The sequence below is a fragment of the Telopea speciosissima genome, chromosome 6 (assembly GCF_018873765.1).
Source record: "Telopea speciosissima isolate NSW1024214 ecotype Mountain lineage chromosome 6, Tspe_v1, whole genome shotgun sequence".
Lineage (NCBI taxonomy): Eukaryota > Viridiplantae > Streptophyta > Magnoliopsida > Proteales > Proteaceae > Telopea > Telopea speciosissima.
Window position 1 is genome coordinate 28,086,159 of NC_057921.1, and position 72,089 is coordinate 28,158,247.

General features: G+C 39.8%; 1 protein-coding gene and 1 long non-coding RNA gene across 2 annotated transcripts; one reads left to right on the top strand and one right to left on the bottom strand.

The window, feature by feature from the left end:
• The first annotated feature begins 2,347 nt into the window (after positions 1-2,347).
• LOC122663985 lies at positions 2,348-55,828 on the top strand. The gene is made up of 11 exons (XM_043859654.1): positions 2,348-2,843; positions 3,426-3,503; positions 37,539-38,897; positions 45,022-45,107; positions 45,225-45,781; positions 45,916-46,440; positions 46,558-47,392; positions 47,510-47,740; positions 47,863-47,987; positions 48,181-48,614; positions 54,334-55,828. Exons 1-11 carry the CDS (start codon positions 2,775-2,777, stop codon positions 55,438-55,440), a joined length of 5,406 nt encoding a protein of 1,801 aa, XP_043715589.1. The 5' UTR covers positions 2,348-2,774; the 3' UTR covers positions 55,441-55,828.
• LOC122663986 lies at positions 40,223-40,853 on the bottom strand. Its single transcript, XR_006333256.1, has 2 exons — positions 40,757-40,853; positions 40,223-40,277 (listed from the first exon to the last, which is right to left on the bottom strand). It is a non-coding gene; the product is annotated as an uncharacterized LOC122663986 (long non-coding RNA).
• Positions 55,829-72,089: the final 16,261 nt, after the last annotated feature.

A 72,089-nucleotide genomic window follows, 5' to 3' on the forward strand; every position in this document is an offset into this window, starting at 1 on the left:
GGATATGAAGTTAAGGGTCGTGACCTTCGTATCGATAGCAATTTCGATAAATGTTCATTTTCTGTTTAAACCGGACCGGGTGGGTCGTTTGGGGTTATCTGGGGGTATTTCAGTACTTTTTTGGGTGTGGGATATTCTAAAAAGTGTACTTATCTTTTATTAGACGTGTGGATCTGATGTTGAGGGTCGTGACCTTCGAATCGATACCTATTTCGACCTATGTTCATTTTCAATTTAAACCAAACCGGGTGGGTCGTTTGGGTTTATTTGGGGGCATTTCTATACTTTTTTGGGCTTGGGATGTTCTAAAATGTGTCCTTATCTCTTTTTACAGGTGTGGATATGAAGTTGAGGGTCGGGACCTTCGTATCGATACCAATTTCGACAAATGTTCATTTTCGGTTTAAACCAGATTGGGTAGGTCGTTTGGGGTTATTTGGGGGCATTTCTATACTTTTTTGATTTTGGGATATTCTAAAATGTGTCCTTATCTCTTAGTACAGGTGTGGTTATGAAGTTGAGGGTCGTGACCTTCGTATCGATACCTATTTCGACATATGTTCATTTTCGGTTTAAACTAGACCGGGTGGGTCATTTGTGGTTATTTGGGGGCATTTCTGTAGTTTTTTGGGTTTTGGACATTCTAAAAAGTGTGCTTATCTCTTCTTAGACATGTGGATGTGATGTTGAGGGTCGTAACCTTTGAATCGATACCAATTTTGAATTATGTTCATTTATGGTTTAAACCAGACCGGGTGGGTCGTTTGGGGTTGTTTGGGGGCATTTCTGTACTTTTTTGGGTTTGGGATGTTCTAAAAAGTATCCTTATCTCTTGTTAGACGTGTGGTGGCGATGTTGAGGGTCATGACCTTGGAATCAATACCTATTTCAACATATGTTTATTTTCGGTTTAAACAAGACCGAGTGGGTCGTTTGGGGTTATTTGGGGGCATTTCTGTACTTTTTTGGGTTTGAGATGTTCTAAAATGTGTCTATGGAGATGATGGTCTTTCTTTTCACCAAAGGGTGGTCTATAATTGGAAACCACCATCTTGTAAACACTGTAGGGTGTTCGGGCATTCAGATGCGACTTGCAATTTTTGTATTCGTAGATCCAACAAAAATTCAGGTCCGAAAAAAGAATGGAGAGTGAAGGATCCAGCTGCAGGTGTAACTCGGCAGGGTTCAACCGGGAATGGTGGTGAAGTTTTGGCCGGAGATGAAGGTGGTGCTTCGGCCATAGCTGGAGGACGAGAGGTGGTGATTTCAAATTCGAATTCAAATTCTATTTCCTTTAATTCTCGCATGAATAAAGGGAAAGAAGTTAGTCGGCCCTTGAGGCAAGGCGCCAGGTTGGGTAAGAAGATATTGAGTATGGGATCTTCTTTTGAAGAAGGAAATAAAGATTCAGAAGTGACCCACTCTAATGCTTTTGCTTTGTTGGAGAATCTAACGGAGGAGGTGAGGTATGACCCACAAGAAATGTTGTTGGACCCGGATTCTTGTGCATTACTCTTAGGGAATGAGCTATTTGATGAGGTGGACAAAGAGGAGGGAGATCTAGTGGTACCATACACCAAATGGACTAAAAGCCTAATCCATTTCAAATTAAAGGTAGATTTGGACTGAACCGGCTCAAAATTGAACCTTTACTATTCGCCCGGCTTAATTTGGAGTTTAAGGGTTAGCCACCCAAGTGGAAGAAGTTTCAATGGTTTGAACATCCCAATAATCCTAGTTTAAGGATCATAAATCTTTCCATGATGTCATCCAACGACTAGAATAGAGGATGTTAATCTCAGGAAATCCGTGGGACTCTTGTATCATAAATCTTCTAATTTCTTTTTTTGGTGAAATCATAAATCTTTTAATATAAGCTTAAAATGAAATCTCATTTCTTACATATTATACATGAATCGTTATCGTCTATGGTTCCCTGATTGGTGCGATTTCTTAGATTTCTTAATGCCTCTCATAAGAGGGGAATGGAACCCACCTAGGACACTTGACCAAAGACTATACCCGGGCTATACATATAACGTAAGCCCTTGGGATGATAGATACCTATACCTATCCATAAAATCACTTGCAATCGTCCACAAAAGCCAACTCTTCAACTAAATCAATTTAACGTAGCACACGTGTCGAATCCTGATTTGCTTCCCTTGCTTCGAGAGAAAGAAAGGTTGGCTGTTTCTAAGGATTAAGGAAACACACGTGTGATCTACACGCTCTCAAAAAAAATAAAAAAATGGAATTTAAAGAAAAAACTAAATAGAGGTTTAAGAGGACGGAATCGGGCCCAAAAATCAAATCAAAACCCACAAAAAACAAAGACACCAAAAAAGCATGTAATTTTAATTCACATTTCCACAGTTAGCTGTAGAGAGAGAAAAAAGGGGAGAGAGAGAGAGCATGGCGGAGAGAGAAGACGCTATTGTTGTTTGTGTTCGTAACGCAATATTGGTGATGGATTCTCTGGACCCTCTGGAGATTGGCAGTCAGATCCGTTACAATACCTTGGAGGGACTCTTCTGAATCTTTGTGGGCACAATTTTAACTCTATACAGCCCACTAATTCACATAGCATTTCGGTTCTGCATATCTTCTTCTGATTCTCCACCTTTTGTTCTCGGAAGGGTTGAATTCCATGGACGATAGAGATGATTTTTGATAACCCTAAGTTGTTTCTGAAGGTGGTGATGCTTTGATTCTGCTACTTGCATCTGTTCGATTGATTGGTTTTGCTTTTGATAATCTAATCGTTTTTGGCAATGACGAGACTCAGGGAACGCACCCTTAGAGAGCTCTACGGTGTCACTGATTTGCTTACGCAACCGGAGGCATGTAAAGATGCTAACTTCATTTGTTTTTCCCCCCTGTTCAATTAGGGTTTCAGGATTGTTGTTTGAATGAATTATCGTTTTTTTTTTTGTTTCAAATTTTGATTTTTATGCGATGGGTTTCAATCTGTGGGAAGTTGGGGTTTTATGGTTTGATCCCGTCGGAGATTTTTATGAATTTGTCATCTTGGATGATCAGTTGGGTTTAATTTTGTTAAGAGTGTTAGGGTTTTCTATGGTGGAAGAACTCGGTTTTGTTAAGTTTCAATTGATTTTTTGTATTTTTGGTTACTGATTAACCTTGAATTGCGGTTATCGGATTAGGTGGATGGTTTGGACGGTGTTTCTTTTACTGGTTTCTTTCCCTGTTCGTTGTGCACATGAATCACTAGGAAATTTTTTGTATTCTTGGCTTTGCTAGTTGGCAGTAATGCATTTTAATGTTGCTAGCATTATTTTGAAAGACGGGATTTTTTTTTGGACTGTAGTTCTTCTACTGATTTCTTTCCCAGTGTTTATGATTTGCTACTTTGGTATTTTTGTGTTAGAGGTAATTTATGTTGAATTTAACCTGCTTTTTAGATCACACCAGTCCTGAAAGGGAGTTTCCGTATACAAGGACCTGTGGATGAGGTGGACCTCAACATCCAGTCGAATACGGTGAGATATCATTGACTAACAGGGTAATTTCATGTTCGGCTGTTCTCATCTTTTAATTTCTGTTGCATAATTTTTCTATACATCTGGAGACTTCTCATGCAACACATTTTGCTTCGAGTTTGGTCACTTCCATATTGTGTAATGTAAAAGTGCTTTGAGCTCCTGAAAGTAGAGTAGTTGAGGATTTTTATTTTTTGATTTTAAGATTGTCGATCATAATTATGTTTTTTGTATGTTATGCAAGTCTACAAGGCTCAAGCTATTGATTATCTAGGGAGCTGAATATTAGGTGGAATTAATAAGCTAGTTTTGGTTACGTTACTTATGTGACATTGGATGCAGGTTTCACAACACAACCTTAAACAATATATTGTTTAGATGCTACCTGTTCTAAGTATGTGGTTTGTTTCTGATAAACTAGTGCTTGTGAATCCTATTGTATTGGTTTAGCTTTCAGTTTTTAAATTCTTAGGCTCCTTTGGTATCTTTGTGGGTCTGTCATTATTTGTTTAGCTTGTATTGTATGCGACTGCATGCTTTTCCTGAATATTTGGATGCTGCATTTCTTCATGGTGAAGATGCAGGGTGTATGTATTGTAGTTTCAGAAGGTTGTTAAGTAAAACATTGTGGTGGGGACTGGGGATCCTGGTTCACAAAACCCAGTTTTGGTTCGCTATGGGTCCACCTAGATGCACAATAGTCCAATAGCCCATAGTACAAAGACAATGGCAATCTCGTAAATAATTCTAAGTTCACAAGGGTGTGGCAATTTGGTAATAAAACAGAATGTTCAAAGGGCTATTGGTAAATAAAGAAGCAATGGGTCACGAGGGACTTACTATTTATTGAGGGGGGATAGACTTGGAAACAAAGTTAATTAAAGGATGGGAGAGGATAAAAGAGAGAGAAAGCATTACTGGAAACCAGAAATAAGGGTTTAAAGAAAGATGTATAGCAGGGAAACAAGAGAATTGTATGGGAGGGGGTAATTTTGGAACTAAAAACAAAAATAAGGGTAACAAGTAATAAAGGGGCGAGCGGTAATTTTTAAACAAGGGGCAAAACTAAAGACAACGAACAAGGAGGGTGATGCAGATTCATCACCAAATAGGGCTTGTTTCATTGGGAATAAGTCTAGGGTTGGGTTGCATACATGTTGGGCTTTTGATCCCATGGGTTTCTAATGTAATAGGCCACTTTTATGGGCCTAAAATAAGGGTATATAGGTTGCATACGGGATTAGTCAAATACTTAGTTTATTTTTATGTTTTTTAATTGAACCGGTTCAAATTGGTTGCATACAATTGGTTCAATTTAAGTGATCATGTGACTTGGTTCAGTGGTCATGTGACAACTTAAGTGATCATGTGATGTAAGTTGGGCTGGATTAGGACTCTATAAGTCTAGCCATGTTTTGAGTCTATTTCTTTTAGTATTTTAGTTTCCTAGTTAGTTTAAGTTGCCTAATAGGTTAGGGATAGGGTTAGGCCATTCCTTTTTAGTGTCTAAGTCTATTTTTGAGTCTTTTATATAAGTTTGTAAGAGTGGCCAGCATTACATACGAATTTGATTAATGAAAAAGCTTTTGTTTTGCTGCCATTGCTGCTGCCCTACTCTGTTGAGTGTTGCTCCTTGTGAGTGTGCATCCTTGTGGTTCTATCAAGGTGGAAAGAGACTGGTGGAATTCGGTTGACTCCTTACGCCGTGACGGCTGGGAGGATCTTCTTCAATTCGAAGGTGGTTCTATCCTTCACATTTGTTCAAGCTGCTGCCAGGGGAATCTCTAGTAAGTTTGACACCCAATTCCTTCTTCTAACCCTCTAATCCTTTCCCCCAATCGATCCCCTTTATTTGCGTTTGAATCCCATAAACCCTAACTCCATTAAACCCTAGATCTTGCTGCCCAGCCATATTTAACCTTTAGAATTACTTTAAATTCAAACCACAGCCTCTCCTTAACACCCCCTACACTCGACCCAAGCTGCTGCCCCTATTTGTCTTTCAAAACCCTAAATTTGACCTAATTTCTAAAACCCAAAACCCGAAACCCTAACCCTAATTTCTGGAATTTTGAATTCTGATCTGAACCTAACCAAATCTAGCTTTCTAAACTCCCCAAAACCTGCGTAGTTTAATCGTATAAACTATATTCCCATTATCCTACCCTAACCCTAGGAATTGACCTAAATCCTAGTGTTGTCCATTCGAACCAACAGCCCCTTTTGTTATTTGATCCTGTTGTTTGGCTCCTAGTAGGTCTCCTACCTATCTAGGACTACATTAGAGGGGGGGGGGAAGGTTATCGTCTTCAACATCTAGCACAAACCAGAATCGGAAACTAGGCTTGATTCGAAAGGAGGAACTCCTTCGATAGGGAACCATTTGACTTGAAATTACAATGGCAAGATCTGATGTAGATAAGTCACTTAGAGGGCTTATTTTATTGAAAATAAGTTTTGGGTTGGGTTATGTAGGTGTTGGGCTTTTGATCCCATGGTTTTTATGTGTAATGGGCCTAAAATATTGGTAGAAAGTAGGAAAACGGGATTTACTCATTAGTTTAGTGAGAATCCTGTTTTGAGTTTAAGGGCCTTGCTCCTATTCAGCCTAGGAGTATGAATACTCCTAATCAGCTACACTATTCCACCTCCTCTTCTAATGTCGTGGGAGTGTGGAGCCAAAAGAAAAAGAAAATACAATAAATAAAAAAGGGGCGACTTAAATTGAACCACTGGTTCAATCAGATTGGGCTGGTTCAATTTAAAAACATAAAACACAAAAAAAGAAGGGTTTGTTTACGTACCTCCCCTGAGGTATCACGTAATTACAAAAATACCCCTCAGTTTTGGAAAATTCTGCGTGCCCTCCTGAGGTTCTTAAAAGTTGAACACATGCCCCCATTCCGTTAGTGTAGGACTAACAGTGTTAAAATCAAGGGGTAAAGTGACAAAAATGGCCTTGCAAGAGAAAAAAAAAAATCCTGCAACTCATCTTCCCCAAACGATTTGGGGAAAGATGAGTTGTAGGTATCCTTGTATGGAACACCATGGAAGCCAGAGATTTTGGAGATCGTGAAAATTTCCTTCTTTCCTTTCTGATTCAGTTTAAATACAGGAAGGGAATTAAAATTATTGAAAACACAAATGGGGCTTTTGGTTTATGAGGAACAAACCACAAATTTATTATTTTTGCTTGGCTTTGATAAATTTGTGGTTTGTTCCTGCAACTCAACTTCTCTTTGCATAAAATTAACACCCTCAAGATGATGAAGAAAGGAAAGTACCCATGTCCTCCTTCCCTTCCTGAAAGCTTGAGTTCTACTTTAATATTGCGAGTTCTTCGACTGATAAGAGGAAATTGCCGGGTCAATCGCCACTCCATCGATGTAAAGCTTCGGATTTTTGTTTTAATTCTCAAATCTCACTATAAGGTTCTTGTAATTCGTTATGGATCTGTCGAATTGTGCGCTTAACAAATGGCTTCGTTTATTCCAAGTGCGGGTTCCATTCATTTCTCTCTATTCTCTTTGAAAACTGAGAAGAATGCTTCTTTCAGCGGTTTTACTTGCAAGCGAATAGCAGTGGCGCTACAATGCGTATTTCTTCAACCTCTTGAGAATTACGAACAGCAGAAGGTGAAGCAGGTGTGGATATGGACCGAAAGCAAGCGAGTGACAACCTTCGTTGAGAGGGATCCGAATTTTGTTTTCTCGTCTAACAAGAAAGCACTCGCCAATGACTGGTCTTGTAATCTATCATCATCGATCACTCTTCTTTCTTGAAGAAAAATAGATAAAATTTCAAAATAATTGTAGAGACAAGTTAATGGCAAAATGAAAATCAAAATTTTTCGTCATTGCTAATGATAAGAAAGTTTATTTATGTTCTAGTTCCTGATTCTGACAATTTTGATGTTGCTTAGGCGGACGACCTCTTGGCCTGGGCAGAGAAGAAACATGGCCAGCAGGCAAAGGAACTGTTATGAAATGAACAGTGACCTTTATTCACCCCCCTCAAGCTTAACGGGGGTGAGCCAACAGTAAGCTTGCCCTTCAAGCAAGTAAATCGTTGCCGAGAAAGGCTCTTGGTAAGAACATCAACGAGCTGATCAATAGTGGAGATGTAACAAACAGCCAGTTGTTGAGTAGCTACCATATTTCGAACAAAATGAAAATCTATCTCGATGTGCTTCATGCGCGCATGAAACATGGGGTTCACAGATAAATATGTTGCAACAATATTGTCACATCGTAAGGGTGTCAAAACCTAGCCCTAACCGACTGAAAAAACCCGAGACCGAACCGAACCGATCCGTATTGGATTGGTTTTGGACTGGGGTATGACGGGATCGGTTGAAAACCGGACCACAGCGGACCGACCGATAACAAACCGAAAACCAAACCGAATGAAACTGATAAGAAAATAATGAGTATAAGGTTATGAATCATTGAATTGATTTCAATATTAGCGAGCAAATTTATGGTTGTAAGATAAATTATTACAAATCAAAGAGTATAAGGTTATGAACATAGGGAAATTGATTTATAACAATGCTTGTTCCATTGATCTCCTTTTTAAGTGTGGGGCTAATGAAATATTTTCTGTAGTTGAAAAGAGAAAGAGAAGAAAATAGGCACAATCGAACCCAACTTGTTTAAAAAAACCCGGTACCGAACCGAATCCAAACCGATATCAACCCGTTATCATAAACCGAAACCGGCATGAAACCGAAACCGAAAAGTTCTTACTGGATTGGTCTCGGTTTCTCTAAAAGCCACACCGAAACCGAAAAATCCAAACTGAAACCGGACCGAACCTACCCATTGACACCCATATCACATCGGATGAGAGGCTGCTGAGGAATAAAAACACCCAATTCCTGTAGAAGAGAACGTAGCCAGACCAACTTTGTTGCGGCGGATGCCACAGCCTTGTACTCAACCTTGGTTGAAGAACGCGAGACTGTTTTCTGTTTCTTGGAGCTCCAAGAAATCAAATTGTGACCAAGAAAAATTGCATAACCTGTGGTGGGCTTTCTATCATCTGAGCATCCAGCCCAATCTGTATCCGCATAAGCCTGAAGACCAACAAAAGAAGAAGGCCGGAGTAGAATCCCATCAGTTTAGGTAAGCTTGAGATAGCATAGGACACGCTTGGCTGCAGACCAACGTACAGTGGGCCGATGCATAAATTGGGCTAGTTTGTTAATGACAAAACTGATGTCAGGTCTGGTCATAAGAAGATATTGCAAAGCCCCAATAATGCGACGATACTCACAGCCATCAACAAGAGGAGTCCCCGAGGTTAGCGTAAGCGCTGGATCAGTGGCCATCGGCGTTGAACCGGCTTGGCCTCAAGCATAGAAGTGCTGCGTAGGAGGTTCGTAATATATTTGGGTTGACAGAGAAATATCCCAGTAGGAGAGCGAGATACCTCTATACCCAAAAAATAGTTGAGGTCCCCCAAATCCTTTAGAGCAAATGTAGCAGATAAAGTGGTAATAAGGCCCTAGATTGCCGTTACCGTATTGCTTGTGATAAGAAGCTCATCAACATAGACCAAGCAATATAAAACCACAACACCATGTCGATATATGAACAAGGAGGTGTCAGTCTTGGAAGAGACAAAACCATATAGGCAACCAAGAACTCAATATAAAACCACAACACCATGTCGATATATGAACAAGGAGGTGTCAGTCTTGGAAGAGACAAAACCATATAGGCAACCAGAACTCACGCAGCAGCCGAGTATACCAAGCACAAGGGGCTTGTTTGAGATCATAGAGGACTTGTGAAGATGGTACACATAATCAGGATGTGCTGGATCCACAAAGCCCGGAGGTTGGATCATGAACACGTCCTCAGTCAACAAACCATTAAGAAATGCATTGTTGATATCCAACTGGCGCACAGGCCATTGCTTTGAGACAGCAAGGGAAAGAACCAAGCGTATCGTGGCTGGTTTGACAATCGGACTGAACGTTTCAATATAGTCTATTCCAAGACGTTGATGAAAGCCTTTGGCCACAAGACGGGCCTTGTACCGTGTTTGAGTTAAAATAAAACCGCAAGCGTACGGGTCAATCGTAGCCACGGGTCGAACACGAGGAGATATACGCCACTCTATTTAACTAACTTAAAAGTAATGCAAAGTGAACCAAATTAAAGTGTTAAATTAAACTAATTAAACAAACGAAAATCAATGCATCCCAACTCATAAGCATCTAATAGAATTAAGGGATTAAATCGGCGTCCTAACACATGAGCATCTAACCTATCAAACTAAAGCGAATTGAAAGGAATAAAAATGCAGCCACACATACTAACCACATAAAAAGAAATAAGGGAATAAAAATGCATCCATAAACCACAACCATATAAAATTAAAATAAAAGAAATAGAGGGGGAAGAAGAAGAAGATAGAGAGAGATAGAGGAGATGGAGAATGAGATTGAGAGTTTAGATAGTAAAACCTGGATGTGCTTGCATGAATGTAATTGAAAAGCTTGAATACTTGCATAAACTTACCATGGCCTCCTCTTCTAAATCGTCAAGTCTTGTCATCAACTTAAGAACTTAGACTAGAAAGCTTAAAACCTAAACTAGAATTAAGAAATTACAACCCTATTGAAGACTTAAATTGAAATTAAAGCATAAACTAAACCTATTATAACCATTAACTAAAAATCATAAAAGCAAACTAGAACTTAGAAAAGCCAAAAACCACAAATTAGAAGGAGAAGAAGAGAAGAAATTTCACTAAGTGAATGAGCAATTTTTACAAGAGAGGTAGGGGTATTTATAGGTGGAAGAGAGGAGAAGAGAGAAGATGGAAGTGTAAGAGAAATATTCCCTAAGAAAAGAGAATATTCTCTTCTCTTTCCTCTTTTACAATGCCTTGAATCGTAAGAAAAAAGAAAAAATAATAGAAAAAAGAAGAAGAGAAGATTGTTTACATAGACCTTCTATTTCTAGAAAAATAAACTTCCAATTCTAACAAGTGCTTCCTTTTCTTTGTAGGTATCTTCTCCAAGCAATAAAATCAAAGCATCTTTGATTTTTCAACCTTGCATAGATGAGAAAATATAAATCTATCCCAAGTAGAATTCCAGAAGTGCCCTTGAGAAGTTGGAGGAGAGAGAGAGTAAGGGTGATGACTAGGATTCCTTTAAGAATAAATAAAATACCCATTCTGTCCTTCAGAAAACGTGGAGCATGGGGTGCTTATATAGGCCTCACCATTGTGTTCCTTGCGAAAAATCACCCAAAATAGACCCATATTTCGTCCAATTCGGAGTTGGGGAGCCTAAGATATCTCAAGTTGAAGTTGGACTATCCAGAGCCTTCCAAATGGAATCTTTCGGGTACAGTAAAGTAACTTCTGATAATTGCATTAAGGCCCCTGAAATCCGAACTTCCGCTTCACTTTATCCCCGTCCGACTATTAATAATTATAAATAAACCCCTACAGACCATTTTCGCGCGTCGTTACGGAAACGGCCATAACTTCTTCGTTTCAACTCGAAATCAAGTGCCGTTTGAACCGTTGTAAAGCTGACTCGATGGGTTAAGCATCCATACTATTAACACCTCTAAAAAGCTTAAAAACATCTCCTTAGCATCATCTCCTCCATTTTCACAATAATTCACCTAAACCCTGAAAAGCACAAGAAAGCATCGAGTAACTCTGTCCAATGTGGTAAAATGTACGTTTTATGCCCTAAGATTTCACATATAAATGTGCTCATCAGATTCCCCCACACTTGAACGTTACTTGTCCTCAAGTAAAACAAAAGATAAACTAACCTAGAATGCAAAAAAAAATCCTAACTCACTTTCGTAGGGATCACGGTTGCACTTAGCATGAGCAACAAGCCTTTCAACCCCTAGGTTACCCCTAGTGGACGAGTTGTGTCTCGTGGGTGTTTACAGTGAATATACACCCAAAGTTCAATAAATCAAAAAGAATGAAGTAAATTTTTCTCATGGCATAAGTAAGATAGGGCACACAATCTCAAAGAAATACTCAACTAAAGATTAAGGAGCCAAAGGTTCCCCCACACTTGAATTTTATCACCCTACATCAATTCAAGTAACAAGCATGCATCAAGGTCAAGGGATCTCCTCATATTTTCTGAACAGTACTTACCTTCAAGTAAACCACTCATAGTATTGATGGAACCAAAGACTTAGGCATTGAGTATTTTTGACCATACTTTCTTTTCCAGGCATTAAGGCAAAATTTTTTTTTTTCTCAACAACAAACTCTTTTTCTACTCTACTACTGTTCTCTGAATGACATGGGGGAGCATACACTAGATACCCAAATACTTGGTAGCTTTGCTTTTTGCATGTATCCATAAGACATTGAGACATTGATGCAAGAGGTTTTTTTTTTTGAGTTTCCTTCCAAGGAATTTCGATCAAGTCACCCTGCTTCATGAGGCACAGTGCCCTGTCTAGTCCCAAGGAATTCCACTTTTCTTTCTGTTTCTCTCCCTTTTTTTTTTTTTTCCATTCACTTTCACTTTCATGCCTTGCCACAAACAAATTGGTCTCAACTACTAGCCAAAAGATCAAAGAGGTCCATAAACACATAGAGGAATCTAACCATCACATGAAGTAGCACTCATATTTTCAAACTCAATCCCCATTACCGGATACAAATCAACTACCATCCTTGAAAAGGGATTTTTTTTATTATTTCGCATGCTAGGAGGGCACCTAATTCCCTATCACTCTCGCTTTGCAAATCAAAGAGACTTATGCATATAACAAAAAACTATCGCCACAATCAAAATTCACAAAATTCCACACTTAATTCATGCAGTGTCCTCAATGCATGCAGAAAAGAAAGAACAAGGACAAGGGAGGGGATACATACCAGGATATCAGGGGTGAAGGTAAAGAGGCTCATGGAGATCCATGACCTCTTCTTCAACTGGAGTAGGCATCTCTATGTACGGCTTCAATCTTTGGCCATTGACCTTGAAAGTAGCTCCTGTACTAGGATTGAGGACTTCAACAGCCCCATGAGGATAAGCTTTTTGAACAATATAGGGGCCATCCCATCTAGAGCGTAGCTTACCTGGAAAGATATGCAAACGAGAATTGTACAACAAAACTTTCTGGCCTACCTCAAAAGATTTTCTCAAAATGTGCCTATCATGGAAAGCCTTGGTTTTTTCCTTGTAAATCCGGGCATGCTCATATGCTTCATTCCTAAGCTCTTCCAACTCAGATAGTTGGAGTTTCCTATGGGCACCTGCAGTGGGTTGGTCAAAGTTAAGCTTCTTGATAGCCCAAAAGGCCTTGTGCTCAATCTCTACAGGTAAGTGATATGCCTTTCCACACACCAGACAGTACGGAGATTGACCAAGATCGGTCTTGAAGGCTGTCCTATGGGCCCACAATGCATCTATCAACCAGTTAGACCAATCCTTGCTGTTTGGGTTGATGGTTTTCTCAAGAATTTGCTTGATCTGCCTATTTGAAACCACAACCTGGCCACTGGTCTGGGGATGGTAGGGTGTGGCCAACTTATGGACGACACTATACTTTTCATGAGGGCCTCAAAAGGCCGATTACAAAAATGCTTGCCCGATCACTAATGATAGCCGGGGAGTACCAAAACGGGAGAAGATGTTCTCCTTCGAAATTTCACAACCACCTTGTAGTCATTTGTCTTACAAGCAATCGCCTCAATCCATTTGGACACATAGTCCACAAAGAAGTAATATGTACGAGTTACCAAAAGAGTTAGGGAAAGGCCCCATGAAATCAATACCCCATACATCAAACACCTCAACCACCAGAATTGGGTTGAGGGGCATCATATTTCTCTTAGTAAGACGCCTTAAGGATTGGCATGAAGAATATGCCTTGCAATAAGTAAAAGCGTCTTTAAACAGACTAGGCCAATAAAATCCACACTGTAAAACCTTGGCCGCAGTTTTATTAGGCCCAAAATGGCCTCCACAAGCCTGATCATTGCAAAAAGATAAGACAGATTGTTGCTCATGATCAGGGACACATCTCCGGATTACCTGATCCGGACAAGTCTTAAAAAGATAAGGATCATCCCAAAAGAAATTCTTAACTTGTGAAAAGAAACGAGTCTTATCTTGGGTGGACCAATGTGCAGGTGTCACACCCGTAACCAGATAATTAACAATATCAGCAAACCAAGGTTCACTAGACACTGCCATCAGATACTCATCAGGAAAATTCTCGTGATTGGAGAATCAACAATAAGGAATTAGGCCGGATAGATGGTCTGCAACCAAATTTTCACACCCTTTCTTATCCCTAATTTCAAGATCAAATTTTTGCAACAAAAGGACCCACCTAATGAGGCGAGCCTTGGCATCTTTCTTCTGCACAAGATATTTGATAGTTGCATGGTCAGTATAAACAATCACATGTGATCTAACCAAGTAGGGCCTAAACTTCTCTAAAGCAAACACAACAGCTAAAAATTCTTTCTCAGTAGTGGTATAATTAAGCTGTGCATCATTAAGAGTCCTACTTGAATAATAAATTACATGGGGCAATTTGTTGATTCTTTGCCCAAGAACAGCCCCTATAGCAAAATCAGAGGCATCACACATAAGCTCAAATGAAACTGTCCAAATTGGAGCTTGAATAATGGGGGCTGAAGTCAACGTTCTTTTCAATTGCTCAAAACTATCATGACACTCAGAAGAGAAATCAAATGAGCAGTCCTTTGCCAAAAGAAAGGTGAGAGGTCTAGCTATTTGGTTAAAATCCTTGATGAATCTTCTATAAAAACTTGCATGGTCAAGAAAAGATCTAATGTCAGTCACACTCTTGGGTGGTGGTGAATTGGCTATAAGGTCCACCTTAGATCTATCAACCTTTATCCCTTCTTTGGACACAATGTGACCAAGAACTATGCCTTGCTTCACCATGAAGTGGCACTTCTCCCAATTCAGGACCAAGTTCTTTTCTATGCATCTTTTAAGAACCAAAGAGAGATGATGCAAGCAATGAGAAAAGGTAGAGCCGTGAATAGAGAAATCATCCATAAACACCTCTAGGAAGTGCTCTACCATATCAGAAAAGATACTCATCATGCACCTTTGGAATGTAGCAGGGGCATTACAAAGCCCAAAAGGCATACGCCGGTAAGCAAAGGTTCCATAAGGGCATATGAAAGTGGTTTTGTGTTGGTCCTCTAGAGCAATAGGGATTTGGTTATAGCCTGCATAACCATCAAGAAAATAATAATATTCATGGCCAGCTAGTCTCTCTAACATCTGATCAATAAAAGGCAAGGGGAAGTGGTCCTTCCAAGTTGCCGCATTCAATTTTCTATAGTCAATGCACACTCTCCATCCCGTTTGGATACGGGTTGGAATCAACTCATTATTGGCATTCGCAACTATAGTGACTCCTCCTTTCTTAGGCACAACCTGCACAGGACTCACCCATTGGCTATCAGAAATAGGATAAATGATGCCATGATCCAAGCATTTTAGGATCTCTTTCTTGATTGCTTTTTTCATCACAGGATTAGCCCTCCTTTGGGGTTCCCTAGAAGGTTTGGAACCCTCCATCAGATGTATATGATGTTAAACAATGGAGGGGCTAATACCTTTGATGTCAGACATGGTACAACCTATGGCTTCCTTATGGTCCTTTAGAAGCTTAATCAACTCTTCTTCCTGAATAGAAGTCAAATCAGAAGCAATAATAACAGGGAGAGTATGATCATGTCTTAAGAAGGCATACTTGAGGTTGGAGGGCAATGCCTTCAACTCTAATGTGGGGGGCTCAATAATAGAGGATTTGGGAATGGAAGTGGATAGGGGTCCAAGGGGCTCCAAAGGTGGTTGGATGCTCCAGACCTCAGATAAGGGGGTATCATCAACACCCTCCAATTCCTGCATACATTCTTGAAATCCCGAATCAAAATCAATCTCAAAGAACGTATCAATATCATCGGGAAATCCTTGAAGCATATGCATCTCGTCATCCATATCAGACTGCTTGCCCAACCTAAACACATTGAAGTCAACAGAAGTATTGCCAAAAGATAATTTCATGAGACCATTCCTGCAATTGATTAAAGCATTACTGGTAGCTAGGAATGGTCTACCCAATATGATTGGGATTTGGTCCTTGAAGTTGGCAGTAGGTTGGGTATCTAAAACAATAAAATCCACAGGAAAAATAAATTCCCCAACCTTCAACAGGACATCCTCAATCATTCCCTTAGGAACTTTAACCGACCGATCTGCAAGTTGAAGAGTAATTTTGGTTGGTTTCAGTTCTCCCAATCCCAGTTGTTGGTAGACATGAAAGGGTAAGAGGTTCACACTTGCATCAAGGTCCAATAAGGCATGATCAATAGTGGTATGGCCTATAGTGCAAACGATGGTGGGGCTTCCAGGATCCTTATGCTTGGCTGCTACTAGTTGTGAGATTAGAGAACTAATGTTAGCAGCCAAGAATGCCTTTTTGGGCACATTGGTGGTCCGCTTTTGGGTGCATAAGTCTTTGAGGACTTTAGCATAAGCGGGGATCTGGGCAATAGCATCCAACAAGGGGATATTCACCTGAACCTGTTTGAACACATCCAATATCTTCTCCACAGAAGGAAACTTCTTGCTAACCAACCTATTTGGGAAAGGGGCAGGTAGGGTATAAATTCTTTCAGGGTTGGTCTTTTTAACTTCCTCAACAGAATCCTCTTTAGTTTTCTCAACCAAATCATCTGGTTTATCTTTAGGTTCATCAGACGAACCTGGAACAGTAGGCACTTCAATGGCCTCTTCAGAAGGGGGAGAGTCAACAGGAGTATGAGATGGTAAAGACTGAGGTGTACTAGCCTATTGATACTCACGGCCACTCCTTAAAGCATAAACAACATTTACCTGTCTGGAGGGCCCTTGGTGTTGTTGGCCTTGTGCAACATTGGTTAGAGGAGCTTGGGTACCTTGCTGAATATGAACCTGATGCCTAGGATTTGGCTCAGGCTGGCTAGGTAACTTCCCTGTTTCCCTCTCATGCAGGATTGTGACAAGCTGGGTGAGTTGTTTTTCCATGTTATTGTGGCTTGTCATGAGAAGAGCTATCTTGTTGTCCATCTCATTCAGTCTTGTTGCCTCTCCTGTATTGGTAAACCTTGGGGGTTGCTGATAAGGTGTAAGGAGAGGAGGCCTAGCAGAATTAATAGAAGGTCCTGGATGAGGACGAGGGGGAAAGGGGTTAGGAGACATTCCTTGGCTTTGTGGTGCATAGTTGGGCCTTTGGGCACCAACTTGGCCTTGATGGTTAAAGTTGGATGGGCCTGCTTGGTTCCCTTGATTCTATGAGAAATTGGGGTGATTTCTCCATCCTGGATTGTAAGTATTACTATATGGGTTATTTTGGTAGAGAGCACTTACATTCTCAGTGCTGGAATTGCCCACCAAGGTGTTGGGGCATTCCTCAGAAAGGTGTCCAGGGGTTTGGCACCAACTGCATACCGACACATGGTTGACCTGGTTGACCGGATTAACTGGTATAGACTCTTTAAGAACTATGGACTCCAACCGTTTTATGAGGCTGTCAAGTTTGGCCTCCTTGGCTGGCATACCCTCAATGAGATACCCCTTAGTGGTCCTTTCAGCCTCTTGGAAAGATTCCCATTCCCTAGTCTTATCAGCCAAGTTGGTTAAGAATGTCCATGCATCATTCTCCTCAGAAAAAGAAGTAAAGCCTGCTGGACACATAGACTCTACAAGTTGCTTGGTCTGATAATCAATACTCTCATAAATAATTTGGCATAGTTGCCACAAGTCAAAACCATAGTGAGGGCATTCTAAGAGGAGGTCCTTGAATCTTTCCATGAATTTAGAAAAGGACTCATGTGGTTTCTGCCTGAATTGGAGGATGTCACTTTTAAGCTTATTGGTCTTGTGAAGAGGGAAGAATTTTCTCAAAAAGACAATGGTGAACTCATCCCATGTATTAATGGAGTTTGTTGGCAGTCCATAGAGCCACTTCTTGGCCTGGTCTTTCAGGGCAAAGGGTATAAACCTAAGCCTAACTGCATCATTAGTCAAATTCTGGACCTTAATTAGAACACAGACCTCCTCAAATTCCCTAAGGAAGAGATATGCATCCTCATTAGCCATCCCATGGAAATGGGGTAGCATCTTGATGAAGTTGGTCTTGAGTTCATAGTTATTCCCTGTAACAACGAGTGAGACTAATGCATGAGGGCTGTGCAGCCCTGGTGGGGTAAAACCTATCCTTAAGAGTCTTGGGTTGTTGGTCACCCATGGTCAAAGGTGGTAGAGAAGGTGGTCTTCTAATAAGACGATTACTTGAATCACGAGTCCACACCTTAGCCACCTAAACAGATATGAGGTCTCCTTTAGAAAAATTAAAGAAAAATAAAACACTTAAAAAAAAAACTAGAAACAAGAGGGAGCCCAAGGTAGATAGTGCATCTCTATTCCTCAAAAAGCGAAACAATGGTTCAAAAGCTGTAAGGATGCCATATAGGTTGATAGCAAGGGAACCCGTATAGTCTTCTATAGCCACCTACGTGCGACTCCAATATGGATTCTGATGTAGAATGGAGGTCTACTATACGTTTATGTTTCCAACACTCTCACTATGTCGCTTTCCTGTTATCAAGAGTGGTCACCTCCAAAGATAAGTCACATGTCAATCCACCCAACCAAGTCAAGATGTAGCGTCATAGGTAACTTAATCCTACACTATTTGAAACAGAAGAGAAACAAGAAGAGGTTTTCAAAAACTGAATTTTTTTTTTTTTTTTTCAAAAAAAAAAGAAGAGAAAATAATAAACTAAAACACTTCGAACTACTTAAAAATCAGATAAATAAAATGGACAATAATCTCCTCGGCAACGGCGCCAAAAACTTGTTTGAGTTAAAATAAAACTGCAAGCGTACGGGTCAATCGTACCTACGGGTCGAACACGAGGAGATATACGCCACTCTATTTAACTAACTTAAAAGTAATACAAAGTGAACCAAATTAAAGTGTTAAATTAAACTAATTAAACAAACGAAAATCAATGCATCCTAACTCATAAGCATCTAACAAAATTAAGGGATTAAATCGGCATCCTAACACATGAGCATCTAACCTATCAAACTAAAGCGAATTGAAAGGAATAAAAATGCAGCCACACATACTAACCACATAAAAAGAAATAAGGGTGCTGTGCTGTAGAAGCAACCAAGGTCCACGTACCATTGCGCATGAGCGCATTAAATTCCTCATTCATAGCTGAATGCCATTTTGGAAACTTCAAGGCCTGGGTATAACAGGTAGGTTCTAGATCAGCCGAAACAGTGGGCAACATGGCCGCAAGAGTGAGGCGTGTTGGCACGCATAAAGGCCAATGCGGGACCGAGTGGTCATGGGGTGTAACGAAACTCGCGGGGCAGTTATGGGCTGAGAGTCATGAAGCCCGTTTGGGATTTGTGTGTCCAAAATGGGAGCAGCGGAACTAGTAGTTGGTGGGGCCAATGGGTCTGGAACATTGTCAGCCAAACCCAAACCAGCTTGAGCATCGGATGGGCCTGTAACCACCGAGGTCAGTGCCAAAGGGCAGGCAACCACAGAACCATTTAATGGGCCTGCAACGGGGCACGTGGGTAAAGAAGCTGCTGGCAATGGGTCGGGTACCAAAAGGCTCGCAGAATACTCTAGTGGCATCATGGGCATGGGCAACACATCTGGGGCAGAAGCGTTAGAAGAAGGTGTAACAGGGGAGTTGGGAAGGAGAACAAGAGGTGAAATAGGACACGAAGAGTCCACAGTGGAAGGGGAAGAACCATCCCAGGCAGACAAGTTATGAAATGGAAAAACATCCTCTACAAAGGAGACATGACGACTGATATAAAAAAGTCTATTGGTGGAGGTGTCAAGACACTTATATCCCTTGTGGGTGAGAGAATATCCCAGGAACAGACAAGGTTTGGAATGAGGTTCAAGTTTATTATGACCAGGGTTCAAAATTTCGTGATATATCAAAATTTTGACACTACCGAGACGAGATGGGCTTCTGAAATGAAAAAAGTTCAAATTTCGTAGAAATATTGTGTATCGAGTACCATATTTTGGTAAATATCGGTATATTTTGGTAAATTTCGTAGAAATACTTTGTGTATTGAGTATTGAACTATTGACTATTATGGAGTTTATGAGTTATGACTTGTGAACTTATGCACTTATGACTTTATGAGTTTAAACTTTAAAGTTTAAACTAAAGGCTACATTTGACTTATTTTTGTTTCATTACTTTGTTTAAATTTTTTATGATATCTTTTAGTACTTAAACAATGTGTATTTAACTATTTATACATCAGGGGCGGCGACCGTATACTATCAATCAAGGGTGCATACCCAAAACACCACTTTTGAGTTCATTTTTTTTGCAATATGAAGGTTTAAATGTGTTTATTTAGCTTAAGGGAAATTATCAGCGCCACCCCCTCAAATGGTCCAATATTTTAATGTCAGCCCACTGAGGGCCAATATATCACTTTGGGCCCAAAAACTAACAGAAATAACTGAGAGTTAACTGGATGGAAGTAAAATGACTAAATTACCCTTTATGCTAAATACATTAAAAAAAAACCCAACCTTCTCCATCTCCCTCTTGATGTAGCCTAGGTGAAATAACTTCCACTTAGGACCAGGTTCTGTCTAAGGGTTGGCCGAATGGGCAGATTAGAGTTATTAGGGCAAAATTTAGGGTTAGGGCTAAGTAATGACAATGGGGTTTATAGGGTTTTAAAAGGCAGGTTTCAGAGGTCTTAATGGTATAAAGATATTAGGGTTTGGAGAAGTTTTGAATTTCTGCAATTTTGGGCAGAATCGGGTCACAGGCTTTAGGGTTTAATGGAGTGAAGAGATGAAGGGGTTAGAGTGGGAATTATGGGCTAGGGCTGAGGTCGAGTGTGGGGAATGATGTAGGGAAGGTGGACTGAGAATAGGGTTTGAAGGTGATGGTTAGATCTGGAATTATAATGGAGTCCTAGTTGAAGTAGGAGTTGCAAGTTTAATGGGGTTGAGGGTTGAATGGATAAATTGCAGGGTTAATGTGCAGGAGCAGCAACAGCTTGAAGATTGAAGAAGATCTCCTGACCTTCACAGTGCAAGGAGTCGTAGGAGAACCCACCCTTAACCACCTTGAGTCCACAAGGATGTAGCTCGCAGAAGAAGCAGGCAGCAGCTTGAGAGCAGCAGTTCCAGATCTGGAAAACAGATATTTTTTTGATGTTTAAAGTTGTGGGGGAGCCTCCCACGATTCTGCTATTTATAATAATGAAAGGTGGCCAAAGGCCTTACACAAGTATGACTTGGAATCCTAATTCCAAGTCCTAAAACCAGTCCTAATCCAACTAGGATTAGTGACAACTAAACTGAAAATCTAATTATAACTCACTCACTTGTATTCTAACTAGGAATACAAATTGCAACAAATAAGGTAAATAATAAAAAGAACCACCTATCCCTCTAAAATCGTGGAGGGATACTAAGCCAACTAAAAGACTGTTTTACCCCTACTTAAGAAAAAACAAATTACAAAGAAATAAAAAGGCTCCAACGAAAATAGAAACAGCTACTCATAGTTTCGGCTTCTTCTTCCTAGTGCTTGGATCTGCATCACTTCTCGTTTTCTTCTCTGTCTCTGGCTACCATGGCACCTGTCTCCCTCCCCCCTCCCTCGCCGGCTCCAATTCCGGCTCCATCCCTCTCCCCTCCAAATCTGCCCAAAAACTTCCTCTCCAACCTCTGCCATGACCCTTCCTCATAAACTGGTGGCAAGCTCCTCCGCAGAGCAACCTTGATATGGCCTCTGCCTCCCTCTCTTCCATCCTCCATGACCTCGACTTGCTCCTCAAATCCGGTGTCCTCCGCCAATTGAATGCCATCGTTCTCTCTCAACACTATTCCGACTCCGGCAAAGAGGAGCTAGGTTAAGATTAGACATCATCAAAGGTATTGCTTCTTTTTGGAATCAATGAACCGAAAGGAAAAATCTCTGCAGATGGACCTCCGGCGACTGAAGATGGACCTCCGGCAACTTTGAATGATGTCTCCCTCACCCTCAACAATCCAGTCTGCTCCATCTCCACCCCCCGCTCCCCTCTCCACACCACCCTCCCCTCTCCTAGCTCACAAAGATTCCTCTCCACACCACATTCCAGTCTCCCTCCCCTCTGTTTCCCCCACTACCATAACCTCCAACCCTGCTTCTCCCTCGAACACCCCTCCCAACTCCAGACTTGACCAAAGCAACCGAATACCCCCTTCCTGGAGCTCTCTCCTATCCACCGCCACACCCCCATCTACTGATAGACACTCGCTGCACTTTGTCCCCCCTTCCCTCGTTGATGACTCCAGAATCGGCTTCTGTCCACAGGGATTGCTTGATGTCGAAATTTCCAAGTGGCAGTGCTGCCTCGTGGGGCACTTCCTTGGAGCTCGACCCCCCTTTCATGTCGTAAAATCCTCTCTTCTTAAACCATGGCGTGTCTCTGGAGCAGTCTTCACTTACCTCCTCAACTGCGGCATCTTCATCTTCAGATTCTCCGACGATTCAGACAAATCTCGGGCCTTGGAGGGTGGCTCCTGGCTGGTTGGAAAGAAACCAATTTTCCTCAGGCAATGGGATCAGTGATCCTCTCTCAGCAAAATTGATCTCAGGAACATCCCCATCTGGGTTAACTTACCTGGTCTTCCCTTTCACTACTGGTGTGCCTCGGGTCTTAGCATTGTTGGATCAACCATTGGCAAACCTCTCTTCTCGGATGAGCGCACTAAGAAGATGGATCGCCTCTCTTTCGCTCGAATATGTGTAGAGATTTCTGCAGATGTGCCTCCTCCTGAGTTTGTCACCATCCAAGAAGAGGATGGCCGCTCCTTCATGCAGAGAGTCACCTACGATTGGCTACCTCACTACTGCTTAATTTGTAAAATCTTTGGCCATCCATCGAAACAGTGCCTCTCTAGCCCCCCTGACCTGAAGGAAATGGAAGCTGCCCCAGCGGCAGATACTGCAAGCAACTCCTCGACCCGCAAAGTTCTATGCGGCGATTTATCTGATGGTCTACCAGAGGTGCCGAAGGAAGCCGATATGATAGATGCCGACGACGAAGACACTACTGCCCTAACTCTGGTCGAGGTCCAAGCTTTGGCGCAAAATGCAGTGGAGCAGGAAGATCACTTGCACCCTCCTCGCGGCCGGAAAAAGTTCAGAAACTGACGTCGAAAAAAATCCTTGGTCCTCGGCGAAACCCCCTGTCATGGCGTGTCTCCCAATGCCCACCTACCACGCAGATCCCCAGAGGTTGACCACAATAAGTTTGCGATACTGCAGACCCTCGATCACGATGAAGATGGTGACGCTATAGCCTTGCCGACTCCTCTCGCTGGTTGCATGCACGGAGAATCAGATCTGCAGGCTCCCCTTGATCCTGTCGAGACCTCGCCCTGCTCCCCTTCCCCTTTTGGCTTTCCAATTTCTGATCTTCCCCCTGACACCCAAAACCTTTCATCCCTTTTCACCAAAATCCCCCCACCTAGTGCGAACCTCCCTTCCACCAAACCCCCTTTTGTCCCACTTAACCTTCGCATCCCACCCTTTGTCCCACCTAAAACCACTTACCCCCTCAACCCGACCCATCAATCCAATACCCACTTAAATCAACCTACCCACCCCGGCCCATCAACTCATCCCTCTCACCCTCTTCAGAAACCCATCCAGGCCCATCATCATCTCAGCCCAAATACCCTTTTATCAGATCTGACCCAGCAATCCACTACCCATTTAACTCAACCCATCCACCCAGGCCCATCAACCCAGCCTACTCACCCTCTTCAGCCACCTACCCAGGCCCATCAGCAACTCTGCCCAAACACCCTTTTATCCTCCCCCTCTTATGCCATCAACCCAAGGCCGAACCAAAGCAGATCTGACCCCGGTTACTTGGCTGACTCCTCCACCCTCTTTGAACCAGAGATCATTTTGCCCTCTACCCCTCCCCCTTCCCCCCTGGTTTGCTTCCCCCCTCTCCGGGAATATAGGTTGAGGCCCCGTAGTGTCCCCCCGGGGTCTCGAGTTAGCTCCACTGTCGGATGGTTGCCCCCTCCCCCCCCCTTTCTCATGATCCCTTGGACCATTTGGAATGTCCGTGGCCTTAACGCCCCGGCTAAACAGGTCGAGATTCGTGATCGTATCAAATCCTTCAAGTCCTCCCTTTGTTGCCTGCTTGAAACGAAGGTTCTCGAACCAAACTCATCCCGCATTGCTCATTCTCTTGCTCCCTCTTGGTCCTTCCTATCAAATTACACCCACTCCCCAAACGGCCGCATCTGGGTCCTTTGGGATCCCTCCAAATTCCATATCTCGGTCTCCTCTGCCTCCCCTCAATTCCTTCATCTCAGCAGCTCTGATCATCTGCACAATCACCTCTTCTTCTTCACCATAGTTTACGCCTTCAATCGTCCTCTGGACCGTCTTCCTCTTTGGGACGACATCTGCCCCATCTCTCTGTCCATAGGTTCTGCCCCGTGGGGCATTGGTGGCGACTTCAATGTCGTCCGCTACAGCCACGAGAAGCTGGGTGGTTCCCCCATTGACCACCAAGCGGTTGAAGCTTTCAACTCCTGCCTTGAGAATGCTGGTCTCAACGACCTTAGATGGTCTGGTGCTGAGTTCACTTGGCACAACAAGTGATCTGGCCCTGACAGAGTAGCTTGTAAGCTTGACCGCGTACTTGTCAATGACCACTGGCTCTCCTCCCTTCCTTCCTCTTATTTTGTTTTTGATCTCCCCGGCCTCTCTGATCACTCTCCCATCTCTCTCTTTGTCCTTCCCTATCTCTCCTTTGGCCCCAAACCCTTCAGGTACTTTGACATGTGGTCCTCCCATGATGGTTTTCTTCCCATTGTTCAGGCAGCCTGGGCCATACCTGTCCACTCTTTCTCCTCTCCCCTCCTTGCCTTCACTAAAAAGCTTAAGAATGTCAAATCTGCCCTCAAATCTTGGAATTCCTCCACTTTTGGAAACATCTCCTCCCATGTTTCCTCATGTCGTGATTCCCTCTCCTCTATCCAGCTCCGCCTCCAGTCTGACCCTCTCAACTCCTCTCTAGCTACAGAAGAGACCCTTGCCGCCTCCGAGTTAGCCTCCGCCCTATCTCTTGAGGAGAGCTTCCTCAAGCAAAAATCTCGGATCAAATGGCTTGAGCTTGGCGATTCGAACTCCGCTTTCTTCCACAAGTCCCTTAAAGCCAGAACCAACTCCAACTCTATCCTCTCTCTCACCTCTTCCAATGGTGAGGTCCTCTCCTCTGTTGATGCCATCAAGTCTGAAGTTGTGTCTTACTTCAACGGCATTTTTAACCCCCCTTCCCCCCTCCAACCCCTCATCCCGGACGGCCTTAGCAACAAATTCATTCCTCAAAACATGCTCCCCTCTCTTTGCTCCATCCCCTTTGATGAGGAAATCCTCTCTGCTGTTAGATCTCACAAGGCTAGCAAAGCGCCTGGCCCCGATGGCTTCAGTATGGGGTTCTTCACCACTTGCTGGGACCTCATCGGCCCTGAGCTTACTTGTGCCATCAGAAGCTTCTTCTTCAACCCCCACCGGATCACTAACATCAACCACACCTTCCTCGGCCTCATTCCCAAATCCCCCGGAGCCTCCTCCATGACTGAGTTCAGACCCATCTCCCTCTGCAACCTCCTCTACAAATTCATTGCCAAAATTCTTGCCAATCACCTCCAACTTGTCATTGACTCGCTGGTCAGCTCCAATCAATCAGCCTTCATTTTTGGTAGAAGCATCTCTGATAATATCATCCTTTGCCAGGAAATAGTTCGAGGGTTTCACCGAAAATCCATCTCCCCATTTGCCCTTCTGAAGATTGACATCCACAAGGCTTTTGACTCCATTCGTTGGGACTTCATTTCCCAAGCTCTTCTTAAGATGTCCTTTCCCCCCGCTTTTGTCAACTGGATCCATTTCTGTATTTCCACCCCTCGCTTCTCAGTTCTTCTCAACGGCAGCCCCGCCGGCTTCTTCTCCTCCTCTGTTGGTATTCGTCAGGGCTGTCCTCTCTCTCCCTTCCTTTTTTGTCTTTCCCTCGAGGTCCTCTCCCGCAGTATCCAGTCCAAAACAGACCTTCACCTCATTTCCCCCATTCCCAAATGTAAACCCACCAAGCTAACCCACCTTGCCTTTGCTGATGACCTCATGATATTCTCTAAGGCTGAACCAACCTCCCTCCAGTCCATTATGGCCTCCCTTCACCTTTTCCAGGAGCTCTCTGGTCTCTGCATTAACCTCCTTAAATCCCAAATCTTCTTAGCCGGGGTCCCTGAAAACACCATAGCATCCCTTTTAGCCATCACGGGCTTTTCTCCTGGCACCCTCTCGGTTCGTTACCTTGGCCTCCCCCTCATCCCAGCTAGACTCTCAGCCCATCATTGTAACCCTATCCTTGACCTCCTCTGAAAGAAACTTCAGCTTTGGAAAGCCAAACTCTTATCTTACGCAGGCCGCCTCGAGCTCATAAGATCGGTTCTCCAGTCTTGTTACATCTATTGGAGTTGTGTTTTTGGCCTCCCCAAAGCTACCATAAAGGCTGTTGAGTCTATTATGTGTACTTTTCTTTGGAAAGGAGTGGACTCTACAAGGTTTCTTCATCCCTTGAGCTGGTCCTCCACATGCCTCCCCAAAGCCGAAGGGGGTCTCGGTCTCAGAAGGATCTAGGATGTCAACATGGCTGGTTCAATCAAGCTGCTATGGAAGCTTCTCACCAACAAGACCAGTATCTGGACTTCCTGGGTGTATGCAGGGCCTCTGTGCAGAGACTCTATCTGGACTGTCAGCCCTACCCCAGACTCCTCTTGGACCTGGCACAACATTCTTCGAGTAAGACATACTGTCAGGGGTGCTATATCGTGCAGGATTGATGATGGGCAGCAGACCTACCTTTGGCTTGATCAGTGGCACCTTTCAGGTGTCCTTGCCTCTATAGTCAGCCCCCGCATCATATATGGCTCAGGCTTGGACAGACTTGCCCCTGTGGCCTCCATCATCTCCAGAGGCTCATAGTCACCTCCCCCCCCCCCCCCCTTGCTGATCTTTGGAGATCCCTCCCCCCTATCCCCCCGGGTCACAGGGGCAGAGGTGACACCACTATATGGCTCCCATCCCCATCGGGTATCTTCAGCTCCCACTCTGCTTGGGACATGGTTAGACATAGAGGGACGCCCTGTCCTTGGCATAAGGTAACTTGGTTCAAAGGGCACATCCCTCGCCAGAGTTTCACCGCTTGGCGTGCCTTGGCAGATTGCCTCCCCACCCAAGCCTTTCTCATCCGTCGGCACATGCAAGTCTCTCCCAATTGCTGCCTCTGTTGGAATGGGCATGAAGACACAGACCACTTGTTCTTCACTTGCCCTTTTGCAGCCTCCATTTGGAATCAGCTTCTCTGTCATTGCTGGCCGGCTCGAAGAAGACCATTACCCCTCTCTAGGAAATGGATTTGGATAGATATGACTTTTGGGAGGAACTCGATTTGTGACAGTGTGGGCAAGCTCGCCTTTTGCGCTACTATCTCCCACATTCGGATGGAACGCAATCTTAGAAGATGGACTTCCAAATCCCGCTCTTTTAACAGGATTTGGAAGGCCATCTTATTTGATGTGTCATCTAAAGCAGGCTCCCTTCCCCCTGGTAGTGTAAAAGATACCCCAAGGAACAGGCTGATTGTTGTCTCCTGGGGTCTTCCTACCTCCATTTTGTGTCCTAGCTAGTCGCTAGCTTCAGTTTTGTTTGTCCTTGGGCTTGTACATTCCCTCTTCTTTCTTCGTAATTAAAATTTTCATTCATCCAAAAAAAAAAGAGGAGCTAGGTTTTTTCATCCGCGACCTCTTCGCTTGCTTGCAGGAGGAGTTTGTAAGAGGAGCTAGGTTTTTTCATCGATCTCTCTTATACCTTTTTTTCTTTCGATTTGAGAATTAGTGTAGTAGTCATACACCCTAGGACAATTCAGGCTGTTGAATCTAGGGCTGAAAGACCACCTGGTTTATGAGGTCCATAGGAAAATCAGATCTGAACCTGTGATTATTGCCAGGATTGGTTGCAGGTCTTAAACCCTCCTTAAGAGTAGATGGGCAACCCACTAAGCACCAAAATCTTGGCTTCCAACCAAGATTTTTTGAACAAAACAACATGCGAGAGAGAGAGAGACACGAATAAGGGGTTTGGGATTTGAGCAAAAACAACACCCAAATGGGGTTGCATAATCCACGGACAGAAGAGACAAACTAAGAAGGAAAAAACACTTGGAATGGGGTAAAGAGAAATGGAAGAATGGAAAATCAAAGGAAAGAGAGAGATGACGGAAATGGGGATTCAAACCTTATCACAGCAAGAAAACCCCAACGACTTGGTAAAAATATTACCCATATCGCAACATAAAACGGAAAACAGAGGAAATAGAGCTCTAATGAAGGAGTTCTCTTGATTCAACGCCAGTGATTTTGAAACTTCAAGCGAAGGTTAGTAACCCCCAACTCTATTGAATCCGGCGAAGGAAACTTCAGCAAATGAGTATTAATTTAACAACAGATTTCTGAAATTGATTCAGGCGGACAAAGGAATTGTAGATCTGGTGCGCAAGTTGGGGCTTGGAAGGTCCACCCCAAGTGAGTGTGTGCAAGGGTGCAGGGGTGAGAGATGGGCAGTGGTGCCAGTTGCAGAGATGGGAAGTCGACTGAGGAAGAAGAAGATTAGATTAGGTTTAGTTGTTTTAAGGGGAAGGGCAAAATAGTGTTTTAAAAAAAACTGACATGCTGATTTCACTAATTAACAGTTAAGAAGTTTTTTCCATCAGTTTTTGGGCTCAAAGTGATATATTAGCCCTTAGTGGGGTGGCATTAAAATATTGGTCCATTTGAGGGGGTGGCGATGAAAATTTCCCTTAGCTTAAATAAGGGTGTACATGAAGTATCAGGCCTTAATATGGCCAAAAACCCACCGACATGGACTGCCGAAATATGGCAGAAAAAATACCATATTTCGGATATTTCGGTATATTTCGGCCATCTCGACAAGCCCGAGATACTGATATATCACGAGATCTTAAATTATGATTATGACAATAGGGACGTAACTAGGGAAAACAAAGACAGCCAAATATTTTCAAAAAGGAGTAATCTGGTTGAGACCCAAAAAGACAATGGTAGGGATTATCATTGTGAAGAAGAGGAGATGGAAGTCGGTTTATAAGGTAGACTGCTGTGGAAAAGGCATAAGACCAATATGGAGATGGAAGATTGGAATGAAAGAGAAAAGCAAGTCCAGACTCAATGCTGTGACGGTGTTTCCGCTCAGCAGCCCCATTCTGAGCTTGGGTGTGGGGACATGAGACTCGCCGAGAGATGTCATGAGAGCCCAAGAAAGAATCCAACCCCTGAAACTTCCTTCCGCCATCTGTTTGTATACATTTTATTGTAGTAGAAATGAAATTCTGAACCATTAGCTTGAACCTAGTGAAAATAGGTAGCACATCAGACTTCCTAACCATTGGAAACAGCCAACAATACTTGTTGTAGTCATCCACATACAAGACATAGTAATGATACATGTCATGAGAAGTAACTGGGGCTGGTGCCCAAACATCACAATGTGGTAGTTCCAGTGTAGAGGTACTAATAGAAGGTGAAGTAGTAAGTGACAATTTGTGACTTTTGGAACAATTACAAGCCTTACAAAAAGTAGAAACAGTACTAGAAACTGGTAAAGAAAAAGAATGAACAACATGACGAACAGTCCTAAAGGATGGATGACCAAGTCTGGAATGCCAGTTATCCATGGAAGCACAAACTGCAGAATGGGAGAAATAGGCACTGGAATGCCAGTTATCCATGGAAGCACGAACTGCAGAATGGGAGGAATAGGCACTATGCAAGGGTAAAGTCAGCTCATAGAGGCCATTGTTACTCCGGCCTTGATATAATGTCTGGCCTGTCCCCTGATCCTTAATTAAGAAACAATCAGAGTAAAATTCAAAGAAAGTGTGATTATCTTGACAAAAACGTTGAATGGAAAGCAAGTTTCTATGAATATCAGGCACATGCAAACATTAGACAGATGAAAACAACATGGAGGAGTGAACAAAGTAGCAGAACCAGAACTAGTAATTGACAGACCTTGCCCATTGCCTATTATTATTTGCTCAGGGCCACAAAACGGAGCACTTAGAGCAAGATTGCTCATATCTGCAGTTAAATTATTAGAGCCAGATCTAGTAACCAAGTTGTGCAAGCAGAAGACCAACCAGATGAAGAAAAGCAAACATTACCAAGAAAAGCATGATTGTATCGTTATGGACACACAGAAGCAGTGTGACCTTCAGTGCCACAGATCTGGCAAGGAGAACGACTGGAGGAAGAAACCGGAAAACCAGACTGGGAGGGCACAGATTGCGAACTTACAGACTTACCAGCAGTACGTGATCGAGTACCAGAACCAGAGTCTGGTGAGACATTCTGATCTCGAGGTCGCTGAGTGCCAGAAGACGGTGAATATTGCTCACGATCTGCAGATCAAGTGGAATATCGCTGAAATTGACGCCAATTGCCACAATTGCGATTGAACCTTGAGTTCACAAAGCGCTTGTTGCTCTGGAAGAGAGCATTGTGGGCAGAATCAGACGCCATATTCGCCGTAGAGACAGAGGACACAACCTCATCAGAAATGGATTGAAGGAAGTTCTCATGAATGAGAAGCAGATCAGTCAGATCCACAAAGCAAACTGGCTCTGCGCACAGATGAATAGATGTGGCAAAGTCGCGGTATTCAGTTCCCAAACCACGAAATATCGTCAGCACGAGATCCTCATCTCTAATCGGCTCATCAATAGCAGCCAAAGCATCAGAGATATAGCGAAGCTGAAGAAGGTAAGCAGAAACAGAATCAGACCCCCTTCTGTAGGCGGGAGAGGCGATCTTTGAGATCCAAAATACGATTGCGAGACGAGGGCGCATCAACACGTGCTAGGGTATCCCCGGCATGCTTGGATGTAGGAGAAGCAACAACCTGAGATAAGGCCATCTCAGACAACGAAGAAATAATCCAACTCAGTATGAGTTGATCCTGCCTATCCCATAGCAGAGCAAGAGAAGCCGCATCAGCAACCGACAAATCAACAGCCGGGGACGGACGAGGACAGCTGCCGTTGACAAAGCCAAGAAGATCATAACCTCTGAGAAGAGGCACAAATTGAGCATGCCATAGAAGGTAATTAGTTGCAGAAAGCTTCAGCGGAAGATAAGGCGAGACATTGAGAGTAACCAAGGGAGAACAAGGGTTTGCCGACATCGAAGAGGCCGCCATGAGAGATGAACCAGAAGGAAATCAAGAAAGGAGGCGACCCGAAGATCAAGAAATGAAAAGAGAGAAAAAAAAAAAAGGCAAGAAACGAAAAACGACAGAAAAGCTCATCAGAGCATTGATGGCATGACTGATACCATGTTATGAAATGAACCATGACCTTTATTCATCTCTCATCAATATATATATACAGCTCATACAATAAATGATTCTAGAACCTAGTAGAACCTAGTGAATACACATGTGGCTAACCCTTATGAGGAACCTTGGGCTTTGGCGGACCACCACGGCCACGCTTTGAAGGAGTATGAAGCTAGGCTGCATGTAGTTGTTCTTCACCATGATTAGATCACCACTCTCCTTAAACCTGTTCAGGTGGATTTGTAGCAAATCTGAGTGTCCCACATGCAGATCTACATACTGCAACTCATCTTCCTTTTTTTCAAACCCTAAACGATTTGGGGAAGATGAGTTGCAGGTTTTTTTTATTTATTGCAAGGGCATTTTTGTCAGTTCACCCCTTGTTTTTAACGTTGTTAGTCCTACACTAACGGAATGGGGGCATTTGTTAACTTTTAAGAACCTCAGGGGTGCACACAGCATTTTCCAAAACTGAGGGATATTTTTGTAATTACATGATACCTCAGGGAGCTACGTGAAAAAACCCAAAAATTAACTGCTACTATTGATTCTACTTGGGCAGCAGATTCTTATCCCTCTTCTTCTTGCGGATGTAGTGCTTCAGCTCTGCATCATTAGGCCTTTTCTTTTTAGAGTCTAGTCTATTTTTGAGTCTTCTATATGAGTTTGTAAGGGAGGCCAGCATTGTACACGAATTTGAATGAATAGAAAAGTTGCTTGTGCAATGTTGAAATCCTGAGATAGGATAAGTGAGACGCCTAGGGTGAGATGCCCATTCCATTCCCCCATCCCCTTCCATCGGTTCATGATTCCAAACCCTTATTTTGTTTAAATCGATCTCAAGAGTGCTACAAGCTGCTGGATTTCTTTCAACTGATTGCCACATCGATTTCCTAAAGATTATCACATCAAGATCATTGTTGCTTCAACAGGTTATTAACTTTGTGGTTTTTTTTTCTCTTTGGTTATCTTTTTCAAGTCTCATCATTCTTCTCCAACCAACTTGAGATCCTATTGTTCTCTTTGGGATCCCATTGCTCTCTTTCTTGTTCTCTGGAGATTTTCTGTTTGATCCTGCCTGGGATTAGACCTATTCTGGTTCTAGTCTTACATGAAGATTCGTGCTACTGGTTCTCCCACACTAGACCCACATCGAGTTGGAAGAAGAAGCAACCAAGTTGCTGGACAGGTCTGAAACCAGACCTGGTGGTAAGAACAGTACCAACTATGGTCGATGGTTTGATTCTCTCAAATCTAACTGAGTTTGGTTTAAGGCTTTGTAGAAAGAATTGCCTAGTGGTAAGTATTAACCCTTCAAAGTTGTAAAGGGAGAGGAAAAAGGAAGATGGAGATCAATGACAGTTGTGACTGGTCTTGTATCTCTTGGGAACTGGGCAGGGAAAAAAAACCTAGGAGAAATAGGGAAGGGAAAGAAGGTAACACAAGAGAAGGGGAGAGAAGAAGATTGAAGGGAGGGGGAATCGCACATGCTACACGGCTACTCAAAAGAAAAGTCAATATTCCATTATCAACTCTATTCCGACAATGAGGATTACAAGCATATATAAAGAGAAATAAGAAAAGAGCATTCCAGTGCATGAGGCTCCCGCTACTGCAGGGTCTGGGACAGGCAAAACGCAGCCTTACCCCACTTTGTAGAGAGGCTCTTTCCTCCTAAAAATAAAACTAACTCTTAACTAGGAAACTATCTCAATAGGGAAATTAAAGCAATTAGGAAACTTGAAATCCTACATGTCTAACTCTAACTAAAAATCCCAATTAAAAATTATAAAGAATCCCAAAATATAAATAAATAAAATCCTAAAAATATCCTACTGGACAAATTACCCAAATTGGACCCGGTTCTCAGTCGAAGTTCTCAAACGGGTTTGTCCCCGTCCAAAGAACTGCTCTTGCATCAAATCCCCGGTGATGAGTAAAACTCGTCCACGAGTTTTGTAGAACATTCGAAATAAAAACACAAGAGCGGGGGCTAGCTGCTCCTTGTCTGCAACTTGAACAAAATCCAAGATATAAAGCTTCGATGTTGTATCTGTCTTGAAATATGTGGGGCATAGCAAACTCTATTTGTAGAACATTCAAAGACCCAATACATACATAACCCATCATAAGGTTTATTTCCAATAAAATAAGCCCTTTAGATGACTTGTACTCATAATCTTATTAAACAGCTTGGTGAGCCAAGATAAATCACAGATTCCTAAGCTCTTTCACATTTATATTGAGACCTCATCTGGGCCTTTTGCCTTGCCTACTTTCATCCTCCTTAAAGCTTTTTTTATGCCAGACACCCTAATTTTTTGTATATATCTACGGTATGTGGTGCCTTGATGGGTAATGCAGTCTTCCAAAACACTATTACTCGAAGTGTCTTTATTTAGTAGGCTGCATAGTTGTCAAGGCGGCAAGGCGACCTAAGGCATTGGATGGGTGCCTAAGCACTTTGGCAACAAGACTCCCGCCTAGGCGACCAAGGTACCCAAGTGTTATTTTTTAATTCCTCTCTTTTCTAACATTATTTAGTATGCTACAATATGTACCTTATATCATCAAAAATCAACTCTAAGCCACATCTAGTCATAAAAAAATCAATATTATGCAACAGCAAGTCGTCACAAATCAACATTAAGTCGCATCAAGTAATCAAAAATCAATATTAAGCAACATAAAGTCATAAAAAATCAACATAGAACTAGAAGACAGTAGAACTAAAGAATTAAGCTATTGAAGTTTGAAACAATTGAAACATATATTTGGTTTATATTGTTCTTAGAAAATATAATCTTATCAATAAGTAATAAGCTGCTCTCGATTTAGAAAAATGTTCTTGTTCTCTAAGAAGTTTGATTGATCAAATGATTTTATTTTTACATGAAGCTTTTTGTATTAGGTAGAACACAACCAGCTTTTTAACAAATCTAAGATTGTTTAAACCTGATTTATATTGAAGGAGTTATGTTCCGGTCAAACCTTATTTGGTGTGCGTAAATGCTGTCAAAATCGCTTTGAATGAAAATATATTTTTTAAATATCAAAACAAATGAATATTGTACCACACTTTGGGTTTTTGGCAATGTTTTACCATTTAGATTTATTGCATTTTTAGTTTGAGAAAAAACCCAGCATTAGAAAGTTGAAGATTTCACCTACTGCCAAAAATCCAATTTTTGTTCTTGAATTGGGGGGGTTGATCATTTTGTAATTTGATTTTTAACTATTTTTATTGTATTCAAATAGTGGGGGTATTTGCTTATTTATGAATAATATCTTAAGTAAAAAATATTTACTTAAATGATATTTGGCATAAATAAGTGCTTGAACTTGGTCCAAGACCAATTAAACCAATGCAAGGCACCCTGCACTAGGGCGGCAGTTGCCTAGGCCCCTAGAGATCGCCTGGACGCCTAGGCGACGCCTTGACAACTATGGTAGGCTGCATAAATAACCTTCCCATCTCTTCTTAATGTCCTCATTCCTTATTAGTACTTTACCATCTTCACTTTTAATACATCTAACATGGTCAAGATGTCTTCTCTTCCTTTCCCTCACTTTAGCTGTCTTATTGATAGCATTTTAAAGACCTTCATATTTCTTAACCCTTGCTTTTTCCACAATCTTCTTAGCTTAATTTTTGGCAAATTTATACCTTAGTAGATCCTCTACATCCTTAGTTCTTTGCCATGTCTTAAAACTAGCTTTCTTAGTCTTAATGGCTGCTTGAAACTCATCATCCCACCACCAAGTCTCTTTAGAAGAATGACGTTTCGATTGGTTTCAACCGAGATATCTTGGGTTCCCAAGTTTCTGAGATGAAACCTATATGTACTTATCGACCAGCTTTTGACATATTTCAACAATATTTTGGAAATTTCGACAATTTCGATCAGTTTTGACCAAAAAATACGAAGTTTTGCGCAATTTTATCCAATTTCAACCAGCCCAGTTTCAACCACTTTCATAATTTGACCAGTTTTGAACAGCCCATGACATGTTGAGTTTTGCCTGAACCTTGCTACAACCTTGCACTAATCCATCCGTGTGTTCCCAAAATTGTAATTTTCTCTTTTCATCCAATCCTACCTGGGACGCGTAGGTACTAATTATATTGAGAACCTCTTTCTCCAACACAAGCTTGGTTGATATAAACTTATCTCCGAATCTTTTAACATCCACCACATCATTCTTTAAATCTTTATCCACTACTATGCCCGCTCCACTTCTACTACTTTTATCTCCTGTATACCAAAGTTTAAAGTCGTCCAATTCCTTAGCTTTTTTTAGCCTTCCATCTAGTCTCTTGAATACACGCTATGTTAACCCTTCTATTCTTCATAACACCTATCAATTCTAGAATCTTACTTGTTAAAGATCTAATGTTTCAAGGTGCAAAGCAAATCCTTCATCCAAGGTACGAGAACTTTTGCCTACTTGTCACCATATCCGGGCGCCGACGCGGTGTGTCGCTTAGAGGGGACACCCTAGTTAGCCCTTGCTCACTTTTCACTACACCCGGGTCATAGTTTAGTGTGTCACTTATTCTGTCGGGGAATGCCTTAGCATCAGCATCAGCATCAACAACAACGACAACTCAGCCTTATCCCAACTGAATGGGGTTGGCTACATGGATCCATGCAAAGACAAAAACAATTAAACTTACTAGTAGAAGGGAAAAGAGCACAACATTGACAAAAACTCAGGATTATCCTATCTAAATGGGGAACACCCTAGCATAACCTTTATAACTTAAGGTTGTAGAATCCATGTAAAATAGTCTGGCGGTTTTTTATGGTGCCAGCTGTCAACTTGACACACCAACCCCCCTCCTTTATCCGGGCTTGGGACCAGCAGCCAACACTGGCGGAGTTTAGCACTGTTGATCCATTCAACTAAAATAAGAAGGTTATGACAAAATGGGCCAAGAGCTGGCAACTATGATTCAGAAAGGTTGTGCTCTGTTTTCAGGTAATTAGGGTTGATAGTAGAGGTTCGACAAAGTTCTTATCCATATTTTTTTAGAAAACAACTTTGTTTCTTTTCAAATAAAAATGGATTCTTGAATAGGCTTCTGCATGAATTTCCAAGAAAATATAAAGGTGGTGTTGAAGTGCTGAATTTTGTGTGGGCTTGGATAGATAGGTTTCTCTTGGGTTTTCAATGATATGGTTAGGCTTGTCATTGATTTAGGAAAGCTTTTTCTGTGTGTGGGTTGGGTGGGTTGGAAAACAACAATTGGCTGTTGATTTTGGTATTCTGTGGGAAATAGGGTTGGAGGGATTGGAATGAATTGGTTAATGCTTGAATATGGATGCTTGGTTTGATGGGGTTAATGGACCATTACAGTGGTTTCCTGGGTTATGCAGTTCCAGGCTCTGTAAAATAATTAAAAAAAAAAAGCCTGATAGAAAAGACTAAAGAGAGGAAAAAGAACTCCTGGAAAGCCACCTAGTGTTGAAGGAAATCACTTTGACACAATAAACCCACAATGCCGAAGAGAGTGATTGATCTGTAAAATAAATCCTTCCATAAATCGTAATGTGTCTCATTATGTCCCTTTGAGAAAAGCACCCGAATGCAGATTTGACTCAAATGAATTACCCTTTGAAGTTCACAGTTGGCCAGATGTATCTTTGTTTTGTTTCTAAAAGTAATAATTAGTTATTCCCCCTTAATCTTTTACACCCGCTAATTAATAGTCTCTCCCTCCCATTGGTGAACTCATTGACCTTTGTTGTGCCCATAGTTGTCATGGCGTCTAGGTGACCCAAAGCAGTGGAGGGCCTGGTCGTGAAGGCGACACCAACAAGGTGCCTAGGCGACGCCTTGATAATTATGGTTACACCTGATCAAACATTTTCAGTTGATTTTCATATTTCCAATCTAATCTTCTGTATCATTATAAAAAAAGGGCGTACCCAGTGCACGAGGCTCCTGCCACTGCGGGGTCTGGGGAGGGTCATAATATATGCAGCCTTATTGTTGCTTTCACAGAGAGGCTGTTTCCAGACTCGAACCCGTGACCACTTGGTCACAATGGAGCAACTTTTACCATTGTATCAAGGTCCGCCCTCTAATCTTCTGTATCATTATGCTATTGAAAATTGTCTCTTAGTATACCTGTACTCGAGGATCAAGATCTCAGTTTCGGTCAGGCCCGAAACCGAGACGTGCTGGATCTCGTTTCAAGATTTTGACACTGGGCTTCTCTGGGTTGGAACCCAGGGCCGAAACTTGGGTTTCGTTTTGGCCAGGCGGCCCAGGCCCAAAACCGAGACAACTCGAGATTTCGGTCAGTTCGACTGAGATTTAGTTCCATGCCTGTAATGTTGCTATGGATTTCATTTTTTGATTTATGTTGGTTGTATTTGTGTAGTTTGGACTTTGGAGCTATTGCATTTACAACATGACAATTTGTTTGTGAGTTTTCGTTATTGTTCATACATTTTGGCTCTTTTTGCTCACCAGGGATCATCTCAAGCTGAAAAAAGATTTGATAGGCATTTTCCCAGTGAGAACGTTCAAATGAAGGTGGAATCTGGGACATGTAATGTGTGCTCAGCTCCTTGCTCATCATGTATGCATTTTAATCGAGCTGTCTCGTTCATGGCATCAAAAACTGAGGATGAATTTTCTGATGGAACATGTCGGGGGAAGGCAGCTAGTCGGTGTTCTTTTAATGCTGCTGCTGTATTACCTCCTAAGAGCAGAGCATGCAATGATCAGCAACCTACAGCCAGCGAAATCAGTAACTTAGTCAGTACCAGTTCAAGTCATGATTCATTTTCTGAAAATGCTGAAAGTAAAATTTTGAGAACATTTGATACATCTGAAGATGTCAAGATGCTCCCAAAGCACCACTCAGGTGGAATGAACGGTCAAGATCTGCCTATTCCCAAAACCATTTCTGGTCAGAGAGCTGTGATTTCAGCAAGCAGTCATACTGTATCTAATTTGGATCGGAGAACCTTCTCAAATCAAGATCAAGAGCAGAGAGGTTTTGACTGCCATGGCGATAACATTTCATGTGTTAGTGGAGCTAATGATGCAGATATCCCAAATGGTAATCATAATGTGGGCATGGAGAGGAAGAATGTATCATGTAGTTCAGCTTCAGTTTGTAGCTTCCCTCCAGGAGTAATAGAGAAGAAAGTTAATGTCCACAATGCTTCAGGTTGTCTCTCCGATTTTCCTTACGAAATAGAAGAGAGCCACACTAACTCTAGGAGATCAGGTATGCTCTCCAAAGAATCTATACAAAAGAAGAGTCCTGCAATTACAGCTACTCTGGTTTTTAGTAATAAGACTGATTCATCAGAGGTTCCTTCCTCAAAAGATATCTATGCTAGCAATTGCTCACCAAAAGTACAAACTCCATATTCTCCTTCTCACAGTGGTAAAGCAATCTTTTGTAATGCAGATGCCAAGGATCTAGAAGAGAACTCATTTTCTCACTTCCAAGGAGAACCTTCAGAATGTTCGATGGAACATATAGAATCATCATTGGATAGAGTGGTAATAAGTGATGGTGTTGCTGTCCAGGAAAATACTGCATGTAACTCTGCTGACATTACTTTGAAATTGGACAATAGCAAACCTAACCTCGTCACAAGTGCTTCTTCCATTTCAATGAAGGTTTATCCATGCTTGGAAGCTGAAGTTGCCATTGATACTGGGGAACCAGAAACTGAAGCTGTGAAATGCTCCGAAAAAAATGAACAAGATGAAAAGTCCCATGCATCATCTGAGGTAGCTTATACACATGACCCTCCAGTGCAGTCCCAGCACATTGATGAGAGAGATGGATCAGATATTGTGGAGGATGATGTAAGCACTGATTTTTTTTCTTTGTTTTAATGTTCCAATTAACATATTTTTTTTATTTTCTAACTTTCTACATTGTTGAAAAGCTTTTCTCTTGTGTTTCATGTGAAATATATAGTCTTGGGATTTGTTGCACATAGGTGTTGTTTTGTTCAATTTATTTGAGGGCATAGCTGCCGAGTTTGTGGTTTGGTGATAAATAAATGATTCACATTTTCCTTTCTATTGTATCATGTGCTTCTGTTTCTGAGGAAAAATGCTGTGTGTTGCTCTCTAATTTTCTCACTTGATTTTGATTTTCTAATGTCGAATGAAAATTGTTTACAATTCTTGTATTCAAGATTTCTGAGTCTTAGTCAACTAATTATTCTTATATATGGAAGCAAAAGGAGTTTAGCCCCTAATACAATTGGCCTGGTAAAGTCAGGGGTAAGTAGAGTATGGATGGTACAAGGTTCTCACGAATGGTTCATCATTTTGTTTCCATGAGACATCTTTTTGTTTCATAAAATTTAATGCTTTTATTTCTGAAAGAGTGGGTGTTCGGCAGGATAGGGGCCATAACTGCCACATATGATTCAGGTGGCACCTAGAAAACAAGGTCCCCCCAACAAAAAAAGGAAAAAAAATAAGGGAAATTTACACATACCACCCCTGAGGTTTGACGAAAGGATATTTTCACCCCCCAGTTTTGGAAAATTCTGCGTACTCCCCTAAGGTTTGCAAACGGTAACAAATAAGTCCATTCCGTCAGTTCATGACTAACACTGTTAAAAATTAGACTTGAACTGACGGAATTACCCTTCTAAGAAGAACAAAAAAAAAAAAAAAAAAACCTGCAACTCATCTTCCCCAATCGATTTTGGGGAAGATGAGTTGCAACCATCCCAGCGCTCCATTGATTTTGATTTTTAAACGTTTGCCACTCAATCACTCCTCTTCAACCTCTTTGCCTGAACCGAATCATTAGCATCTTCACCATCACTCTCTGCTCCACCCTCATCACCATCTCCCTCAAGATCCTCACAATCAAACTCTAACCCTAAACTCTGATTTGTTCACCTGTTATGGGGCAATCTGTCGACCAGATGTTGAGTGAGATGGCGCAATCTGTTGGACTATCTCAACAAGAAGAAAGCCTGGGCATGATCGAACACCTTCGCCATCTCAATCTCTCCAATAATTCCTTCAATGGAACTCTACCCGCCTTGTTGTTCAATGCTTCTCAGCTTCAATCACTCACTCTCTCCAACAACGTCATCTTTGGTTCGTTGCCGGAGTATGTCGGTGGGCTCAATAGCCTCAAATTTCTTATGCCTGAGGCTCGCCGGCTCTGTTCTTGGCCTCTATCTCTGCCTTTATGTGTTTCTCCAACTCTATCAACTATAAGACAGAATCAACAATGAAAAAGGAAGGGCATCCAAATCAATCTAAAGCAATGATAAGTTGCAGGTCGATCTAATTAGGGTAAATAAAATATTCAATCTACTGCAATAAAATGTATAACTTGGGCAAAGTATACAAGGAGCAAACTCGGCTCCATGACCAAGGCGAAGTAACTTGGGCAGTTTTCTTTTCAACGCAAAAATCTTCAGAACTCAAATTGGTGTTGAGGTATGTTAAGCTATTCAGAGACGTTGCAGAGCGATCAGAATCAAACAACCAAGACCTTACTTTTCCTAAAGGTTTAGGTTCTAATCGGGTTTCTCGGACTGCAAACACATTCTCCGAGTTGTCCAGTTGCAGACGGGGAGAATCGAGTTGGGAATTTGAAGAAACCGCATGGACCTTAGGGAGAGAAGAATCAACCGAATCAAACAAAACGATTACAAAGATTACTACAGATTGCAAAAGCAACAGACTTTGTTACTCATTAGCTCTGCTTCTTCTTTTGCAGCCCTTGAAGCTGTTCTCTCTGCAAGCAATCTTCATCTCAAACACTCTGCAGTCCTCAAACCATCATCTCCTTCAACACTTTTTTCCCTGAGAAGAAAACCCAGAACAGAGCCGAAAAGAAGTTGTAACCGTTCAATTGGATAGAGACAAATAGAGAAACAGAGATTGCACAGAGAGAGAGGAGGGATGGGGCCTGGCCGCCTTGGGGGTTCAGTTCAATCGTTGCTTTATTTCTTCTTGAAAAAGATAGGAAGCTGTGGTCTGTTGGATGTGCACATGAAGATAGCTAGAAGAAAAGGTTCAGGGAACCTCTAAACTGATGCATCTATTGATGGTGCAGAGTGGTGAGTTAGAGGTGGAAGTGGCGGTTTTGGTCTTTCTTTGCCATGGATTGACAACTAATTAAGGCCTTATTCAGAGTTCAGACCGACATAGTGGTGTTCCCATACCTGCAACTCATCTTCCCCAATCGATTTTGGGAAAGATGAGTTGCAGGCTTTTTTTTTTGGTTTCTTGTTATAAGGGCAATTCCGTCAGTTCAAGTCTAATTTTTAACAGTGTTAGTCATGAACTGATGGAATGGGCTTATTTGTTACCGTTTGCAAACCTCAGGGGGGTACGCAGAATTTTCCAAAACTGGGGGGTGAATATCCTTTCGTCAAACCTCAGGGGTGGTATGTGTAAATTTCCCAAAAAATAATGCTGACTATTTCGCAGTTACTGGCAGTCAATGAGTCTTGCACCGGGTTCAGGTCTGAAAAAGACCAAAAAGACAACAGTGACCCAATAACCCCCAGAACCATGCTTTACCCACCTTCATCTCCCTCCCTCTTCGTCATCCCTCTTCCTCTGGCTGAAGCTTCCTAGGTTGTCTCTTGGTGTGGGGCTGGTAAGGGAATGATGGGTTAATTTTTATGTTGGGCAAGTGTGTTGGACTGAGAGTCCAGCAAGAAGGCAAAGAAGAGAAAGTGGTGTTTAAGAGATGTAGGACTAGACTTAATTGGGGACATTGTTGGAATGATTGTCTGTAGGTTAGATGATGAAAAGAAGGAAAACTTTAGGTTGCCTGATTGGTTTGAGATGTAATATATCTCTTCATCTCTTATAAATAACGAAGAACTATATATGATTCTGTAGAAGTTGAATATTGACTAGAATTTGACCAAATGACTTGAAAAGAATGTGAAGAAGAGGTTAAATAGAAGTTGCAGTTGGATTGATGGTATGAGAGTCCTCTTTTTTTTTCCAATCAGTATACCATACTTCAAGTATCTAAAGGGACAGTTCACTCCACTCCCTCTCCCATTCCTAATCGTTATAATTAATGTGAGCAATTTCTTTTTCTTCTTTTTTTTCAGGTTTCAGAATGAGATAGCTACTGCCCTAGTCTTGGTGTCATTGTGGCTTTTAAAAAGTGGATTCTCTGCATTCTTATTTCTAAAATTTTTGTGAATCTATTAAACTATATATGTTAACAACTTGTAGAATTTCTCTTGTAAACTTCTTCTAACCCGCAAACAAAACTTATTCTCCCAATCCCCTTCTTGATGCAACAGTGAATTACATTGTGTTATAAAATTTTCTTTGAATGTCCCATGATTTCCTTCTTCCCATTCACCAATGGAAATGAAAAGAAAAAAAGAAGTGAGCTGCAAAAACTTCATATGAATGTGATATTAATTTATCTGAAAGTTTGAGCATTTGTTTAGTGGTTTATGTCAACTTAAAATTGAGATATGTATTCTGTGAATCATAATCTGGTATGACTGTATCAGTGAAAAATGAATCAGGTTCTCATATATTTCCTATGTTTATCTTGTTTCTATTCCTGAACAGAACTAGAAAAGAAGCTTTATGGTGTATATTAGCTATGGAAAAAATTTCATATGAATTATTTGAATTAGTGAAAAGTGGTTTAGTCAGCACCGGTAAATCTAGTCAAATATGGAGTGTATTGATGTAGAGCACCACACTTGTAATACAGAGTTTTTAGTCCTAGCTAGGAGTAATCCCACTGGGAACCAGGGTAATGGGGTCACACACAAAGGCTGGCCGATTGGGTTAGGGTTTACTAATTTAGGGCAAAACTAGGGTTAGGGTTGGAGATTGGGAAAAGGGTTTATAGGGTATTAGTGAGCAGGTCTAGAGGGTTATTATGGTATAAAAAAGTTAGGGTTTGGATGAGTTTTGAAATTCTGCAATTTTGGGCAGAATTGAATTTTAGGGTTTTGGGTTTGGGTTTTAATGGAGCAAGGAGATGAAGGGGTTAGAGTGGGAATTTGGGGCTGAAACTTGGATCGAGTGTAGGAGGGGATGGGAGGGTGGTTCGATGGTAGTTTGTTGATGATGATTTGAGGGCTTGAAGGGGGTTGCTTGAAATTCAATCTATGGATTGAATGGGTAAATTGCAGGTTTAATGGAGGTTAGGGTTTAATGGATGGAGGGGGGGGGGGTTTGGATTAGGCCTAATGAAGGGAAAGGCTGGACAGATTTTGAAGGCTTGGGTTGGAGGATGAGAAGAAAGCAGGTTTAAACAAAATTCAGATTCAAACTTACTGGATTTGAAGAGATCAAAGGCAGCAGCTTGAGAACTTGAAGAAACCTCCCGATTTTCACGATGCAAGGAGTCGCAGGAGTCCACCTACCCTTTACCACCTTGAGATCCACAAGGATGTACACTCAGAGAGCAATCGGCTATGGCAGCAGCAAGCTTAGAAGCAGAAAATTAATTATTTGAACTATGGGGGAGCCTCCCACAAAATCTCTATTTATAATAAGATGGCCAAAGGCCTTACATCGAATTAGCTTAGGAATAGGGCCTAAGTCTGATTACTAAAACACTAGACATTGAATCCTAATACAAATCTGATCCAGTCCTCCAAAAGAAATCATGGAAGGATGGAGAAGTTTTAAAAAAAACAACCTAAAAAATTAAAACAGGTAAAAGAGTATTTTATCCTTAGTCACTTAAAACACATAAAATAAACTAAGTATGGGAAAGACAAGCTCCAACAAAATACAGCAGCAACAAAACAGCAGCCTCTTCAAGGCTTTTATTCTTCTTCCTAGTGCTTGGACATGCATCAGTTTTATTTTTCATAACACTCCATGGCAATGTAAACATAGTTGTCACGTCATCATGGCGATCCAAGTCGGTGGAGGGGTATATCGACATGTCGCCCGCCATGGCGATCATATCGATCATGTTTTATTTTTTATTTTCTCTATTTTTAATGTCATTTAGTATGCTTTAATATATACCCTATAAGATCAAAAATTAACATGAAAGTGTACTATTAATCTACTATGGTTTAAATCATGAAAGTGTAATATCCATTAGTGTATATGAAATCATGGATTATCAAATAATTAATAGCAATAGTCTTGCTGATAAAAAAGTTGAAAAATCATAAGAGTTGAGATATGATTCATATGAAAGTGACTACAAAAGTAACAAAACAAAAAAACAATTACAAGAACGTAATTTATATTGAGTGAATAAAGCTAATAAACAACCCATCTAAATAAAAAAAAAATTGCTGATGTGAATATGTGATTGTGTATTAGTCAATAGTGTATTAGTGTTTTCTGTTTGATGTGTTTTTTAATTTTTTTTATGTCAAGGAAAAAACATTAAAATAAAAAAATTATTGTTAAAAAATTAAGTTTTATAATTTGAAACAACCATGTCGCTCGATATGGCCATATGTCGTGGTATAGCGTCCATGGCGGCGCCATAGCGACGACATGGAGGCCATATCGGTCGATATTCTTACATCATCCATATCGGTCGATATTCTTACATCATCCATATCGGTGGTCGATATGCCCACTTCTCCAGCGATATGATGCCATGGTGCCACCATGCTGTCGATATGGCCACGCCATGACAACTATGAATGTAAAACAAATAGAGTCAATGAGTTTGACTTACACTGTTGATAACCTTGTTAGCTGAGGTTTGTTATGTATGCAAACAAAGTAGCTTTACTCGTGTCTATCTGCAACTCCAAAAAGGGAAATGGGCAGCATTTGTTTAACATCAAAGAATCTCATCTTACCAGTAAAGTGTTCCTCCCAACAGAAGACATGTACTCAGTGGAAATTCAGTCATCAGTTCATCACTTATTTGGGAGTGCATCCTCATTAATAGAATATGTGCCTTCTTTCGCTTCAGATGTATTGGTTGAATAAATACGTGTGCTGATTATCTTTGTATGATCTGGTGCAGGTAAAAGTTTGTGATATCTGTGGGGATGCTGGTCGTGAGGAAATGCTTGCTTTTTGTAGTAGGTGCAGTGATGGAGCTGAACACACGTAAGCTTTATAGAACCTTTGACTTGTAATGGCATACATGATGGATTTATAGATCTGCTGAGTACATGCATATTCCTATCTTTTAGGATATTTGACATTGTTATTTCTGTAAAACAGTTATTGTATGCGAATAATGTTGGATAAAGTTCCAGAAGGTGATTGGCTGTGTGAAGAATGCAAGCTCAAGGAGGCAACTGAAACACAAAAGCAAGATAAATTGGAAACAGTGTCTGGTACCTCCAAAGCATCATGTTTGAATGCAATAGATAAATCTGGAGGTGCAGGTATAGTTAGTTCTAAGCTTCTTCAAAAAGCGGATGTTAAAGAAGCAAAGTTGGATGCCAAAGATTCAGATGCTGAAGGAACCAAAGTTGGTCCCAGTCACGTTCTCCCTGCTAAGCGTCAATCAGACAGTATTGAAGTTGCTTCAGTTGTAAAAAGGCAGGTTCATGAAACAAGCATTGGATCACCGACAGCATCCAGCCCAGGAAGAAAAGCTTCACTGTCTCGAGAGAGTTCATTCAAGAACCTGGATAAGGGAAAAGTTAAGCCATCCCAGCCAATCCCTTTCTCTGGGAACCACACTGCCAATAATTTTCAAGATACTGCAGACTCTCCTACAATTTCGGGTCATAACTTATCAAGGATACAATCGCGACTTCAGTCTCCTCGTGGTAAGCTTTATTTATAGAAGTCTTCATGAGACAGAATTCAAAGAAGCAATTCATTTCCAATACATTCCTAGTTGGAAACAGCATGCACTCTTTTTTTGTACTCAAAAAGTCTGTAAATCTGTGGGTTTCTACAGGAACTCTGTTGAAGTCAAATTCATTCAGCACTTCAAGTTCAAAATCAAAAGTAAAATCGATGCAGGACGATGTCTCTCCAAAGAAAAAACTGGCCAAAGAGGTTTCTGTGAATGACTCAAAAAAGCAGGGAATTGTCAAAACAATAAGCAAATCTATGTCCTTCAAGACTACACTAACTGGCCGTTCAAATGCAACTGAAGCAAAAGTTAAAATGCTTCCTTCGAATTTCAACCGAACTGAGGATCTGAAAGGAATAAAACAAGCAAAAGAGCGGAATTTAGTTGAAAGGAAGAGTTCTTTTAAATTGGATCGCCCACTTGTCAGTTTACCGACTGCTCTTTCCAGTGTGTCTAATACAAAGGATGATCAAAAGACTACATTTCATGTTGAAACTATGCCATCACATTCCTTTGCCGCCAATTACCGTGATCTGAAAGCTGTTCAACCTGATGGAAAATTGGAGGCTTCTATGAAGCCAACAAGTCTTCTTGGAAAAAGACGACCAGAGTCTCCAAATTCTATGGGTAGACCTATTTCTTTCTCTTATATTTAACTGCAAATAGCTATTCTTATATTTTGTTAATTTATTTTTTATACCTTGTGCTCTTTTTCACTGTGATGATTTTTTTTTTCTTGGTCAGCTGGATTTGGTGAAGGCAAGAGGCTGACCTCAATTTCCACCAGTGTGCTTGGAGCTCCATCTTCTAATGGAAAGGGTACTTCTGTTGAACTAAAGCCAAGACAAGCTGTCCCCAAGGAGGAACCTATTTCAAGTTCTACCTGGAATGGTCATAAATCTGGCAGCAAACCTGATGCAATGCAAGATGGCTTACCTCAATCTGGGGAGTCTACAAACCAGGAAGGAAGAACTAGGGAGCCTCCCATCAGTCACTCAAGGCCAGTTGGAGGTCAAAAAATTCGTTGTAACAAATGTAAAGAAATAAGCCATGCAGCACACTGTTGCCCCATTGGCGGTCCTCGGGACTCTGTTGTTAAAGCTTCTTCTACAAGAAGTTCATGGGAGGTGATGGGTAAAAGTACTAAACTGAAGGAGGCAGTTGAAGCTGCTGTACTGAAAAAACCTGGACTATACAAAAGGAACACATTGGGGGATCAATCTGATGAGTTATCCTTGTCAAATACTGATGTGAACTGCGAAGCAGTTCCTAAGGACCAGTTTTCTACTCCTTCAAGCTGCGTGAGGAATTTGAACTCTGGCGAAGGGACCAATGATGGGTGGGAGATTATTGGGAGCCCTGCTAATGACTCAATTAAAACCACTAGTATTGATGTGAAGCAGCATGTTGCACCCCCAATGGAATCGTTACGCATCTACAAAGCAGCAGAACTGGATGCTGCTGCCACTTTGAATGGGATTAAAATGAAGCCCTTCATGAGAGAGTCCCATATTCTAGCTTCTGCAGGGACTGCTCAATCACAGTTTTCAGCTATTCCAGAGCATGATTACATATGGCAGTATGATACTTTCTTACTGACATATTACATTATTTTTGTCAAATATGTGGTATTCATCCTTCTATGTGCTTTGCATATTTATAAATCTGATTGTGTGCTTCTGTCACTTTCCTGCAGAGGTGGTTTTGAGGTGCAGAGGAGTGGGATGCTTCCTGAACTCTGTGATGGGATTCAAGCACACTTGTCAACTCGAGCATCACCCAAAGTTCTTGAAGTAGTGAACAGGTTTCCTTCTAAAGTCCAGATGGAGGAGGTACCTCGTCTAAGTGCATGGCCAGTACAATTTCAGGAACACCCTGCCACGGAAGATAACATTGCTCTTTACTTCTTTGCCAAAGATCTTGAGAGGTTGGTTTTGGATGTACTCTACTTTGAATGGTTCGTTTGTATATCATCTTTTTCTTAAAGCTAGACTTGTATCTTCCATGCTGATGCAGTTCTGTGAATTTTGATTTTGTCTCCTGATACAGCTATGAAAGGAGCTACAGGAGCTTGTTAAATAATATGATTAAGAATGATTTAGCTCTCAAAGGAAACTTTGATAGCATTGAACTACTGGTTTTCCCTTCATTCCAGCTACCTGAGAAATCACAGCGTAAGGCATTAGCATCAGAAACCTAAACTCATGTTGAACCATATACAGTTTCTCCATGCATGTTTGTCCTTGCATAGCATTTTTATAAAACATTGACATTTTATTGAGCTCTCTCTCTCTCCTATGTAGTATCTCATCATATATGATTAGGTTTTGTCTTTACTAAAAAACTTGATCTATCTGTTCTTTGCAGGTTGGAACATGCTATTTTTCTTTTGGGGCGTTTTTAGGGGAAAGAGGGTTAATAACCTGGAACGCGTACCTGACTATGAAGAGAAGCTTTCTCAAGTCAGTGCAGATGTTATTCACTTGGATCAAGATTCATCAGATCATGTGATGCCTGTGTCTCAAATAAATTGTTCATCTGGTAAAATGGATGAAGATTTATCTTCATTCAATGGATCATCTGGTGCACAGCAAGCAGCCAAATCTACTGTCTCATCAGAATTTTTATTTTCTGGAGGATTGGATTTGAACTGCGAAGCAAAAGTATCTTCTCCTGATCAGGAATCTCTGGATTTTAACTCACATTTTGATGAGCACGATAGTGGTCTCAACACCTCTCCCTTGTCAAGGGTTCGAACTGATGTCCAATGCACAGAACTGAACAGCAGTGGCTTCCTACTGGTAAATGTTCATTTCTTGTGCTATAAGATAGTCAATTTTCTTTTCAAGTGTTTTTGCAACAAATGGTTTAATTTCTGTCTTACCCATGTGTGGAGATATGATAGAACAAGCTAACATCTTTGCCCTGGAGTTTATTTATCATAATAAACTGTTTGTACTGTACCTCATGCTGTTGTGTAGAATATCTAGTGCAATTCAGCATAAATAACGTCAATTTGTTTGCTTTGCATGCTTGGTCTTGCAGTTGGAGGACGGAGGATGAATGATGCTAGTAGATTTACAATATCTGTGGATAACGGGGTCAAATAGAATAATAAAGAGAAAAGAAAAAACAAAAAGATTTAAGCTTGATCACCAAAGGGTGGGCCTTGGTGCAACGATAAAGGTTGCTCCATTGTGACCAAGTGGTCATGGGTTTGAGTCTTGAAACAGCCTCTTTGCGAAAGCAGGGGTAAGGATGCGTACATTATGACCCTCCCCAGACCCTGCACTGGCGGGAGCCTTGTGCATTGGGTACACTGTTTTTATTTAAGCTTGATCTGTCACACCCCAGCCCGGTTAATAAGGGCGTGGTGTGACTGGATGTCATCTGACACCCAATCAACCTCTAGAATCACAAGTACAGTACTCCCATTCACAGTTTATCATAACACAATAAATCAAACGCAACGGAAGAGAATAATTAATAATGATAACAACAATAAATAAGGAGATCTGGGTGATAAACTTGATATTTTATATAGATTGAAACTTGTATTACATCTATACAGTTTTCACAAAAGTAATACAAGTCAGAAATATAACAGCTACCATAAGCTCTACTATACAAAAATAATGTATAAATACAAAAGAGAATAGCCTGCTCCGTTAGGCCAGATCACAGGAACGCGCACGCATCGCATACGCAAGACACATCATGTACTTCAAACTCCTGCACCACACGACCCTCATCGGTGTGAAAGTCTAAAGCAACATCAGGTCCAACATCTGGTTTCTCAGAACCAGCCATACCATTTGAAAAAGAGGGATCCACTGAGCCCAACAAGGGAAAACATACAAGTAGATGCAAATAGTCCATGATGCATGTCCTAAACTAAGCATGCAACTAGCAACAGATCTAGGTCTCACGAGGTTTAAGTGCTACTGTAGTAGGTATGATTTCTCAGTCCCGGAAACGCACAGGGTCACCCGAGAATACCACTCTACTACGATGAAGACCCGCCAGTTCCGGAATGTACACATCAGACCCCGGCGGACCCTTAATGCTAACCCTACTGTTTGTTCCCATTCTGGTAGTACTCTTCAAACCTGGGAGAGTGAATGGCATTCCAGAATTACCCTTCAGACCTACAACGGGTTATCCAACACCTCACCCTTGTTGGCAAGGGTCGTAGCCTTGGGTTTATGACAGCCTAACCATATGCATTTCTAATATGGATGACATATGAAGCAGTAGATAGTATAGTAAGCAGTTTTAGCATCATTTGTCATACACATCATTATAGATCACAGTAAAAATTATGCGAATGCAGTATGAAATTAAAACCTATAATCATGCATTCATCTAATGCAAAAGAAAGCTGCAAACTACATGTCTAATATTTCTATATTGATGCATGTCAATGGCAGCTAGCATAAACAACAAATTAAGTAAAGAAACGCTCTCAAAATATGTCCAAAAATCTCTTACCTGGAGTTGGATGACTGTACAAGTCCGAAGATGATACAACTCCACTACAATCTCACCCAACAGGAAATTACAGTCCTAACAGGTAGCAAACATCATAAATTAGACACTACATAAACCTAGAAATAAGCCCAAACATCTAGGATCCAAGCTGGGACAGCAGGGGGTCAACCAGATTCATAACTACCCTGAATCCAGTCGGCCGTAGGGGTCATAGGCCTGAATACGGTGGGTGAAACAGTGGCTGATTTTTTAGGTTTAGCACATGGATTTTGCCATGCATGGAACCTAATCCCCTAAATTAACTTCGGGAAACCCTAGGGTACTGCCATGGGGTCATTTTTACCCAATTGCATGTATGATCAATCCATGGGTTGCAATCATAGAAGATAATGAAAAGATTCTTGAAACCCCTATGAACATGGTAGATCATCATAGAAAGAGGGAAAATGGGCACAAGGGGTTGGAGGTACTACCCAATTGTGTTGGATTAATCCAATTGAGTTAGGGTTTAGGGCCGTAAAGGTCAATCTATCTAACTATGAGAAGGTTGGGTTGATTGAGCCATAAGCTCAAATGGAAATCAAAGGAGAAGAGAGGAAAAGGAAATTCCAGAATTTGGAAGGCCCACCTACCTTGTGTTTGTTGTGTAGAAGGTAGTAGCATCCACCAATGATCCTCTCCCAAGCTCCCTAAACTTCAATTGCCAAAGATTCACAAGCCCTAGATTCTTTCTCCCTTTCTCCTCTTTCTCTTCTTTATCTTCTTTTATTCCTTGGAGCAGAAAACAAAATTGCCTTAGGTTGGAAATGAACCTCAAAAGCTAAGGACATCATATATATGAGGGGACAACTAAAGGCTGTTTGGTTCAGCCATATGAAAATCAGTTTTTAGAATTAATTTGTGTAAACTGATTAAACCATACTTTGCAGCCTTAAAGTCCCATGTTTAAGTTACGGGTTAGACATAACATGACATAATTGAGGCCCCAGGCATGTTGGCACACAGGCAGCCCTGGATCACAGGGGATGTGGGTCCCACAAGAGAAAAATTACATTTCAGCCCCTATTGCACTATTAAAACAAGAGTCCTATATGTAAAAATAAGTTCTTACCTAAATCCGGCCTATGAGATTGTGAGGTTCTGCATATGCTCAATCTAGCATGTTTGACATATGAAGCTTATGTGCTTGGACCCGACAAGTTCTTCGGATTCAACGATGGCTAATGTGTTGGCTCCCCGGAATCCTCCATAGGCGAGTCAACGGATTGATCCGAATCCACCACCGATGCCGCCCACAACATAGAGGCAAGCATGGACACTGAACCAAAACCCGAAATCATAAAAGTTCAAAAGGTTCAAATTAGAGGTGAGTCTCACATGATCACCATGAATGGAACTAAGTTTTAACCACAAACCACTTGGGGGAGAACCATTCCTGTAACCATAATAAAAAACTAAACCTTTCCATGCAAAATATGTTATTACAATTACCAGACCCCTTGTTCCCTGCCCATGATTGACTTTGTAGAAGACTTTCTAACATGGTTAAAATTGCATTTAGGAACCTTTCTTAAATGCTTGACCCTTTTCCTAAATAAATAGAACTACTAATTTAAAATTAAACCCAAAATAGGACTCACAATCTATTTAGACTTTCTAAAATAGAATTCCCATCACTGATTGATACTCGTTTAGAAAGTTGGTCATATCTTTCCAAATATAGCTTAGAGTTGCAATGTTTCGGTCTCATTGGGTAGTTAATATGCTACAAAACAACTCCAAAAGCATGCTAGAAGGATGAGTTTTTTATCTTCCAAAAATAAACCCAAAAGAAAGTGATGGAAATAACTAATTTACTGTAATGCTCCCAAACACCATAGATGATTGAATGGCTTATCAAACCATAAGAATTCTTTCTCTAGAGTGCTCCCACTTCAATGAAGCATCACACATTTTTTATATTATGAATAACATAATTTTGCTCTATTATATTTGTTTGATATTTTTGTTAATGATTCTTTTGATGCATTTGGAGCAAAAAATTTTCCTTTATTTAATAATTGACTTGGAAAGTGATATTATTCAAAATTAAATGCTTATGTTCTTCCCCTCCTAACCATAACTAGAAGGTAGGCAGGACAAATTCCTGCATGTCTAATAGACACCAGAGTTTGAATTGAACACTAAAGGTGATACCTACATTTCAAGATCGGAGTCATCATTTTGTATTCTGACAGTGTTTCTGGGACTTGGACAATCTATCATCCTACAGATGGTCCCTATATTGTGCGGCAACTTGAGGCTCTTTTAATGTGTTAATTGATTGGCAATTGTAAAACTACTTTTTTTTATTTTAAACACTGTACAACTGAGCTTATTATTCACTAAATACATCAAACCTCTACTACAAATCTGTCAGCTCCTAGTCCTTGTTTCCTTGCATAGAACTTGCAGATGTGTATTTGAGTCATGCAGTTCTATAGTCTCATTTGTTGCTTTGTTTGGGAGACCATGCTAATTTCTGCATAAATAGTAAAAGATAAGTTGAACCTGCAACCAACATTAGTTGATGGTGTATATGAACTGATAAAGGTAGAGGCTCAGTTCTAGTTGCTGTTTTAAGGTGAAAAAGACTATGCAGCTGGATGAACCAATGACTAAATTCCAGCGACAATTCATTGGGAGAGATCAGCTTTATAAGTTATGGAAAAAGTTTCCCATGGAGCCAATGTACCATACACCCTTGCATATGTTTTTCTTACTAATTTCCTTTCTCCTCCCCTTACCATGCGGGCCCCATGTGGATGATACCGTTCGCCCTGCTGCCATGGTGGCATGAAGAACCCATCTCCCATAAGTTATTTTTAGTTCCTTGAGTGTTTGATTACAACCTTTCCTCAGAGCCTGTGGCTTTGCCTCTGGAGCATTCTCGCTATTTTATGATCTCCTTAACCTTTTATATGTTATTTATGCCAAATCTTCTTTCTGCTATGGTTGTCAAGGAAACTGTATTCATATTTTGCTTACAATAACTTGCTTGCATATTGGAAGGTGATCTCGGTCTAATATATACTAGTAAACATTAACTTGGAGATTGAACCTCTGCTTTACAAAAAGAAGAACCTTTGCCCTTGTTTGTACCACAAGTATTTTTATCACCAAAAATTACTCATGCATCTGAGTAATCATAATGAATTATCAAATCCATTGAGGAAGGAACAAGTTGTAGTTTTCATATAATGTTATAAAAATTTGATTAAGACGGTAAGTCTACAGCTCTATTTTTGTAATGTTGTCTCAAAATCCTATGCTTGAGGTTGTCTTCAGCCTTCCCTACTCGATGCCAAAAGAAATAAGGTGGCAAAAAATAATAAGGTAGTAGCTGTTGCAAAAAAATAAGGGCAAAACTTGTGTATCTTTTTTTACACAGTATCATGCTATTGTAAATAGGGATGTAAAATGAATCAAATTTACATATCATGCTATTTGGATCAAATTCGAATCGAATATAACACTATACATATCTGCATCCACATCTGTTATTCGGATAGTTTCCGGAAACCATTTTTTCGAATACGGATTCCCCTAAACACACAGGGACACAAATTGAATTCTGATTTTCAACTATCCATTTACATGACAGACAAATAGATTTATGATTTATGTTTTTCTAAATGTGAAAAGCGGAAAATGCAAAGAACTTCACTTCTGCATGCAAACATCTGGTGCTTCATGCCAGGGGCCATTACATAAAGTTGAATTAAATTTGCCTTCTTTATGGACAAGTCAGAGCTTCTTACTGCTTAGGAAATGTCATCCATATGCTTCAACTTATTGGTTAATGTTTTTCTGATGTAGAATATCTTGGTTGGAATAGTCATAATAATGTGGCACTCGTTTATTTATTTATTTAATTATTATTTTTTGGAAGCCATGCTCTTTGTTGCAGGCAAATGTGGGTGTACTATGAAATAAATTCACCTAATAGCCTGTATAATATTTTTTAATGTGTACTTGTTTTGTCTGTAGGTAGAACAAATAGATCTAGAAAGCAAACCGGAGGTAGGGCTTCGACCAACTGTACACGTGAATAGACAGAATGGTTCCTTCGTTAAAGGTAAAATGGTGTCTACGGGCCTTGCACAGTGGGATAGTTCAATTGATGGACAGGATACTCTGTCCATGTCGAAAACACTTCCCATTGATACTTCTCATGCTCTAGGTGTTGGTGTGAACAACATGAGTAATGAAAATATCCAGGAAAGAATAAATGACCGTAGCAGAGATCAAGTGAGAGTTCTGAATAAAGTGAAGGATGAGAGAATGGTGGACTTGGGAACTGCTTGTGTGGAAATCGCAGTGACTGACCGAGTGGAGAAAGAATGCAGCAGTTGGGATTTCAACAGGAAATGTCTGCACCCAGACATTGCACAGATGGTCTCACCAGCTTCTGGTGAAACTTCAACTGCCAGAAGTAGAACAGTTCCATGGAAAGAAAAGATGGAGTGTAGATTAGTTGATGGAGAAAGTGAAAGTAACCAAGCAATTCCATGGAAAGAAGAGATGGTGAGTATATTAGTTGATGGAGAAAGTGAAAATAAGAAGATGAAGCAGTGTTTCAGCGAAGAATTAGTTTGTAGTAGTTCTAAGGGGCTTCCTGGATTCCCTGTCAAGGAGCAGAGATATGATGGAGCCTATGAGAATGTGATGATCTCTGAGAACTTGAGAGCTACTGAAAGGCATTTCTTTCCCATGGATTTTGGTCCTGTGAGGGACCACAGATTTGGGAGTACCTCTGTACCATGGATGGTTCGATCATCAGGTGAAAGGGATGGGCTTGAGTCGGAAGCCCCTAATCTTGAGCTCGCTTTAGGACCAAAACAGGGAAGACTGGCTCTTTTTGGCCAGACGATCAGTGAGGCAAATAACAATGACAAGCGTCTAGAATCACTGATGAAAAATAAGGATAATGATGATAATTGTGAGAGTGCAGGATCTCTTGCACTCTCTCTTGCCTTTCCTTTCTCTGAAAAGGAGCAAATTGTGAGGCCTGTTTCGAGGATGGAGCAAATTTTGCCTGAGAGGCACCAAGTGAACACTTCGCTGCTTCTCTTTGGTCGCTTCTCTGATACTTGAGAGATTGTAGTGCTAGCACACTGTAAATTACGGCACATGGATGCTCCCCAGTGTATATCAAAGATCATCAAGGTCCAAGGATGATCTCTTATGGGTTCGACCGATGAACCCACTCAGTTGTTCATAGCCTTTCATATCCTTACAAAATCCTTTTGTATCCCCCCACCCCCCTCCCTTTTCTTTCCCTTATTTTGGTTCTTCATTTACTTTTAGTTTTGAGTGATAGTTAACGGCTGTTTGTATATAAAGAGAATGAAAGCCGCCAAATCTCTAAATGTCATGCGGGGCATTGCAAAGGATGTCTGTAAGTTGAGATTCCTCTTTTTCTCTTTCATTCCTTTTTCTGCCCCCACAAGTTTTTCAATCAAGTATATAAACATTCTCCAGATATTGTACTGCTTTTCACCAGGGTAGTAGGGTTTGAGCAAGGAGTTGTCCATTTTAAGAGCCCATTTGGAGGGGAGGGAACTGTGTGCCCAGCTTGTCAGGTAGCTCTATCATGCCTTAAAGCATTGTGCTTATTGTACATGTGCGCTGTAGTGAAGACTGATATTGTAAGCACACCTTGTGATAAATTCAGTATTGGTAAAGCATCAAAGTACATGCTAGGCAAGTAAAAGGCAGGATCAGAACGTGAAGGATGGATGCTGTGATCTGTTTTTTATCGGAAGATCAAGGCACCTACCTGAAACTATGTTAGAGACGTTCAACTCGTCAATTATAAATGATTCCAACAAAATGCATACATGCACCTGATGTAATAAAAAAAAATGATATAATATACTGAGTATTGGGAGGGAGCACACTGAGTAGTCCCATGGACAATAATCAAATACCTACCCTGAACAGATTCTCTCTCTCTCTCTCGTTTGTGAAGGGATACATCTTAGTTTTGCCCTAGCTCTGAGGGTATGGGTGTAAAGCTAGCTATTCATCCTATGTCTTCATAAACATTCAGAACCACCTATGGAGTTTGATCTCCCTCCGTGTGTATGTTATATCGAATGGATAATTGGGGGGTTGGGGAATCATTATCCTCTCATGTAATTGCACGGTGTTGTACTGCATCATGTGGCGCAGCGGCCCCCACACGGTGCACATGGCCTCTGTTGCCGTCGCATGATGCAGTACAGCACTGTGCAGTTACTTCATAAGATAAAAATTTGGGGGTTGAGGGAGTAGAAAAATATTACAAAATAATGGACCATTGGCTCGTCCCCTTCTTTTTTCTGCATTTGTGTGTGATCATCCTCTTACAGTAGTCCTCTTTTCGAAAAGTTGTGACATCATGAACCATGAGAACACTTCCTCTACCTCCGCCAACTGATGTCCCTTGTGTTCCGCCATTACCAGATCCTCCTCCAGATGAGGATTTTCTTCTTGAGGATGAGATTGAGCAGCCGCCGATTATTTCTTCCGAAAACACATTGTTACCTTGGGCTCTCATCCTAGAAAGAAGGCGTGATTCAAACGATTGGAAATGTAGATATATGGAGATATGGGTTCAGGATATTCCCCAGGAACTCTCTCTTGTAGCTTGATCTGGCCTTCCACCTTTGCAAACAAGATAGGAGTTTCAAGTAAGGCAATACAGATTCAAGGTATGCAGGCTGGTGTGCAATTCCATTTCCGTTGTCGTCTTTGTCTTGAGGTGAAAAGGCCGCTTCTAGCTTCTATTCCGGTAAAGTGCAGATCTGGTGTTCATTGCAAGAGGAAGTACAAGTCTTCTCTTTGCGCTATGATTCCGAACCAGCGCAGCTTGGAACTTGCCTCCATTCTCCTGTATGAGGAGGATTCAAAGACATTCAAAATGCAATCTGATATTTTGTGAACATCCACAGGACAGCTGGTGTCAAATCTGAGTCTTCCATGCTGCTACATTACAAGAAACCTCCTTAGTGCCCAATTCAGCGGGATCCGTTACATACGAACGTCATTGCTTGTTGCTGCAGAACACTTATGTGCGGATCAACATCAACAATCCACGGCTCACCGGGCATTCGGTTTAATCTCTTGGCGGATCAATATTGTGCGTTACATGACTCCAATTCATCTAATGCGCCTACAAAGATGGTTGTAACTGCATCTTTATTCTTGCACCCAACTAGGATATTATCATCACTTCCTTCAATCACCCCCAATAACCTTATACAACTTCTTCTTCTTTGATCTGTGTGGACAAGATATTTGTAATTTTGACAAAAGTGAGATTTTCTTCAGGAATAACGTCCTTCAGTCCGACAAGAAAATTTTGTGCTCTAGTAGGAATCAAAGAAATGTCTGCAAATTGCACCATTTTCAGTTCTAAACTGTTCCCCTCTAGATCCAAATCCAAGGATTTTCATTTCATCATTAAAAAGGTTATATCTTGACTTTCCTCCTGGAAAGGTAACATGCTCTCTTATGCTCGCCAAAGAGTGTTGATTCAATCTATGCTTGCTACCATACCCTCTTACCTTATGTCCTGCTTTCTTTTCCCATGCAATGTTTGTAAAAGCTTGGACTCAATTTGCTCTGACTTCTGGATAGATAATTATGGGAATTTCAAGAAGACTCATCTTATAAGTTGGGACAAAATCTGTACTCCTATGATTGATGGGGGTCTGGGTCTTCAAAAAGCTGCTATGCATAATAAGGCTTTACTTTTGAAATTTGGGTGGATGCTTTTAACTTGTGTCAGTGTAATACATTGATTTTGGACTAAGGGTAATTTGGTTTTTTTATCTAATGTAGGATTAGGGCAAACTGAAGTGTAAGAACTTGGACTAGCTGGAGGTGTGCACATGCATGCAGGGTAAGTCGTGTGTCCTAGTGTAACACCCTCATTTTGAGTTTATTTCTTGCCTAAGTATAGAATTAGGGTTTTATTTATAACATATATAATTTAATTTGAAAAATAATTCATAATTAGTAACCTAGCCTAGTGCTTAGACAATTGATTCAATTTGTTAGAGGTCTAAGGTTCTATTCTTTAGAGGAGCAATTTAATATTTTATTTTTATAATTTATAGGGCTTAGAATGGGCTTCCACGATTCTAACTTAGGAGGTCATAGATTTTAGCTAAGGAAGTATTATGGATTGATAAGGAAAGGTGAGGTGGCAATCTCCAATTTGTTAGAAACTCAAACTTGGAAAAAGAAAGTCTTCATAAAATAAAATCCCAACAAAAAAAAAGAATTTTAGTTAAAATTAAATTACTTAATATAAAATTTTAATTTAAAAATCTTAAGTCAAGATTCCTTTTAAAATATTTTCATTGGAGGACAAGTAAATAGATGTAGTTAGAGATAAAATTGGATTCTTCCCACCTTCTTCCTTGTTAGGATTAAATCTCCATAATTAAATCTCAATCATCATTCCTTTTATCATAAATTTGAGAGAGAAAGAGAGAGGGAGAGAGGAAAATTCGTGGACTATAGAGAGAAAGAGAAGAAGAAGAAGAAAGAAGGAGAAGAAGGAAATTCGGACTATACAGAACCAGCAACTTGTCATCCAATTTTGATCATTTTTTAAGCTGAATTGGGAAAATCCTATTTCACAATAAAACGTAGTCTCATCTCTTATTTTCGTAATCCAACTTGAATCAACCCAAACGGAATTCTGAACAGAGATATATCGCTGATTTACTGAAGGTAGGTCATTCTGTAAAAAATCTATGTTTCCCAAATCCGAGTTTATGCAATATATTGATGTTGATTTCATCATTACCTTAATCATACGACTCCATTAAAGTGATTCTGAATTAGGAAAACATATATCAACATTATTGAAGCATTGATTTGAGGTCACTTATAGAAACCTTAATTGCTTCACATAAGATGAGTAGATCTTCAACCATTATACTTGATATTTTCTCTTCATATAAAATTTGTTTTAAAACATTGTTTAAATCTGAAATTTAGTTTTTGATTGAGATTTATCATGCTAAAAACATATTTCATTCATGCATTTTTACTCAATTAGATTGTTCACACATGATTGCTTGCAAGGAATGGTGATTTCCTTATGATTTAAGTCACATATGTGTGAGCCAAATTTTAATAATGTCATGTTTATAGACTAATGAATCCAATGCCTATTTGTTGATAGTATGATGAAGGTCTATGAATGATTTTTCATGATTATAACCTAATGTATGATATTTTTGGATGATGCATTTAAATCTGATTTTTATTTGATATACCGATTTATATTCTATTGGAATTGAAGATGCTTGATGACAACTTTGTGCGAAGATTTTGTCAAATCTTCTTGATTTATGTATTCCATTCTATGCCATAATATGTTGATGAAACTCGATTTATTTCTAAGTTTTTCTTGATTAAAAGTTTTAGTGTTTGGAATATAGGGAGTGGCTAACCCTAAGTTCTAGACTTTTTGTATAGCTTTATGTATAAGCATGGATGTTCTTTTATGCTACCTTACCGATATGGGTTAAAGTGTTGGGGTAAGGATAAGTCGGCAGATTTTTGAGCTACGAGTTTACCTTTACTGGAGCTATATGGGCTACTAGAAAGAGGAGTGATGATCAAAAACTCTCCAGGAGGGCTGGGGCAAGTTTGATCACTAGTTTCTCCATTAGTTTCTTGATGTTGAGTGGGGACAGTGGTGTTGTGGTTGATCATAATTGGAGTTCATACGCCGCTATCATGAAGGCCTTGACCAGTGTATGGTAACTAGCTCACACTAATCTATTAGGGAGTGATGTGTTTGTTATTTTACGTTCTTTCGATATATCTTTCGTTGATTGTTGTCTTATATACTTTTCATTATAGTAGTGGTGACAAGCAAATATGGTTATGATCATTTTTTTTTTTTTTTTTTTTTCGGATCTATATATACATATTATTGTATGTTTTTACATTTGGTATTACTTGTGCATGTTTTCATACCTGTATAGTTGTTGTGAATTTACTTGCTAAGCTTTTTCTGAAGCTTACCCTCACCACTTTTTCAAATAAACAACTTTATGAATATAAACCTGGATGTGAGGATGTACTAGAGGAGGGGGTCCAAGAGGACGAAGCATTTAGAGTAGAAGATGACAACTACTACTAGAAATTTTACACTTTCTTTCAATTTTAGAAGAACTTATTATTTATCTGAGTTTAATTTAATTTTAGGAATTGTAACCTTTATTTCATAATTTTAAGTTTAATTTGAAAATTGTAATAGCTTAGTTTAACTACCCTACTTTATTTGAAGTCTTAATCTATACATTTTAGACATGAGTTTGTGTTTTGGTTCTACTCCGATTCATATCTCCTTGACATAAACGATCTTGTGTATTGTCAATGTCCCTAAACCGCTAAGATGATTTTGGGGGTGTTATAGTCAGGGTTTTGAAAGCATGATATTTGTTAGGGTTTAGAGTTTAAGCACAATGTGGCTTAAAGCATTACACCCTAAGTATCTAATTTGGAATACCCAGACTGCTGCCTCTAGCTAGTATTTATAGAAAACTAGGGTTTAGGTCAGATAGGTTCTAATTTGGAATATCCAGACTGCTGCCTCCAGCTAGTATTTATAGAAAAATTAGGGTTTAGATCAGATAGACTAATTACTAGATTGCCCTCATAGCCTGAGTATTAATACAAGTAGGATTATATTAGAATATATGAAAGGATATTACATAAATACCCTTACAATCTCCTCTTATGTTCTACATATATCCATCACACATGTATAAAAACCATTGTTCAATCAGTAATTGAATCAATATAAATTGAATATCAATAATCCAATAAATCAAATAAGTAAACTTCAAGAAATAAAACCAGGATTTTAGATTAAAACTAAACTCAACAATAAATCTGAAGTTCCACATGTAAGTGGCTAAACCAAAAGAAATAATCAAAAGGAAAAGTCCTTGCAATCCATGTGACTTTACTCATCAAGTAAGTCATCCTCATCGAGATCCAGATTCAACTGTTCTCCTCCATCTTCACCATTCTCTGTAGTTTGTCAAATATGAATTTCATAAGATAACATGAATTCAATCATTTGCACAATAGTATCTAGTTCAACAATAAGAACTTAGTATATTCTATATACGATTGAAGGTAAACCAAAAACAATAAGCATCATCATCAAGTTTCTTTAAAAGAACTCGATCCTATATAGTCTCTATCACAAGGACCATATCATATTTTCATTTGGAATACTGTGTTCGTCATATCAGTCACAGATTTATGTTGTATTATCAAATTTGAAATGATACACCATACTATAAAAGACATGTCATCAAATTTGAAATGACATAAAGACTAGCACAATATCATTGAAACATATCAAACATTTTTCATATTCCTTTGTGGAATAACAAAGTAAGAAAACTTCACATGAAAATTTGCTACACCATCAAGTTTGGAATGGTTTTACAAACCCCTATACTTAGTAACCTAACTAAGTTATCTGAAACATGTAAACTATCCCGAATGCTTTTCAAAACTAGATGAAATTTGAATAATTCAAAATAATACTGGGTTAGGTTAAAAATAACACTGGTGGATCTGCTGTCTCCTAAATCTGAGCATCAAGATGCATCAGAACATCCTTCCAAAGTTGGAGGATGTCCAGTATAACATAGAGCATAAGCTAAAGTACTCTTAAGGTATTTCATCAGCCTCGTCAGGGCATCCCAATGCTTTTTTTCAGGATTACTAGTGAAACGACTCAGCATGCCTACCGTAAAGGCTATGTTTGGTCTAGTGCAACTCATTGCATATATGAGACTACCAATCAATTTAGAATATTCTAACTGATTCACGATGTTACCTGTGTTAGGTTTTAACTGTTTGTTATAGTCATAGTGTAATATCCTGACATAATGGGGAGATCCAAAATATGTAAATTTCGATGACGAAATTTTGTTAAGGGGTGGAGAATTGTAATACCCTGATTTTGGATTAGGGGTAATTTAGTCATTTTACCTAATGCAATATTAGGGCAAGCTAAAGTGTAGAAACTTGGACTAGTTGGAGGTTCACACATGCATGTATGGTAAGTATTGTGCCCTAGTGTAACACCCTCATTTTGAGTTTATTCTTTGCCTAAGTGTAAAATTAGGGTTTTATTTATAACATATATAATTTGATTTGAAAAGTAATTCATAGTTAGTAACCAAGCCTAGTGCTTTAACATTTAATTTAATTGTCTAGAGGTCTAGGGTTCTATTCTTTAGATGAACAATTAAATATTTTATATATTTTTTTTATAATTTTATATGGCTTAGAATGGGCTTCCACGATTCTAACTTGAGAGATCTTAGATTTTAGCTAGGAATGTATTATGGACTGATAAGGAAAGGTGAGGTGGCAATCTCCAATTGATTGGAAACTTAAACTTGTAGAAAGAAAGTCTTCCTAAAATAAGATCCCAACACAAAAGAAATTTTAGATAAAATTAAATTATCTAATCTAAAATTTTAATTTAAAAATCTTAAATCAAGATTCCTTTTAAAATATTTTCATTGGAGGACAAATAAATAGATGTAGTTAGAGATAAAATTGGATTCTTTCCACCTTCTTTCTTGTTAAGATTGAATCTCCATAAAAAAATCTCAATCCTCATTCTCTTTAACATAAATTTGAGAGAGAGAGACAAAGGGAGAGAGGAAAATTCGTGCAGTATAGAGAAGAAGATAAGAAGAAGAAAAAGAAAGGAGAAGGAGATTCGGACTATGCAGAACCAACAACTTGGCATCCCATTTTGACCATTTTTTGAGCCGAATTAGAAAAATTCTATTTCACAATAAAAAGTAGACTCATCTCTTAGCTTTGCAACCCAACTTGAATCAACTCAAACGGAGATCGAAGCAGAGAGATATCATTGATTTACTGAAGGTAGTTCATTCTGTTAAAATTCTATGTTTCCCAAATCCGAGTTTATGCTAAATATTGATATTGATTTCATCATTACCTTAATCATAGGACTCCATTAAAGTGGTTCTGAATTAGAAAGACATATATCAATATTATTTGAGCATTGATTTGAAGTCACTTATAGAAACCCTAATTGCTTCACACAAGATGAGTAGATCTTCAACCAATATATTTGATATTTTCCTTTCATATAAAATCTATTTTGAAACATTGTTTTTAAATCTGGAATTTAGTTTTAGATTGAGATTTATCATGTCTAAAATATATTTATTTCATGCTTTTACTCAATTAAATTGTTCACACATAATTGCTTGCAAGGAATGGTGATTTTCTTATGATTTAATTCACATATATGTGAGCAGAATTTTAATAATGTCATGTTTATAGAATAATGAATCCAATGCTTATTTGTTGATAGTATGACGAAGATCTATAAATGATTCTTCATAATTATAACCTAACGCATGATGTTTTTAGATGATGCATAAAAATTTGATTTTGTTTGGGGTTTACTTTTTACTTTCATTGATGTTAGTGTTGAATAAGTGATTGCAAAGATTTTGCCCAATCTTCCCTATTATTGTTCTTCACTTTATGCATTGATATTTTGATGAACGTTACTGTTTGCAAACTTTATTTTTATTCTTTTCAACAGTATGTGTTAGGGTGGAATTGAGGAGTCACGACCCTAAGTTCCAAACTTGGATGTATAGCTTTAAATTATAAGCAAATCTTTGATTGTTATTTTGTTGTTTACCTTACCAACATTGGTGAATGTGTTGGGGTAAGGATAAGTTGGCGTGTTTTTGAGCTACGGGCTTACCCTTATTGGAGCTATATGGGCTACTAGAAAAAGGAGTGATGATCAAAAACTCTCCAGGAAGGCTAGGGCAAGTTTGGTCACTAGTTTCTCCATTAGTTTCTTGATGTTGAGAGGGGGCAGTGGTATTGTGGTTGATCATAGCTGGAGTTCATACGCCGCTATCATGAAGGCCTTGACCAGTGTATGGTAACTAGCTCACACTAGCCTATTAGGGAGTGATGTGTTTGTTATTTTACGTTCTTCCGATATATCATTCGTTGATTGTTGTCTTATATACTTTTCATTACAGTAGTGTTGATAAGCAAATATAGTTATCATCATTTTGTTTTTTTTTTTTTGGATCTATATATACATATTATTGTACGTCTTTACATTTTGTATTACTTGTACATGTTTTTCACACCTGTATAGTTATTGTGGATTTACTTGCTAAGCTTTTCCCAAAACTTACCCTCATCATTTTTCAGATGAACAACTTTATGAATGCAAACCTGGATGTGAGGATGTACTAGAGGAGGAGGTCCAAGAGGACGAACCTTTTGGATTAGAAGAAGACAACTACTATTAGAAACTTTACACTTTCTTTCAATTTTAGAATAACTTATTATTTATTTAAGTTTAATTTAATTTTGGGATTGTAACCTTTATTTAAGAAGTTTAAGTTTAATTTGAAAGTTGTTATAGCTTAGTTTGACTATCCTATTTTAGTTGAAGTCTTAATCTATATATTTTAGATATATGTTTGTGTTTTGGTTCTACTTCGGTTCATATCTCCTTGACATAAACGATCTTGTGGACCGTCAATTTTCCTAAACCGCTAGGGTGGTTTTGGTGGCATTATAGAATGGTATTAGAGCACACTAGGTTTGACTTAAGATAGGATATGAACTAGAAACATAAACCTAGGATACTAAACTTGAATACATAAGAACTTAGAAACACTGAAATTTTGGATTTGAATACTAGCTAGAAAATTTCAGAATTCACTGTATAGGAATCCGAAATTGCATAACATTTTAGACACACTTAGAAATATAAATTACACCTGAAATTATTAACTATAAGTACCTAGATATGCCTAAGAAAACTTCATAAAATCTTAGCTAAACTGTGATTGTGTTTCTAGGTCTAATAAATTTTGTATTTCAGACCGTACAGTTGCTGTCAAAACCTAAAAACTGAGAAAGATGGTGATAGCAGAGAGACTTAGAACAAGAGTTTTCTTAATGAGTATACTTTCTACTATAAAAAGATTAGAATCTATTGGATTCGGAGAGAGTGCTTTACACATTGTTTATCAGGGCTTGGTTAGAATCTGTCAGATTTAGAAACCTGATTTTGGAGAGACAAGAAACCTAGGTTAGGAAAATATTCTTAAAAGGATTTTTAGATATGTTTTAAAACTCTAAGTTAGATTTCTTAGAAATTTGGTTTCGTCAGGTTTGAGATCTCAGAAGTATTATTTTTCTAATTTCTACTATGAACGGACAGAATTGGAGAAGGCAGAAATTTTAATGAGTTGGAATTTGGGGGTGAGTTGTTGATCTTTTGTATTTGGCCATAATGCTTCCGTAAAGAGCAAGACGGAGTGATGAAAATCATCTACCACCACCAACTAAGGATGAACATTGATTTTTGAAATCACATGAAAATTATTGGAGATGACTTCTAGTGAACCCTGAACATAGAAACTAGTAAGCATAGAGACATTAAACAGAGATTGAAACTCTCTGGTATTTTGCAATGACCTTTAAGTGTGGAGTGGGAGTGATATATTTTATTTACCATTTTAGGAGACTTTTGTGGAAGACACTGTAGATTCATCTTGTTAAGTATAGATAGAAAGTGAAGTTATGTTAGCCGATTCGATCTTTTTTTTAAGTGACGAAATTTGATGTCTTACTTGACATGAATTGATAATCCTCCTACTATGCTAGTGTTTATTATTTTTTAGGGAACAATTTTGTTGATACGAAGGAAAATGTTAAGACCTAGACTTTTAGGACCCTCCAAGATTGAAAAACACATAATTTCGAGGACGAAATATTTTAAAGGAGGGGAGGATGTGACACCCTGAAAATTTTTGAAAATTTATTAGTGGAACATGCTATAGTAAAAATGATTTGACTTGTATTGTGAGGTGCATGTAGCGAGATTTGGAGATTCATGAATCTAGATGGTTCACATAAAAGAATTTGAATGGTTTAAGCTTGAGTAATCCTATATGGATAAATGTCGAATGGTTAAGAACCAAGTCAATTATGGATCAATTTATTGGTTAGTCCAACTCAAGTGTGAGTGGTGCAGTTATAGCAAAGTTTTTTTTGGACCTTTGATATAGACTATGATTAAATAAATAAAGATATAAAGATAACGTCCAAGAAGCTTAAAGTTTTATTTGGCCGGATTTGTATATTACATCAGTGGTTTAAGAATAATAAGATTGATTTTGGTTCAGTTTACTGATACAACGTTTTAACCAAGAACCAAGTTACTATGTTGGATACTATTTATATTGGTCAATAGATTTAGTCTAATCAAAGTCGAATTTTTGGAGTCTAATTTAGCAAATTGGTTAAATTTCTAAATATAATGTCTTGACCAATAATTGAGGGGCAGTCAGAGAGAGTGACTCAGGCTTCGAGGAAACACCTATTTGCTTTGGATCACAAAGGGTAAGTCCTATATAATCGTACTATTTTAATTATGACGATTATTTGGAGGAATCATGATATTCAAAGAGGCATTGTGGGAGAAAGAAGATGAAATATATTACAAGTATCCGTAACTGTTTAGAGATCTAAATATTTAAATTTCGAGGACGAAAATTTTTAAGGAGGGTGGATTGTAATATCCCGGCATAATGGGAAGATACAAATATGTAAATCTTGAGGATAAAATTTCTTTAAGAAGGGTGGATTGTAATTGTCACACCCCTATCCCGACAAGGGATAAAATACAATATCAGAGTATGATTGGGGGTGACACGCGTCATTCCACCTCACCACCAGGATCTCGATGCAGTGGCCAACTCATAGTCATAAACCAATATTACAATACAATAATATCAGAGTACGAAAGACAAAGGAATATTACATTTCCAACGATCATAAAATAAGCGGAAGCGTTTACAGTAGTTACCTCATGTTCACACGGCTAAGTGATACATAAATAGTTTGGATGGATATCCCGAATGACCATAGCATAACTACCCCAAAACAAGTATAACAATAAATATTTATACAAGGCACGTGGCCCCAAAAAAAAAATAAAAGAAGGGAACAAGTCCCAAGTATCAATACAGCCCGTAGGCACAATCATCATGGGCAACCATCGCCATGATCCTCAGTCACGGTCTCTGGCTCCACAGTAATCATCTGCATCAAAATCTAAAAAGAATGTGTACACGGGGGTTAGCTCCACCGAGCTAGTGAGAGAGAAAAGGGGATGCACAATCACACAATCACAAATAGTCCATGGTGCATGCCATTATTGATTCATTTACCACCTAACACACAATGCTAAGTCAATGGGTATATGCTACTGCAATAACTCGGGAAGACACTGTGGATCCTTCCATTCTCACCACAATGCAACCTCAATTATTACTATGGAGCCCGCGCCGGTCGTAGTCATCACCACCCAGATGCAGACCCCGATAACCATTACTACCCCTGGCCTGGCCTCTCTAACTCTCCACAGGCAGCAGGTGCTCTGGCTACCCAACACCTAAACCCCTGTTGGTAAGGGTCGTAGCATAGGGAACTGAGCCTAACCACAGATATACTACATGAATCCTATCGTGTTGAGAGGTACATCCGGGTGTGTCAACGTCCCATTCCATCTAACCCCCAGGTACCAGCACAACACGGCGCATACAGGTAAGAATGAGATGCAATATACAATTCCACGTAATTCGGGGATTCTGGTGCCAGTACTTCCCGGCACCGTAACCCAACACAAATCCATATCATCCAAATCATCATCATCGAATAAGAATAAATGCAAATATGCAATCATGCTTTAATGATAATGTCACAATATAATTCATAAATGCATGAATAAGCAATAGTAAACAAGCTCAAACAGTCACCCAAACCCACTCACCAATTACTTCAAATGAAATTTGTATAAGCGCAACGATTCCCGCTCAAAATCACCCCATTGCACATATGTTGGCGCCTATGGAAGTGAATAAGAGTGTGAGAGAGTGTAGGGGAGGCCTCATAGAGAAACCCCATAGTTTACATAAGTTATAAGCCTTAAAAACTGCATCGGAGGCAACGTCGGACTCAGCAGGCTTGCCTCTGACCTTCCTGCAGGCTCAGGCCACATCGGAGGCAAACATCGGACTCACGCAGTCTTGCCTCCGACCTTCCCTGCAGGCTCAGGACACATCGGAGGCAACATTGGACTCACGCAGACTCTGCCTCCGATGCAACCCAAGTGTGATTTCAAGGTCTTTAAAAGCCCAGGGTTGTCCCATTTGGTTCTCTAAGCCTCAAGGGACTAGGGAGGGGGTGTCTTGGAGTCTATTCGGGTCTTAGAAACACCCAACATCTAAAGATTTAAGGGGGTTTAAAGGATCAAAAGCTCAAAAATCCAGATTTGGGGTTTTCTTTGGTGGTTGAAGCTTTAGAATCAAATAGATTCAGCAAGAGGTCAAATAGAGGTCTTTATAGGATTGTAATGAAAATAGGATAGCATCCTACCAGGGGAAACTACACATGGCTCGAGCTAACCCTTTGGGTTTCCAAAAAGAAATCCCCATCTTGGGGCTGCAACCAAAGAACCACCCAAGCTCAAAGGAGCAAGGGGGAAAGAGAGAAAATGGGCCCTTGGCTTACCTGATTTGAGGTACACAGGAGATCCACCTTGTAGATCCAAGCTCAACCAGCCGATCCCACCCTCTTCTCCTTCTTCTCCTCCTTTTTCTCCTCCTTGCTGCCTCCTCTCTTCAAAGCTCTCCTCTCCTTTCACGATTAGGTTAGAAAAGAAAAAAAAGAAAGACTAAGGAATAGTCTTACCCATCTCCCTCATATAGAAAATCTCTTTTAATGGCCTGTTTGGATAAGGCCTCATAAGTGTAACCTAGGGTCTATTTGGGTAGGGTCAAACATGGCAAGACACCCATAGTACCTTAGCCACAGGATCTCACCCACAAGGGTCTTTGTCAGCAGCATTGGATGCAGGGTCGGAGGCAGCCAGTAACCTTGCCTTCGATGCGAGTAGGAAGGTGGTTCCCACTATAAGAGGTCAGGGCCTTTGGACCACACTTCGAGGGCTTTGAGAGGGCAGTAAGCACACAACAAATTTGATCAACTACTTACCCCTGACATGTCAAGGTGCAACCTTCGTGGTCCCGACTAGTTTCCACAGGCAAACTTGTACTATGGTCAATAATTTTATAGCTAGGTTTGACCACCAGTGAGAACAACTCACCAGCATATGTGGCAGTGATAACTACACGTCACGGGGAAGAATTAATAATTAATTATACTCCCGGGGTGCGGGTATAACAGTAATATCTCGACATAATGGGGAGATCCAAATATGTAAATTTCGATAACGAAATTTTGTTAAGGGGTGGAGAATTGTAATACCCTGATTTTGGATTAGGGGTAATTTGATTTTTTTACCTAATGCAAGATTAGAGCAAGCTGAAGTGTAGGAACTTGGACTAGCTAGAGGTGCACACATGCATGCATGGTAAGTAGTGTGTCCTAGTGTAACACCCTCATTTTGAGTTTATTCTTTACCTAAGTATAGAATTAGGATTTTATTTATAACATATATAATTTGATTTGGAAAGTAATTCATAGTTAGTAACCTAGCCTAGTGCTTTGACCTTTAATTTAATTGTTTAGAGGTCTAGGGTTCTATTCTTTAGAGGAGCAATTAAATATTTTATATTTTTTTTTAATAATTTTATATGACTTAGAATGGGCTTCCACGATTCTAACTCGGGAGGTCTTAGATTTTAGCTATGAATATATTATGGACTAATAAGAAAAGGTGAGGTGGAAATCTCCAATTGGTTGGAAACTCAAACTTGTAGAAAGAAAGTCTTCCTAAAATAAAATCCCAACACAGAAGGAATTTTAGATAAAATCAAATTATCTAATCTAAAATTTTAACTTAAAAATCTTAAGTCAAGATTCCTTTTAAAATATTTTCATTGGAGGACAAATAAATAGATGTAGTTAGAGACAAAATTAGATTCTTTTCACATTCTTTCTTGTTAGGATTAAATCCCCATAAATAAATCCCAATCCTCATTCACTTTATCATAAATTTGAGAGAGAGAAACAAAGGGAGGGAGGAAAATTTGTGCAGTATAGAGAAGAAGAGAAGAAGAAGAAGAAAGGAGAAGGAGATTCGAACTGTATAGAACTAGCAACTTGGTGTCCAATTTTGACCATTTTTTAGCTAAATTAGAAAAATCCTATTTCTCAATAAAACGTAGTCTCCACTCTTAGCTTTGCAACCCAACTTGAATCAACCCAAACTGAGATCAGAGCAGAGAGATATCGCTCATTTACTGAAGGTAGGTCATTCTATCAAAATTCTGTGTTTTCCAAATCCGAGTTTTTACAATATATTGAGGTTGATTTCATCAGTACCTTAATCATAGGACTCTATTAAAGTGATTCTGAATTAGAAAGACATATATCAACATTATTGAAGCATTGATTTGAGGTCACTTATAGAAACCCTAATTGCTTCACACAAGGTGAGTAGACCTTCAACGATTATACTTGATATTTTTCTTTCATATAAAATTTGTTTTGAAACATTATTTTTAAATCTAAAATTTAGTTTTAGATTGAGATTTATCATTCCAAAAACATATTTCATTCATGCTTTTACTCAATTAAATTATTCACACATGATTGCTTTCAAAAAATGGTGATTTTCTTATGATTTAATTCACATATGTGTGAGCAGAATTTTAATAATGTCATGTTTATAGAATAATGAATCCAATGCTTGTTTGTTGATAGTATGACGAAGATCTATGAATGATTCTTCATAATTATAACCTAATGCATGATGTTTTTGGATGATGCATAAAAATCTGATTTTGTTTAGGGTTTACTTTTTATTTTTATTGATGTTAGTATTGGATAAGTGATTGCGAAGATTTTGCCCAATTTTCCTTATTATTGTTCTTCACTTTATGCATAGATATGTTGCTGAAAGTTATTGTTTTCAAACTTTATTTTTATTCTTTTCAATAGTATGTGTTAGAGTGGAATTGAGGAGTCATGACCCTAAGTTCCGAACTTGGATGTATAATTTTAAATTATAAGCAAACCCTTGATTGTTATTTTGTTGTTTACCTTATCGACATTGGTGAATATGTTGGGGTAAGGATAAGTTGGTGAGTTTTTGAGCTACGGACTTACCCTTATTGGAGCTATATGGGCTACTAGAAAGAGGAGTGATGATCAAAAACTCTCCAGGAGGGCTGGGGTAAGTTTGGTCACTAGTTTCTCCATTAGTTTCTTGATGTTGAGAGGGGACAGTGGTGTTGTGGTTGATCATAATTGGAGTTCATTCGTCGCTATCATGAGGGCCTTGACCAGTGTATGGTAACTAGCTCACACTAGTCTATTAGGGAGTGATGTGTTTGTTATTTTACGTTCTTTCGATATATCTTTCATTGATTGTTGTCTTATATACTTTTCATTACAGTAGTGGTGACAAGCAAATATGGTTATGATCATTTTTTTTTTTTTTTTTTTTTTTTTTTTTTCGGATCTATATATACATATTATTGTATGTCTTTACATTTTGTATTACTTGTGCATGTTTTTTCACACCTGTATAGTTGTTGTGGATTTATTTGCTAAGCTTTTTTCAAAGCTTACCTTCACCATTTTTCAGATGAACAACTTTATGAATGCAAACCTGGATGTGAGGATGTACTAGAGGAGGA

Bases quoted from the DNA above. Each gene is read 5' to 3' on its own strand.
- LOC122663985 (XM_043859654.1), top strand. From the start codon at position 2,775: ATGACGAGACTCAGGGAACGCACCCTTAGAGAGCTCTACGGTGTCACT. The intron at 2,844-3,425 runs GCATGTAAAGAT...CCTGCTTTTTAG, and splicing joins ATTTGCTTACGCAACCGGAG to ATCACACCAGTCCTGAAAGG. The intron at 47,393-47,509 runs GTATGATACTTT...ACTTTCCTGCAG, and splicing joins GAGCATGATTACATATGGCA to AGGTGGTTTTGAGGTGCAGA.